Source organism: Lotus japonicus, chromosome 1 (genome assembly GCF_012489685.1).
Source record: "Lotus japonicus ecotype B-129 chromosome 1, LjGifu_v1.2".
NCBI lineage: Eukaryota > Viridiplantae > Streptophyta > Magnoliopsida > Fabales > Fabaceae > Lotus > Lotus japonicus.
The window spans coordinates 60,550,699-60,621,509 of NC_080041.1; the positions used below are offsets into that span (position 1 = coordinate 60,550,699).

Consider the following 70,811-nt stretch of genomic DNA (forward strand, 5'->3'; position numbering starts at 1 on the left):
ATTATAACATTCCAATCGAACTCTCATGCACTTCCCGGGAAAACTTCCCATGAGGTCACCCTTCATAATATTGCTCCAAGGCTAGCACACTTAACCATGGAGTTCTTATAAGTTGGGCTCCCGAAAAGAAGTTGCAACTTGTTGTTATGGGTAGTATAATCAAATCATATATGCCCTCCTCAACTGTATAGTTCATCCCTACACAGTCTCGAAATACCTCTTGTTCGGGTGTGGTGCGTCCCTCCACATAGAAGGCGATCAATCCTCGCCCTTCTCAGCTCAGGGCGTCACAACACGCTCAATCGTCTATGCGCGGTGATTTCAACGGTTCACCTGGCGGTGAAGTATCCACTAATCTGCGGAAAGGTGGGAAAAATCGTGGTCGATCAGAGGAGAGCGAGGGAGTGCTATAACAACTGCCTTAGTTTGTATGGAAAGAAGGGAGCCGGCGAGGGACACAGGTGCCACGAGATTGAGGTCTTAGAGGGCGATCAAGATAGGCAGGGCGTGCGGGATCAGGGGCGAAACAGACCAGGAAGATTGGAGCAAATGATTGATCAAAAGATAGAAAGATTGAGGAACAACCAAGGACAAAGGAGGCCAGATGGCAGGACAGGAAGAGACGGACAATTCACGGATGCACATGCAAAGGAGCGCTGGGCGAACGTAATAGAGGGTTTAGAGAGGTATAAATTCAGCAGAGGAGTGCTAGTAATCGAGCCCAGACTCACGACCAGTCAAGAAAGGCGCCTAGAGAACCTAGTAGAGGACAATTTTGACCTATTTAGTTGGAGTCAGAAGGAGGTGACGCTTTGGGGGCTGATCGAGGTCGTACCCGATACAAATAATTAATTTAGAAAACTGTAGTAACTAGGAAGTGACTCCTAGGTCGTTTCCCAAGGATTATCGTTTCGACACAGATTCAATATTAAAACGCACAAACGCACACACACTCAAGGGGGGTTTTGTGATTCAGTTTCAAAGACTAGCAGAAAGTAAAAACAGATTAATATAATCAAGTAAAGACGGACGAATCCCTTTGTTAAGTATATCGCTGCTCAATCACGGGTATCTAAAGATCAATTCTTGTTATTAGTTTCCTAGTTCGTGGGAATTAATTAACTTAGCGATAACTAATTCACAGATTTCTAAACTAAGCGATTAAGAATCGTTTACGCCCTAATATGAACTAAGCGAACATACATCATCTTCTATTTCCAATCTTAAGGAATTAAGCAAACCTAAGCCAGAAGTAGAGATGAAGAAAACTAATAGGCGAATTCTATTAAGCACTATACCTCAAGAGCGCGATATACTTTGCAAAGGAATTCGTTCGAAGGGAATTAGCCTTCCATGGATGGGGCGAATTCAGCAATTAAATTGGAGGAAGTAGGGAATAAAAGCATAAACCCTGACAGAGCTCTAATAATTACTGAAAAACGAAATTATATTGAATAATAAGCAGAAGGCAAAAGGTAATTGTTTCTCTCAGCACAAACCCTTAAATAAGAGCTGAGATCACAAATCCTAATCAAAATCAAATCCTAAAAGATAACAATAAATCCTAACAAATCCTAAAGATAGAGTTTTAAAATAACAACCTAAATAAGTTTGAATCCTAAAGATATCAAACTTAATTTATTCCGAAATTAAATCCTAATATTTCCTAAAATACAATCTTCACTCCAGCACAATTAAATCTTCATTTCGTAAATCTCCAAAATGCCCTTGATGTCAAATAAGACCTGAAAATAAGAATTAACGTAATTAGACCAAATAATAGAAATCACTGTCAAGCAAGGTCAATTAATTACGAATAATCATTAATAATGACAAATTAAGGCTATGTAAAATGGGTAAAATATTGCTCATGAAATACCCCCACACTTAGCCTTTTGCACTCCTGGGCAAAATAAAGAACTAAGAACATGAAAACTAATTTGAAACTAGAAGTGAATCATGCAATAACCTAAAAGATCACATACTTAACAATGAATCCTAGAAAATGTAGAGAAATGGGCAAAGAGACAAGAAATCCATGAATATCATCCAAACATCCAAGCATGTAAAGTAACCGATCAAACCAAGAGGTGAGAACAAAGATGATAGAACCTCACAAGTTATGCTCTCAAAGTGTTTACGCTCAAGTGTTTAAGGTTTGTGTTTACGCTCAAGGCACTTCATGAGAACAAACAATACCATAGGCTTGACAAGACGCTAACATCAACAATCAAAAACACATGCACATAAAGATCAAAAAGGACTTTTAACGGTTGTAATGGGGCCAAGGACAAGGTAGGATAAAATATGAGATAAGTAGCTAAAACCTTAAGAAATAGAGGAGCAATGGGGAATAAGTAAGAAGTAAGTCAAAATCAACCCAATTTCATAGCATAAGATTTACAATTCTTCCTCCAATTCCACACTTCAACTTTTCATCCTTCATCCTTTCATTCATTTTTTTCCTCTTTGGCCTTCTTTTTTTCTTTTCTTTTTTTTTTTCTTTTTTTTTTTCATTTTTTTTTACTGAATAACAAAACTAGTAAGAAAAACAGCACCACCATACTTATTTACAATAACCAACTAAGCATAACCGAGAATTGGAAGAATTAATGAACAATGCATTCTTACCCACTTTGTACTTACTCCCAAAACAATTCCAAAGCTCCAAAATTCCCTAAGATTAGGTCAATCATGGTTTTTCACTTATAAGCTTGTAATGAGCTAAAGAAAAAGGAAGGTAAAAATGCTCAAAGTGGCTATCAAAGGATAAATTCATTCAAGGTAGGCTTATTTGGCTAGTGGCTTATTAATTAAAAGAAGAAAATGCCTAAAATCACTTCAATATGTGCATGTGAGTATCAAGTAGAAACAAGCGTCAAGTCAAGTTCTAGAGTGCAAGTAATCAAGAGTGCAATCACACAAGAAAAAGATTAGAGATGGCATACAATTGTCCACCTATAGTTAAGGCTCAAAATCTCTCACAGGGGAATTAAGTCTATCATAATTGTTTCAACCCCTCAATTTTCAAAAGTAACTTGACACACAAGAACGCATGGATTCACATCACAAGATATCATGACTCAATTCAAAGAAAGAAAATGTCCATAATCTAAACAAGACCTAAGAATTCAAAGAAAAGCATGGATCAACCTAAGTTATTCAAAATCTAAATATTCTACCTACGGTAATCTCCCCCCCCCCCCACACTTAAACTACACATTGTCCCAATGAAGCATAATAAATAAGGAATTGAACAAGTACAATAAAAGGAAAGAAGGGGAAAGAATACTCCCTGATTTATGGCGGGAGGAGGGTGGAAACAACCAAGGAAACATCTTCCATGGTAGCATCCACAAGAGAAGGATTAGTGAGGAAATGCTTGAGGCGATGACCATTAACTTTGAAACTCTTATCTGTGGATTCACTTTTGATCTCTACAGTACCATAAGGAAACACATTAGTAACAACAAAAGGACCAATCCACTTAGAACGAAGCTTACCGCTCATTTGGCCAAGCCTAGAGTTATACAACAACACTTGTTGTCCAACCAAAAAGTCTTTTCTGGAAATCAAGCTATCATGGAATATTTTGGTCTTCTCTTTGTAGAACTTAGAGTTCTCATAGGCTTCCAAGCGGATCTCATCTAACTCACTCAATTGAAGCTTCCTTTCGCCACCAGCTTGATCAAGAGCCAAGTTGCAAGTCTTCACAGCCCAATAAGCACGATGTTCTATCTCAACAGGGAGATGACATGCCTTACCAAAAACAACGCGATAAGGAGACATTCCGATGGGTGCTTTGTAAGCAGTACGGTGGGCCCAAAGAGCATCCTCAAGTCTATTGCTCCAATCCTTCCTGTTAGGCTGGACCGTCTTCTCCAAGATCCTCTTTATCTCTCTGTTGGAATTCTCAGCTTGCCCATTTGTTTGAGGATGGTATGGTGTGGAAATTCTATGAACAACCCCATATTTCTTGAGAAGAGCTTGCATGGACCTATTGCAGAAATGGGTGCCTTGGTCACTAATAATTGCTCTAGGAATGCCAAACCTGCAAAAGATGTTAGACCTAACAAAATCCACAACAACTCGAGAATCATTAGTCTGGGTGGCCTTAGCTTCCACCCATTTAGAAACATAATCAACAGCAAGGAAAATATAATAAAAACCAAAAGAAACAGGAAAAGGACCCATAAAATCGATACGCCATACATCAAAGACCTCACAAAACAGCATGGGCTGTTGAGGCATCTCTTTTCTCCAAGAAATGGTACCGCCTGCTCTCTGACATGGCTCACAAGTGCTGCAAATCCTTGACGCATCTTTGAAGATGGTGGGCCAGTAAAATCCAGAATCAAGCACCTTGCGTGCTGTCCTTTGGGGTCCAAAGTGACCGCCCACTGCAGAAGCATGGCAAATCTGAAGGACTGATTCAATCTCATGATCTGGAATGCACCTCCTAATAACCTGGTCAGTACAAAACTTCCACAAATAGGGGTCATCCCAACAATAATATTTAGCATCACTCTTAAGCTTAGCAATCTGAGCTCGAGATGCAAATGGAGGGAAAACAGAAGCAACTAAATAATTAACAATATTAGCAAACCAGGGTGCTGGAAAAGAAACTGAAATATTAAAGAGCCGCTCATCCGGGAATTCATCTCTAATGGGTAGAATATCAGCATCCCTCTCTATCCGACTCAAGTGATCGGCCACCAAATTCTGTGCTCCACTTCTATCTCTAATCTCCAAGTCAAACTCTTGGAGCAAGAGCATCCATCGGATCAACCTAGGCTTGGATTCAGCCTTCTTCAACACAATAGCTAGAAGTTCTTTTTCAGTGGTTGTGTAATTCGCTTGTGCAGAATCTAAAGTCCTGGAAGCATAATATATTACCCTAGGTAACTTATCCACTTTTTGAGCAAGGACAACACCCAATGCGTAATTAGAGGCATCACACATGAGCTCAAAAGGGGCTGTCCAATCAGGTGCCTGAATGATAGGAGTGGTGTTCAAGGCTTTCTTTAGGCAATCGAACGCCTCTCTGCATTTCTCATCAAAATCAAACGCCACGTCCTTTTGCAACAAGTTAGAGAGAGGAAGGGCTTTCTTGCTAAAATCCTGAATGAACCTGCGATAAAAACCTGCATGGCCAAGAAAAGAACGCACCTCTCGCACGCAAGAGGGGTAAGGCAAATGTGAAATAATATCTATCTTGGCGGGATCCACCTCTATACCTTTGTTAGAAATCACATGACCTAGAACTATGCCTTGCTCTACCATAAAATGACACTTCTCATAATTCAAAACAAGGTTAGTTTCAATGCACCTATGCAAAACTTTATCCAGATTATCTAAACATGTATCAAATGAAGATCTGTAAACAGTGAAATCATCCATAAATACCTCGATGCAACTCTCTAAGAAATCACTGGAAATACTTACCATGCACCGCTGGAATGTACCAGGGGCATTGCATAGGCCAAATGGCATCCTCCTATAGGCAAAAGTGCCAAAGGGACAGGTGAATGTGGTCTTCTCTTGGTCCTCAGGAGCAATGTGAATTTGAAAGTACCCAGAAAAACCATCAAGAAAACAGTAGTGACTTTTACCTGCTAAGCGCTCAAGCATTTGATCAATGAAGGGCAAAGGAAAGTGATCCTTTCTAGTTGCTTGATTGAGCATCCTATAATCAATGTAGACTCTCCAACTATTTTGCACTCTAGTAGGGATAAGCTCGTTTCTCTCATTCTTCACTACAGCTTCTTAGGGACCACTTGAACTGGGCTCACCCAAGGGCTGTCAGAGATCGGATATATAATTCCAGCTTGTAGAAGCTTGGTGATCTCCTTCTTCACAACATCAAGTATCACTGGGTTGAGTCTCCTTTGTGGTTGTCTTACTGGCTTCGCTCCTTCTTCCAAGAGTATTCTATGCATGCACATGGATGGACTAATACCAGGAATGTCAGCTAAGGTCCAACCAATAGCTTTCTTGTGCTTCTTTAGTACTTGCAGCAACTTTTCCTCTTGATTTTCACGAAGGAGAGAGGAAACAATAACAGGGAGCTTCTTATCATCCTCCAAGTAAGCGTACTTGAGGTTATTTGGCAAGGGCTTAAGCTCCAATACGGGTGCCTGCAAAACAGATGGAACCAAACTAGCAGATACAGTTTCTGCAGCCTGCACTTCAACAACTAGGTTAGTGCAATCAGATTTCTTAACATCTGAGTCAATAACAACAGTGTCCAAAAATTGATCAATGCAAGAATCACACATTTCAGTAACAGTACATGTATGACAAGTGTATGGCCCAGTTAGGGGAGGATAATCAGAATCATGTAGGAAATCAGATTCATGTTCATCAAGCATATCATCAAGCAGTTCATCAAGCAAATCAATATGAAACACAGAATAATCTTCAGGTGGATGTTTCATAGCATCAAAAATGTTTATCCTAACCACAATATCACCGAATTCCATAGTCAATGTTCCAGCATACACATCTATCTTGGTTCGGGCTGTCTTTAAAAATGGTCTCCCCAAAATGATAGGAACTGTATTACGGGAAGATCCTTTTTCCATTTCAAGCACATAAAAATCAGCAGGGAAAACAAGTTCACCAACCCTAACCAAGACATCCTCTACCCAACCAGCAGGGTGTGCCGTGCTCCTATTTGCTAATTGGATGACAACACCCGTAGGTTTCAGCGGTCCAAGTGAAAGTGATTTAAAAATAGACATAGGCATAACATTAATTGAAGCTCCTAGATCTAGCATGGCACTTTCAAATTTAGTATCACCTATGACACAAGGAACAGAAAACGTACCTGGATCCTCACACTTTTCAGGAACATCAGAAACAGGAGCAGGTTTACCAGCTTTACCTATGATTGCAGAAACGTTTCTCCCCATGCGAACTCTTTCATTTCCTTTCAGCTTCCTTTTCTGAGTGCATAATTCTTTCAGAAACTTTGCATATCTTGGAATTTGCTTGAGTGCATCAAGTAGAGGTATGTTCACCTCCACTTTCTTGAATATCTCCAAGATTCCCTTATCTACCTCTTCCTTCTTCTTGCTTGGCATAACTTTCGGAGGGAATGGAAGAGGAGTGGAAGGTGGTTGTACGTCGAAAGTTCCTGTGGCAATGGTCTCTGTCTCCCTTTCGGGTTCAGGATCTGGTCCATGGTCTGCATCAATTTGCTTCCCAGACCTTAAGGTGATGGCGCTCACATTTCTTGGATTGACAACCGTCTGAGAGGGCAGCTTATCAGAATTCTGGGATTGTAGCTGGTTTATTGAAGTAGTCATTTGTCCTATCTGGTTGGTCAGATTCTGAATGGAGAATCTGGTGTCTTGTTGGAACTGCATGTTTTGGGCTGTCATCTGCTTCAACATATCCTCCAATGAAGATTCTTTATATTGCGGTGCAGCAGGGTTATTAGCCTGTTGTTGCATTGGAGGAGGAACATATGGTCTAGCATTATTCTGAAACGGTGCTTGGGCAGGTTGTGACTGATCAGACCATCTAAGATTTGGATGATTTCTCCAGCCAGGATTATATCTGTTAGATGACAGATCATAATTTTGCTGAGGTCGATTATTGAAAATGTTGGCAGCAGCATATGCTTCAGGATTCTCATTTGTAGGTTCCTGCAGAGAAGGACAAACATCAGTATTATGGTCTTTAGTGCAAATGCCACAAACCTTTTCCTGTTGTGAAGGTTTATTCTGGTTCATGGCCAATTGAGTAACCAAGGTGGCAATGTTTTCCATCCTCTTCTCAAGCTTGTCCATCCTTGGATCTGTCCCAACCTCACTAACACTTCTAACAACATCATTACTCATTGTGTTAAACTGCTGAGAATTAGCAGCCATGTTCTCAAACAAATGCCTGGCTTCAGTAGGAGTCATGTCATTCAATGCGCCTCCACAAGCAGCATCAATTATATTTATGTCCATGTTGTGCAGACCCTCATAGAAATACTGAACTAGGAGCTGGTCGAAAATCTGGTGATGGGGGCAGCTCACACATAGTGTCTTGAATCTTTTCCAGTATTCATATAGAGTCTCTCCATGTAGCTGCCTGATTCCTGAGATGTCTTTACTGATTGAAGTCGTCCTAGAGGCAGGGAAGAACTTCTCAAGGAACATTCTTTTTAGGTCGTCCCAGCTTGCAATGGATGCAGGAGGCAGGTTATACAGCCATGTCTTTGCAGTTCCCTGAAGGGAATGAGGGAAAGCCTTCAAACAGATATGATCTTTGTCAACTTCAGGAGGCTTCATGGTGGATATGACAGTACGAAACTCCTTGATATGCATATGAGGATTTTCACCTGCAAGACCACCAAACTTAGGCAATAAATGGATTAGTCTAGTTTTGAGTACACATGGTACATCCTGAGGATACTGGATACACAAGCTTTCGTAGGTGAAATCAGGTGCAGCCAGCTCCCTTAATGTTCTCTCTCGCGGTCCTTCTTCAGCCATGTTATCAGAAACTGCAACAAAATCAGAATCAAAATCAAGGTCAGAATCAGAATCACTTGAATGAGGATTAGTTACAAAAGCTCTACGTGCTCTAATTAACCTATGAAATTCTCTATCTATTTCAGAAATTAATGGATGCACAAACCCAGGATTCGTCCTAGTCATGCAACACAAAGTAAATTTTTTTTTTCGAAACCCTAAAAAAACTTTTGGCGGAAGGCCTCTTTTTGCGTTTTTAAAAATCGATCTCACGGCATAGCCGTCACAGATGAATTGGAAATTTTTTTCTACCCCAAAAGCATATATAATATGTTGAATTCCGAGTTTTGGAGCAAAAGATATGGCCGTTTGATCACTAATCCTTACCTTCACCAACAAATCCAGTACCTGCGTCAGAGATCGAACTTGTTAATACTACTACTAATAATACTAATACTACTAATACTAACTCTATTGAACCTTTGGTAAAGACGATAATCCCCGGCAACGGCGCCAAATTTGATCGAGGCCGTACCCGATACAAATAATTAATTTAGAAAACTGTAGTAACTAGGAAGTGACTCCTAGGTCGTTTCCCAAGGATTATCGTTTCGACACATATTCAATATTAAAACGCACAAACGCACACACACTCAAGGGGGGTTTTGTGATTCAGTTTCAAAGACTAGCAGAAAGTAAAAACAGATTAATATAATCAAGTAAAGACGGACGAATCCCTTTGTTCAGTATATCGCTGCTCAATCACGGGTATCTAAAGATCAATTCTTGTTATTAGTTTCCTAGTTCGTGAGAATTAATTAACTAAGCAATAACTAATTCACAGATTCCTAAACTAAGCGATTAAGAATCGTTTACGCCCTAATATGAACTAAGCGAACATACATCATATTTTATTTCCAATCTTAAGGAATTAAGCAAACCTAAGCCAGAAGTAGAGATGAAGAAAACTAATAGGCGAATTCTATTAAGCACTATACCTCAAGAGTGCGATATACTTTGCAAAGGAATTCGTTCGAAGGGAATTAGCCTTCCATGGATGGGGCGAATTCAGCAATTAAATTGGAGGAAGTAGGGAAAACGAAATTATATTGAATAATAAGCAGAAGGCAAAAGGTAATTGTTTCTCTCAGCACAAACCCTTAAATAAGAGCTGAGATCACAAATCCTAATCAAAATCAAATCCTAAAAGATAACAATAAATCCTAACAAATCCTAAAGATAGAGTTTTAAAATAACAACCTAAATAAGTTTGAATCCTAAAGATATCAAACTTAATTTGTTCCGAAATTAAATCCTAATATTTCCTAAAATACAATCTTCACTCCAGCACAATTAAATCTTCATTTCGCAAATCTCCAAAATGCCCTTGATGTCAAATAAGACCTGAAAATAAGAATAAACGTAATTAGACCAAATAATAGAAATCACTGTCAAGCAAGGTCAATTAATTACGAATAATCATTAATAATGGCAAATTAAGGCTATGTAAAATGGGTAAAATATTGCTCATCAGGGGCTGCCTAGATTCAAGAAGCCGACTCTCTCAGGTACGGGCCAAGAAGAGAGAAAGGAAAAAGGGGCAATGGTGCAAAGAATGGATCAGCGGAGCTTCCAGCGCGGTGGCGACAAACGAAGTAGTCACTAGGCACTTGAGCGACCTCGAGACAAGCCAAGGGCAGGGAAAAGGAGCCCAGCGTGTCGTCGCGCGGGTAAGGGAGAAGAAAAGGCAGGATATTGGAAACCAGTAAGGTCGGCAATTTTTAAACCTAGGGAAGCTAGGCGCGGCAAGCAGAGAAGCAAGTTAAGTGAAGTCTCGCGCTACTATGGGGCGAGCTGGCGGGAACAACCTCGCAATGACAACGAGTGGGAGGCAAGCACATCGGGTATAAAGGATGAAGTGCTCGGCGTGGTGCTCTGATCTAGGGGGGCTGAAGACAAGAGCAAGGTCGTGGCGGGGGAACTGAAGAACTAGGACAAAAATAAAGATGCACTCTTTTTCTCCACCACGGGAGTTTTTTAACGAGGCATCCCTCGAATGTAAAATCTTTTTACAAATCAAATACAAAAGGATATTCCCAGCAATACTCCTAGCTCGACTAAATTATCACGGTCGTCTGGTGGGAAAATTTCCCTGAAGGTGGCGATCCCAACACGACCTTGATGTCTGGGGATCGCTCCAGAAAGTCCGGCGCGAACTGCTGCTACTCGATTAGCAACTCAACTAAAATGTCACGGTCGCCTGGTGGGAAAAATTCCCTAAAGGTGGCGATCCCAACACTACCTTCATGTCTGGGGATCGCTCCGGAAAGTCCAATGCGAACCGCTGATTACTAGTTGGCGATGTGTGCGGATAAGTTACTTATCCCAAAAGTCTTCCCGAAATATGGGCGAGCAAAACCTCCCCGAAATATGGGCGAGAACCCAAAGCTAGGCTAAGTCTCGAGCAACCCACATGGCCATTGGGTCCCGAGCAACCATAAGTCCTCGCCAGGACGAAACTGGCAAGGCCACACTTGATCTTACGGGAAATACGGTGTGAACAAAGCCTCGGTTCAAAACTGAGCAAAAGTCCTAGTTTTCTTTGGCACACACTCAAAATTTCTACACGAAGTCTAGACCCAAAGGCGCAAAACAAACACATGGAGAAAATATGGCAGGGCGGTGAATAAAATAAGACAGACGAAACTGCAACAAAATTATGTTCATTAACATAGAGCAATATTAGTTACAAAAGGGTAAGGGAAAATCAATACAAAGTAATTAAACTACATTAACATTTTCTGCTTTCCCTGCGTTTTCAGCAGCCGCAAAGTATGCAGCGTCGAAGCCTGGAGGATCATCAGGGCCGACCAAACCCTCAGGGGTGACCTTCTTGAAGGCTCCCATCCCGTTGAGATCTATTCCCTCATAAAGTTACTGGACCTGGGCTTTAGCAAGGAAGAAACCGCGGCCGCGCCCTTCCACAGCCTCAGCAGCAGCTTCGACCTCCAACCTCGCTCGAAGGGTTTTGGCTTCAGAGGTTGCCCAGGTTTCCGCCTCCACAATAGCTTTGGTTTTTTCTTCGAGTTGGTTCCTCACCTCGGCGAGAAACTCGTTCGACAACGCCAAATCGCTGCGCAGAGACGCAATCTCCTTATCTTTGGCGATACAAGCTGCCCTACTCACGGCAATTGCCTCGGCCCTCGCCTCTAACTCCTTCTGCAAGTCGTCCCGCTCGTCCTCCAAGTCCTCCATTCTCTCTTCATAAGCGGATAAGTCAGCCTCGCGACCGTTCATCTAGAGCTTCTGACATACTTTTCCACTAGCATCTTCTTTCTCCAGAATGCATGTAGGATGCATAGGAGTCTTAGAAATTATTGATTATGTCATATTGAACTTCTTCAGAAGTTCCTTTGTGTACTTGCTCTGATGGATGTAAGTAGCTTCTAGTTTTTAATCAACTTGTATTCCCATAAAATACTTGAGTTCTCCCATCATACTCATTTCAAATTCAGTCTGCATCATCTCAGAAAACCCCTTGCAAAGAGATGGATTAGCAGATCCAAATATAATATCATCAACATAAATTTGCACAATTAAGATATCATCTTTGTAAGTTTTGCAAAAGAGAGTTGTATCTACTTTACCCCTCACAAACTCATTATTCAGAAGGAATGAGCTAAGTCTCTCATACCATGCTCTAGGAGCTTGCTTCAGACCATAGAGAGATTTCTTCAATTTGAAAACATGGTCAGGGTTCTTTTCATCTTCAAAACCAGGAGGTTGGTCCACATACACTTCCTCTGAAATGTATCCATTCAGGAAGGCACTCTTAACATCCATCTGATGAAGAATTATGTTGTGATTCACTGAGAATGAGATCAACAGTCTGATAGCTTCCAGTCTTGCTACTAGAGCAAATGTTTCAGTATAATATATTCCTTCTTGTTGACTGTAGCCTTGAGCAACTAGCCTTGCTTTGTTTCTGACTACATCTCATTTTTCATTCAGCTTGTTTCTGAAAACCCATTTGGTTCCAATGATGTGAGCGCCTTGAGGCTTCTTGACAAGGTTCCAAACATCATTCTTGGAGAATTGATTCAATTCTTCTTCCATTGCCAGAATCCAGTCTTTGTCTTGAAGAGCTTCATCAATTGATTTTGGTTCAATTAAGGATACCAATCCCTTCAGACTAAGTAGGGTCTCTTCAGAGGGTCTGAATGCTGATCTGGTTCTGACTGGTTCATCTTTGTTTCCCATAATCAACTCCTTAGGGTGAGAGGCAACAATTCTGCTCTTCCTCTGAGGCTGTGAATCAGAGGGACCAACTTCCTCGGGAGAGTCTTCCTCTGGCTCAGCTTCCTTTGGAGCTTTGCCTTTATCATAAACATTTATACTCATATCTGCAAACTTTTCAACTAGCTTCAACTGATCAGAGTCAAGTTTATCATCAAATCTAACATGAATAGATTCTTCAATAGTTTTAGCATCAGAGTTATAAATTCTAAAGCCTTTAGAACGTTCAGAGTAACCAAGTAATAGACATTTAGAAGATTTAGAATCAAACTTATGCAATATATCCTTAGTATTGAGCATAGCAAACACAACCAAAAGGATGAAAGTAAGAAATGTTGGGTTATACTTTCTTCCACAATTCATAAGGAGTCTTATTCAGAATTGGTTTGATAGAGATCCTATTCTGAATGTAACATGCTGTGTTTACTGCCTCAGCCCAGAAGTGCTTTGCCATGTCAGTTTCTTGAAGCATGGTTCTAGCCATCTCTTGAAGAGTTCTATTCTTCCTCTCAACAATCTCATTCTGTTGAGGAGTTCTAGGACAAGAGAAATCATGTGCAATTCCATAGGAATCAAACAGACTCTCAAACTTGTCATTCTCAAACTCTCCACCATGATCACTTCTGACACGCATAATTCTGCAAGCCTCTCGTTTTTCACTTGGGCAATAAAGGTAGAAAACATAGAATGAGACTCATCCTTACGGGATAGAAATTTTACCCATGTCCAGCGGCTATAGTCATCAACAATGACCATCCCATATCTTTTACCACCTATAGACTCAGTTTTCACTGGTCCAAAAAGGTCGATATGCAGAAGTTCCAATGGCCTTGAGGTGGAAACAACATTCTTTGCCTTGAAAGAGACTTTTGTAAATTTGCCTTTCTGACATGCTTCACAAAGAGCATCTGAAGAGAACTTCAGAGTGGGTAAGCCCCTGACAAGGTCAAGCTTACTCAGCTGAGAAATCTTTCTCATACTGGCATGCCCTAACCGTCTATGTCATACCCATTGCTCTTCATTAACAGAAAGAAGGAACTTTACTTTCTGAGTTTCCAACTCAGATAATCTGATCTTATAAGTGTTGTTCCTCCTCTTGCTGTTAAACAGAACAGAGCCATTGATCTGACTTACAGCCCTGTAGGACTTTTGATTGAAGATAATATCATAACCCTTGTCAGCTAATTGACTTATAGACAATAAGTTATGATTTAAGCCATCTACCAACAGAACATTATCAATGCATGGACTATTATCAATATCAATAGTACCAAAACAAACAATTTTACCCTTCTCATTGCCACCAAAGCCAACTTCGCCTCCAGGCTTAAGTTTTAGCTCTTGGAACATTCGCCTTTCTCTCGTCATGTGACGCGAGCATCCACTGTCCAGATACCATGATTGGTGTTTCAGTGGAGCGATCAAGGATATCTGCAACATAGATAATCTTATCCTTAGGTACCCATTTTCTGGGTCCTTTCTTGTTAGTTACCCCAGAGGTTCATATGACCTTGGGTTTCTCAACATGATAATGTAAAGGGATTTGAGCATGACATTTAAGTATAGAAGGAGTTCCCTTTTTACAAGAGGGTTTAGCAACTTTAACAGGAAATGATTCAGGCAAAATAGTACCAGAGGGTACAAAATGTTCATGCAGAGGTTTAGCCTTAGGCATAGGAGGCTCATTTCTACTGGGTCCAGAATAGCCAATGCCACACATTCCATTTCTGCTTACGCCATAGATCATTGAGGCCATCAAGCTTCTATCTACGCTTTTAGCTAGGAATCTTTGAAAAGATTTTTCATATTTGGATTCATTTTTAATATCAGAGGCATCACAAGCAACAACTTCTTCTAACTTAAGGATCTGGTTTTTAAGCACAAAGTTAGAGTTTGTTAAAGCATGATTATTTTATTTTAACTCATAAATAATTTTATCATGTTCAGCAGAAGTCTTAGAAACAGCAGAAAAATCATTTTTCAACTTTTTATGCTTAGTCAGAAGAGAGTTATATTTATCCATGATGTCAGACAAAGCACATTTAAGTTCAGAGGTTGAGAAAGAAGCGAATACCTCATTTTCATCGTCAGAGTCTGGATCTTCCTCTGATGCTGATTCAGAGTTAGTTGCTTCTTTTGACTCTGCTTCCTTGTTCTTGACAATAGCCATGAGTCCTTCAACAACTTCTCCATCTGAGTGAACATCCTCTGACTCTGATTCATCGAAAGTCACCATGAGGCCTTTCTTAGCTTTGAAATGCTTCTTTGGCTTCTTGTCCTTTTCTAGCTTAGGACAATCACTCTTGTAGTTCCCTGATTCTTTGCACTCAAAGCATGTGACTTCCTTTGATGAAGACTTCTTCTGACCAGAAGAAGATTCATTCTTTCCTTTATTCTTTCCAGAGCCTCTGTACTTGCTCTGCCTGTGCTTCCAGCTGCGGTTGAGCTTTCTGGAGATCAGGGTTAGCTCATCTTCATCAGAATCCTCAGAGTTTTCTTCAGATTCTTCTTCTTCTGCTTGGAGAGCTTTAGCCTTTTCAGATTTGGATTTCAAGGCTATAGACTTCTTCTTCTGATCCTGATGTTCAGCACGCTTCAGTTCATGACACTTCAGTATGCTTATGAGTTCTTCCAGACTCATCTGATCAACATCTCTTGTGAGCTCCAAGGAAATTATCAGAGGCATCCAGCTTTTAGGAAGGCCTCTAAGAATTCTCATGACATGATCAACAGTTGTGTAACTCTAGTTGAGAGGTCTAATTCCAGCAATGAGTAACTGAAATCTCGAGAACATGACCTCAATGGACTCACTGGATTCCATTTGGAAGGATTCATACTTTCTGATCAAGGACAACGCCTTTGACTCCTTCACCTTCTTGTTTCCTTCATGGGTCATCTTCAAGGAATCGAAGATACCCTTAGCATACTCACGATCTGTGATCTTTTAATATTCTTCATAAGAAATAGCACTGAGAAGAATAGTTCTAGCTTTATGATGCAGTGAGTAAAGCTTCTTCTGCTCTGCAGTCATCTCTGTTCTGGAGATCTTCTTGCCATCACCATCAACTGGACGCTCATAGTCATCCACTATAATATCCCAGAGATCTGCATCAAAGCCCAGAAAAAGCTTTCAATCCTGTCTTTCCAGTACTCAAATCTTTGCCCATCAAACATAGGAGGCTTTGCACTGTAGACATCTTTTTGCGCTTCAATGGTGGAAGCCATTTTAGTTTTTCACACCGGCCCGGATCACTGAACACTGTTAGGTGTGGTAATAAGAACTTGCGCTCTGATACCAATTGAAGGTATGAAAAACGATAGAAAGAGGGGGTTTGAATAGCGTTTTGAATCTAAAACTCGATCCACTTAAGATTTAAGCAAATCTTTTCAACCACCAAAGATAAAAGTGCTAAGATAAGAGTTAAGAAAAGCACACAATGATTTTATCCTGGTTCACTTGATAAATCCCTCAAGCTAATCCAGTCCACCCGTTAAGGTGATTTCTTCCTTCTTAGAATGAAGGCAATCCACTAATCAGAGTTTGTTACAACTGCACTTGCTACCTGCAAAGTGACTAACAATACACTGACTTAGCTATCACTAACATTCACTCTCTTAGTTTTCTCAAGGATCTGACCAACCTTGGTCTCCTTAAGGAAAATCAAACAACTGTTTGAAAGTTTGGGTTTACAAAGAAATGCTTCTTAGAAAGCTAATAGTAAACACAATTAGTACAATGTGAAGAAAGATTGCTTTGAGAATATTTGATTTTAGCGTGAGCTTCTACAAAGTTTCTTCAAACAGAATCTTTCATCTTCAGCCTCTTTATATACTCCAAGGAATTAGGTTTGGAAGTTTGCATGGAATGCTACCGTTGGAGGGCAGATCTGGGTTTTCCAGGTTCTGTTGTGGCTGAATAAGTTAGGTAAGGTCGTCAGGAATGGTACAATTGCTTTTGTACTTTGGATAGTGACATGACCTTTATCCTAGTTGACTTCTGATCAGAGTGATGCTTCATATTGGAACTTGTGAAGCTTGGTGATCAGAGTCAGAAGGAAGCTTGGATCCTCTGAGGAGAAGTACTTGGTCTTCAGAGTCAGCTTACTCTTGGACTTCAGAGTCTTCACTACTCAGCTTCTGGACCTTCAGAGCTTCTGATCCTTCAGAGCTTTTAGTGAGCTGAATCCATATCAGAGCTTTATAATCTTCAGATCCTCTGAAGCTTAATCTATTGTTCAGATAGAACATAGTAAGTGCGAAAGCGTTGCGGAGGTTACTCTTTGAGCATTGTGCTTCTAAATTATGTGAAATAAGACTAGAGTCATGGCATGTCATTAGAACACTCAGAAAACAACGTCAGAGTACCATAATTGTTCATACATAATAGTTAACATGTAATCATCAAAACATAGAGTTGTACTACGAGATCAAAACTTGATCTTACACATCCGTGCCAGGTCAGCCTCTTTGGATTTGTGGGATTCCTTCACTAGGGAAGGGAGAACGGTGTTGTTAGTACAGACCGGTGCCGACTCGTCAGTCTCCGGAGGAATGACGGCGTCAGGCGTTGGCTCGCTGGACCCAGGACCAGCAATGTCTGGCGTTGTCCCGCCAGCCTCAGGGGAGGCGGTGTCGACTGTGGATCCTGGCGCAAGCTCAACCGATGTGGACCCTCTTACCCGTTTCTTTGGGGAAGGGATGGTGGTCTCAGTGTCAGCATCCACAGCGACGCGCCTTCTCTTACTTCCGCTAGTATTGAAGACGGGAGGAAACTCGAACGCTTTGGTGGCCAAGGCACGCTCCAGTTCGACTTTAGTGAAATTCATTCCTCCTAGGAATGAACCGAGGGTGTTCTTGCGAGCGGCTTCGAGCAATTGTGAGCACTCAAGGACCGGAAGCCCAGCAAGAAAGCTAAGGATGATTTTATCTTCATCACTCAGCAACGCATCTGATGGCAACGAAACAACGCGGGGGCTCATGATCCAGTAGAAGGGAAGCAGGGAAGTCCAATCCGAAGGGTGAAAGCTTCAGGGTAAGTAGGATGCACGGTTATGCGGAAGTACCGGCGCCCAAACCCCATCTTGATGTTGCTCTTGTAGGGGTGAAGACGCTGACGGCCTGTGCGCGATTTCAGGGAAACCCACCCTTAAAGACTTTGGCTCCACAGCGTAGAAGTAAAAGAAGTGGGCGATTTTTGGTTCAAGACCAACGGCGTTGCAAAGAATCTCAAAACACCGAATGAAGGCCCAGGCATTCTGATGGAGTTGGAATGGGGCCACATTGATTTCCCTCATAACTTGGCGAAGGAAGGGGGAGAAAGGCAGTTTGATTCCCAGGTCGAGGAATAAATATTCGTAGACGTAAAAGAAGTGGGGTCTCTCCACGCCATGGTCAACCGCACGATGCTGCCAGGGCCGCCGAATCGTTGGGCACCTCCCGGTGACAAGAATGTCTTCGAGAGATTTCTCGTAACAAAGCCCACCGGCCTGGCGAGCCGTGTCAGTAACGGACTCATCAGAGGACAACTCAGAGGTTTGACAAATGGTCTTCTGAACGGGGGTTTTATCCGTGGACTTGGGAAGGGTGGCAAACACTCGGCGCCAGAAGGCGACGATTTCCCCCTCGCCAAGGGTAAGTCCTCCGGAGGGAGGAGGGTCGACCGGAGGCGAAGAAGCAGGAGCAGTACTTCGGGATCGAGAAGATTTTTTAGTACGGCGTGGGGAAGTCATTCTTGCCAAGGGAAAAGTGGGAATGAAGATGGAAGAGTGTGCTAGGGTGTCGATTTTAACAGGTTATGAGGATTCCAGAAGTGGTGAATGATGGAGCAAGGGGGAATTTAAAAGTTAAGGTGAGTAGGGGGAATTGAAAAGTTAAGGTGAGTAGCGGTTGGGAAATCGTGTCCCATCGTGGCAAGATGAAATGATTACACTAGGGAACGCATACTACAGCATTGTTTTGGGAGAAGTGATAGTATCCTATGCTGCACTACATGAGCTTCCCTCCTCTTTGACCAAACAGATATAGTAATCCCCACCAAACTTATCAGACAAACACCCCTCCAAGTATATCATATAAGCTAAAACTGTTGACACAAGCATTGATTCAAGCCTTTGCATATTTGGAATACCTTCCTTGCATAATCAAATTAGGGACAAGAGCACCCCCAATCACAAATAAGCACGGACCTTGAAGTTTCCCAACTTTCTCCACACCAAGTCGGCTAATTCCTGCCCACCAGTAGCTCAAACACCTCTCCAAACCACACATCAGCCGCAACATTGTCTCCTACCCAGAACTGGCTCTGCATTAAACAGATGATAAACATAATAGTGGAGTCGAACACCATTCAAAAAAAAAAGTTTGGAAACCAGTCAAACCACTAACTCTGGCTGTGAACCAGTTCCAAGATCTCAGCTGAATTAATTCTAACATCTTCTCCACATCCACCTCCACATCCCTCAATATGAAGTTGTTTCTGCAATTCCACACTATCCAAATTACAATGGACCATATTGCTTTCCATAGCACATTCTGTTTCGTAGAAAGAAACACCATATCCTGTTGCAGCAGATGCAAGTGACAATTCCTTGGGAGAGCTGTAGCAAGGCCCATCCAATTGTAACACCTAGACCAAATTAGAGACACTCGGGGGCATAAGAAGAATAAGTGCTAATTGGTAAAATAAGAACTGCTGAATAAACAAAACAAAGCAACATCCCCAAGAACGTATGATTAATGACACTATAACGATGATAGAATCAACATACAAAGTCAAGAAAAAAAATCAAAATCAAGCAATCCAAATATACCAGGCAACTTCTTTGGGTTTCTCAACGGTACAAACTTTGCTCCTATTGCTAGTGCAATGGGAAGACCAAAAATAAAACCCCCCAAGCTTCAATTCCTACAAAAGAGGACCTGTCTGTAGTGCTAGTGTGCTACTAGTAGCTTAAACCTGAAGGGAAGGTTCAAATGAAATTGACAATTCTACTCTCATTTCTTTTCACAATTGCTTCAAAGTCCTATTAAGCGAATTTTAAATATTACAGTTATCATCTTCATTTTGGAAACAAGAACAATTTGGAAACAATTTCTGTGTCCTTGGAATGAATTTATGTGCCCCTGAATTAATCCCCCAAAGTCTAAGAACGAATTTCCTACAAAACCATCATCCCCTGAAAAAGCTCAGACCAAGTTCACTCTCAAGAAGCAAATGACCATACCCACCAAGCAAAATCCAAAACCATGATTTGAAGAAATTAGCAACCCACAAGTTCAAGACCAGCCATAAGCAACCCACAAGGCTATAGTTCTTAATATCATTTTGCAGCTGCTAGACCTCCTGCTAGACGAGTCTCTATTATTGGATGTTCTATAAAGCCACTCAAGCTGATGGATTTCCTTTCTTACTTGTCTTTGCTCTCATTGTTTTTGGGCCACCAAAAACACCAGCCATAAGAAAAATAGATTCAAGACCATGATTTGAAGAAATTAGCAACCCACAATTGAAAAATTAAGAACTGAATCAGCAAGAAATCAACAACCCACAATTGATAAAAAAACAAAACAGAAACCCTAATTTCAGAATATCACCAAGCACTTTCCCCAAATTAAATAGCTTTTCAAACCAAATTAAAGAAGGCACTTTCCCCAGATTAAAAAGCTATTCATGATTTCATCCCAAATGAAGATAGCAGCAAGCAAAGGAAAAATGAAAGAAACCGACTCCATCCTGTCACCAATACGCGATACTTCGCGATGGTGGACAACCGCTGCTACCACCGGCGAGGTGGCCACTGAAGATGATACTGAAATTGTTAGAAAGGAAAGGTTAGGGTCCATGAAGTTTCTCAGATTTTAGATTAAAGATTTAAGATATTTCAAATTGTATTATTTTTCTATTAATTTATATCATTCTGGGTACCACGCCTTAATCTGGCTTAAGGTACCACAGCAAGCACCAATATATTATTAGATGGGGAAAACGTACCCACCTAACATTAGGTAAATGTAAATGTTTTTTTTTCGTCTTCACTTTCTTCCTGTTCCTACTCATTTTCTTTCTCTTTATTCTCCTCTCCCAACCTAACATTAGATATGACTCAACTTTGCATTTCAATTTTAGATTCTTTTTACCGTCATAATTTCTGGTTGACTGGCTGCAGTGCTGGGCTAGCAGCCTAGCATTATACTCACAGGCTCAACTCATCTTTTTAATTACTTCAGCACTCATCCAAGTTAAACCATTCTTTGCTGAACTTTTGCATTTATGAAGGAGGTTGAGGCCTTACTTTGACCTATGCTTGAGAATTTTCTCATTCTGGTTCAGAACGATTTTGGAAAGGATGCAGAATTGCTTGCTCATGTTTCCACAAACAATGCTTCTTCTGATGGTATGATTTCAGTCTTATTTTTACATTTCTTGCTTGATTATAGAAATGGATTAAATGTCTTCCTATGACTAGCTATATGATATTGGATGCAGACCCTGTCACATGGATGACAATTTATCAATGTCTTCTATTTTTATCTTTTTGTATGATAATTTCCTGCTTGAACTACTAAAATCTCCAGGCACAATTCCCTTGGAAGCCTGTAGATTAATATGACAATTTAACTATCACGACTTGTGATCTCTTCCCTTCCTTCAATTTGCCTTCTCAAGAAGGACTTGTGTCAACTTAGAGTCATTATATCTAGGCTTAATAGCACTTTTGGTCCCCCACGTTTAAAAAATGTGCAATAATAATCCCCCACGTTTAAAAATAGCATAATAGTACCTCAACGTTTATCTCCGTTAGCAGTTTTGGTCCCCCGGCTCCTTTCCGTTAAAAACTTAACGTTTTTGTGTGACATGGCTTTTTTTTTCCTTATGTGGCACTCAGACTAGGAGAGAGAAATGTTTTGGGGGGAAATCACATGCCCCTCACGTGAGAATCACCTTCTCTTTTATCATCTTCTTCCCTAAATCTGAAAATCACTAACCCTAATTCCTCTTCTTCTCCCTCAAATCCTAAAATCACCAAAACTAATTCCTCTTCTTCTCCCTCAAAACCCAAAATCGCGAGCCCTAATTCCTCTTCTTCTCCCTCAAAACCCAAAATCGCGAGCCCTAATTCCTCTTCTTCTCCCCCAAATCCCAATATCGCGAGCTCTAACCATGGGAGGATCTTCAGCCACACCTAATTGGAGGGATTTAGAAGCTGATTCGAGTCGCAGGGTACCTGAATCGCACAGAAGAAACGATGGTTCTCATGGGTTGTCTGGCTCTCGCGATGTTTCGACTGGTTCTGAGATGAGGCGACGAGTAGTGCTGTGTGAATGTGGGGTTGAAAGTCCATTGGTGACAACATGGACTGGGGTGAATCGTGGAAGGAGGTTTTATGGTTGTGGGCTGTTTGAGGTTTGTAAGATTATTGAGTTGTTGAATCAGTGGCTATTTTCTTCTTCCCTGATCTGTATAACTAACTTAAAATTACAGGTGCATCGTAAGAAGGTATGCAACTTCTTCCAATGGCATGATGCTGATGACAATTGTAATGCTAGGGAGAAGAAGTTGATTGTTGTCTTAACCAAGAAGAATGAAGACCTGAAGAAGAAAGAGAGGATCCTACTTGCCTTTTTGTTCATGTCAATAATTGTGATCCTTGTGTTGTTGGTAGCTTATGTAAGGAAGTAGGAATACTAGTTGGGGTAGTAGGAATGTAAGGAAGTAGGAATGTATTTTGTAAGGAAGTAGGAATGTACTTCCATTAAGATGGGAAAAAAATCCTTTGAGAAAGTGAATGCACTTATGTACTTCCATTAGGATCCTTTGATGCAAGAAATGAAATTTGCCAATTGTGTTTCCATTGAGTTGAATTTTATGCAATTCTGTTTGAGGTTATATGTATCTTAAATTTGATGCAATTTTTTTCATGGCAGCTTGGATTGAATTCACTTGAATGTGTGAATGTATAAAATGCATTAATTGATCCTGTGAATGAGTGAATGTATAAAATGCATGAATTCAATAAGAATGGACTCATAAGTCCAGGAATCCTTAGTTTCAGCTTCCACTACTGCAAATGCTACTGGAAACATTTGGTTGTTTCCATCTTTGCCTACGGCTGACAGAAGTTGACCACCATATAGTCCCTTAAGGAAGCAGCCATCCAACCCAATTAAGGGTCTACAGTGCTTGGCAAATGCAGTCTTAGTAGCTTGAAAGCAGATGTAGATCCTCTCAAAGACTGGGCCATGTACTCCCACTGCTGATTTTATAATGACTGTGGATCCAGGATTGCTTCTCAGCAATTCAGCAGCATACTGCATCAGGTGACTGTATTGCTCCACACTTGCACCATGCAACATCTCTAGACTCTTGACCTTTGCCCTGCATGCCTTGTACCTCCCTATCACAATGCCCCACCTGACCCTTGCCTCCTCTATCAAGCCCCTCACTTTCAAATCTAGAGTGTGTTTCAGAATTTGCATAAATTTCTTAGCAAGCCAAAATGTCTTTGCCTGCCTATTACTGGCTGTCCTGCAGCAATTATGGTTGTTATGGAAGCTTACAATTTGCCAGATAGGCCTTGAGGGAGTCTTGCTGGCTCTCAGGTAGAATGGACACTCCTTAACACATTTAACCACCATCCTCTTTTTATCATTTTTGGTGATTGTCAGATTCTTCTTGGTTTGGATAGCAAAATCACTGACAGCATCCTTAAACTGATCTTTGTTGTTGAAAGTCAGACCTAACTCAAGGTGAACCACCTCCCCATCTTCAGTAGGTTTGAACTTAGGATATTTCCTTCTACTTTTTCCTTCATCATCGCTTTCTGATGGACTTTCTAAGTCCTCAGAATCACCATCCTCATCTTCAAATTCCTCATATGTACTAGGCTCCAGGTTCCTTGACTCATTCACAGCTTGAGTATACTGATCAGTAGAACCTTCTGCAAAAGTGGGATCTGGATTGGCCTCAGCTATATTCAGCAGAGACTCTTTAGGAAGCACACATAGCCAATCCCAATCTTCTTCGTAGTCACTGTCATCCATTGAAAAATCAGAGGATGCCTCTTCATCATTTGGATCAAATTCAGCATCAGAATCCTCATCTTCATCACTGAGAAGAACCTCACTGGCCTTTCTTTTTCCCTTATCTACCCCCTTGTCATTTTCAGTTACTTCATCATTGTCATCCACATCACGAATCTGTTCCTAATTGACAACAAACTGATCAGCAATATAATTTTCATGATAACTTAAAGACCAACTTTAATTCACAACTTAAACAAGAAATTTTGCTTAACTCATTACCTCAGACTCAATAACAAATTAAACATTAAGTAACTGATCATTTAATGACCTCAGACTCAATTTCTTTTTCTTGCACTGACTCACCCTCCTTGTCTTGCTCTAACTCAGTACCTCTCCTCTGTCCATCATTGACAACAACCTGAAAACAAAACTAAGCATCAATATTTTTTTCATGGCAACTTAAATTATAGCATCAATTCACAAATTAAACATTAAGTAATAAACCCATTTAATTACCTCAGCCTCAAATTCTTTTTCATGCGCTTCTTCAGCCTCCTTGTCTTGCTCTAACTCAGCACTTCTCCTCTGTTCATCATTGACAATAATCTGAAAACAAAACTAAGCATCAATATTTTTTTCATGGAAACTTAAAGTGTAGCTTTAATTCACAAACTATTCATTATTTAATTACCTCAGCCTCACTTTCCTTTTCATGCCCTTCTTCAGCCTCCCTGTGTTGCTCTAACTCAGCACCTCTTCTCTGTTCAGGTTGGAGAACCTTTTGATTATCCAAAAACACAACTAAGCATAAATCTCTTTTTTCATGACAACTTAAAGGGTAACTTTATTTCAACTTACACAAAAATTAAATCATAATTTCATTACCTTAGCATCAATCTGAATTTCCTGCACACTTTGACCATCCTTGTCTTGCACTAACTCAGCCTCCTTGACTGTCTCAGTCTCACCCTCCCTGTCTTGCAATACCTCATCATCACTTTCAGAACCAACTTGCAATACCTCAGGAGTATCTTCAGCACTCTTGTAAGCAATTAGAGGAACAATATTTGGATCTTCCACTAGGTGTTCAACATAAATATCAACTTCAGCTACACCTTTAACATTTTCAAAGAATTCTCTAACATCTTCATCATTGGAAAGTGGACTAAAGCAGACAGACCCATCACTAGCCACATGCCTATACCACAAGCATTTGAAGCTGGGATATCCCAAGTACTTTACCAAATTACCCACCACAATGGATGAAATGTGATCCACATCCATATGTTCAAAGGATTGGCAGAGCCCACTTTCATAGGGCATATTTGGGTCAAATGTAATTTCACCCCTATGATGCACTTTCATGGTTATCACATGGGCAACAGTAGGCCTGTAGAAAGACAATAGAATAAACTTTAAAGGGAATCTCATGGACCACATGCAAGCACAAACAAGACAGGGATTCAATTAAATAACATACCAAACAAACTTATCAATTAAATAACACACATCAATGCATTGAATGGACTGAGACATGACTAAAATAGGCAATAAAAGATGCAACCGACAACACTGAGACATGAATACAATAGGCAATAAAAAATTCAACCAAGATTCACAATACTTAGACATCATATGCAATAAAAAAGGCACCTGGCAACATAGTGAGAGGGCACATCGGCTCCAAGGTTCCAATAGTCCAAGTTTGGAGGCCTTTTCTCTGGGACCATCTTCTCTGGGACCACCCTCTCTTTCTCTTTTGTCGGAGTGTTCTTCTTTTGCCTTGGAGGGGTCTTCTTTTGACTTGGAGAGGCAGTTGTCTTCTTTGACACACCATTCTTCTTCGAATCCTTCGCCATCTCTATCGCAATCGCAGGTCCTCACCACCGTCGACCTCGCTCGCAATCGCAGGTCCTCACCACCGTCGTCCTCGCTCGTAATCGTAGGTCCTCAGCACCACAATCGCAGCTCCTCAACACCACAATCGCACACCCTCACCGGCGTCGAGATGGGTATTGTAGATTTAGGGCGATTTTGGACCTAGGGTTACTAATTGGGGATTGGGGCTTGAATTAGGTCAGATAATGAGCACGTGATTCTCATGTGTTGTGATTTCCCCCCAAAACCTTTCTCTCTCCTAGTCTGAGTGCCACATCAGGAAAAAAAAAGCCATGTCACACAAAAACGTTAAGTTTTTAACGGAAAGGAGCCGGGGGACCAAAACTGCTAACGGAGATAAACGTTGAGGTACTATTATGCTATTTTTAAACGTGGGGGATTATTATTGCACATTTTTTAAACGTGGGGGACCAAAAGTGCTATTAAGCCTTATATCTACTATAGAAATCTCAGTTCTCTACTATTCATTGGTTCTTCCAACTCTCAGCCTTTTAGCTTAGGTGGCAGCTTCTTCCATTTCACTGATGTTGTGCCATTTTCATTCCCCACGCTTTCATATACGTTTACCATTAACAAAACATAATTGTTTTTCCATGGTACCTTCCACACATAAAAAGAATATAAAAGAAGAGAATAGGGAGAAAGCAAGAAAGGAGTACTAGAAGAGTGTGGATTAGAGAGTTCATGGACTCTCAAATATCGCTGCTATCTTTTTTTTCTTTCATAAATCCCATTCTAGCATTGCTTCTATAACACCAGTCCATCATAAATCCAATTCCAGCATTGATTCCATAACAACAATATCAATAGTTATACTGAAAAGTGAAATACTATAATTTTTATTGAGAGGTAGAAATTATTACTCCTTCTGTCCCTAATTAAAAACTAAAGTTGTAAAAATCACGCTTATTAAGAAAATCTTAATTGATGCATTAAATTTTTGATAAAAAGGTACAACTTTTCATGTTTACCCCTATTTAAGATAAAACTTTTTAATTATTATACTATTGATAGTTCTCCACTACTAATAAAACTTTTGGAGCTTTTTTTGTGGCGGGGATTTTTTGTTGTATAGGGAGCTTGAGCATGTTGTTGCTCTCCTTCTGCGGTCTTTGTTGAGGGCGAGCAGCCGCTTCTCTTTCTTGAGGTGGCTGCTATTTTGGTTGTTATCCCCTTTCTATACAATCTATATATTTCACTTTCGAAAAAAAATTACAAAAATATCATATTCTTATAGATATTGACATCTAAACATATGACAACAGAAATATAAAATGTATTCATTTTTTTTAAATGCATTTTTTAGATAAAAATATGAAGAAAAAAAAATCTAATAAAACTCTACCCTTGAAAGCTTTTTAATTTGACTTGGAGAAGAAGAAGTTTGAGGGTGAAGAACCTGGAATAGGGAGAGGATTGAAATGTGTCTTGCAAAAGCCATAAAAATAAAATGTTTAATCTATCTAGATTCAGTTTGAAATTTGAAATCATTTTAATAGATGTCGATGGAAACATACAGTATAAATTACTTTATAAAAAAGTGTGAATTTGAAAATTAATTTGATAAAGAGAGAGGAGGTGCATTTATCTGTGGGATTACATCACTTATTTTGCTTTCTCTATCCAAGGGTTAACTATAAATTGTATCGTTTTGACTGTTCTGTCTTATTTTCTTAACTTTTCTTTTGTTCGCTCTCCTTCTCGGAGAGAAATTAATTACAAGGTGGTTCCACATGCAATTTTTTGGTTTCTTATTAATGAGAAAACACTACGATTTTTAGTTATGGTTAAAATTGACAGTTATTTAAGTGATATCGTAGGAATATTCTAAAAATACAATTACAACTAGAGAAATAACAATTTCTTATTAAATCAACAATTGATTTAAGCCAGCCAATAAATCATTTGAGCCCTCGATTCTTGAACTACGAGTAAACCCTCAATGACATCATACGCGCTTGTAAGCTTACAAGATTGATAAACAAGAGTCCAATTAAACAAATCCTATTTCAGATTCGTGTGAAGAAGAACATATAATTCTATTGAGTACTTCATATTGCTTTATTCAAAGAATCCCATAGCACGCCTAGATCAACGTTGCCTCCTGAAACAACAATACCGATATTGTTGCAGTCCTTCCAAGCAGGATTTTTCTGGAAAGAATCTGATAGTACCGCAGCAAGGCCAATTGCTCCACTTGGTTCGACAACCACCTTCAGAATTTGAAAACACAGCTTCATTGCTTTCAGGATTTCACTGTCTTCCACAATTATCACATCGTCAACTAGGTCTCGAACCACAGGCCTGCTCCATTGTGACATAGTATAAGAAAACTCAACAAATTAACAAACAACAAAAGCCCATCAGGCCCAGATATGTGGATCACTGATGTCATTGTACCCGACAAAAAAAATAAATTTTGTGGAACAAGGGATGTTAAAAGGGGGGAAGTATGTAGTCATAAAGTTAGTGAAAACAAAACCAATAGAACAAAAGGGAGAGCAAAAACTTTAGTTTCAGTTCAAAATCATGATAACTAGAGATTTGTTCTTTACCATGTGCAATCTCCAAGGAATGCTTTAAGTCCATCAGCTATTGTGTTGGTCTCGGGCAACCTAATAATCCTCCCAGCCGCTTTAGACTGTGCTGCATCATCAGCCCCTTTAGGTTCCGCCGCTAAAATTCGAATAGCAGGGTTGATGGACTTGGCAGCCAGTGCCACTCCCGAGATCATACCACCTCCTACAATTTTCATTTGTTGGAAAATCAAGAAGCTAATACCGAAATAAATGTGAACTTTTAAAACATTTTAGCTGATAGCTTGAAAGTAAAAAAAAAAAAAAGTGAACAAACCACTTATAGGTACAACTAGTGTATCTAGTTGTGGGACTTGTTCCAAAAACTCAAGTGATATGGTGCCCTGACCACTGCAAGAACAATCAAATTTGTCAAAGTGAAATCGTGTGCAAGTCACCAATTCCTATAGTATATGTGTAAAGAAAACATATTAAACGCAGAAATGGAAGCACAGACTCGATGCGAGGACAATAAGAAAGGTCTTGAAGAGCAAAAGTATGTAACAATAAAATAACCAATAAAGCAAATTCATTATTAGTTATTAAATCATCAAAACTACTAGGATATCATTACTAACTAGGTATTATAGATAGGAAAGGGAAAAGTCTCAAATCTAACCATATGCCTATGTTATATGTCATATTTTTTTGAGCTTCACAGAACAAAATGACATGATGTTATAAATCTTACACTTGAGCAATCAGTAAGAAGAATAAGAACCACATGATATATGATCGGTAAGCTTCATATACCACATGCACTGATCTATAATGAATTGATGAAAGGTGAAAATGAAATACTAATTAATCACACTTGAGTTTACAACATAAATACAACAACTAACCTTCCAAATTGATCTCTAACAAACTAGCAACTAGTTTAACTTACTAACAGATCCTAACAACTAACTTTTCAGTTAACATCATATGATTGGTAAATTGCTATGTAAAATATTCAACAATACCTCATTATGCGCCCATCATTAGATGACGGTATAAGTATACCACCAGTTTCTTGCTGCACTCTAGCTGCAGTCTCCTCTCTTGATTTGATAGTGTCCTCAGAGAAGATAACATGACCACCATAGCGCATTACATTATCCACTTTGCAGGTGGGTGCAGTTTTTGGAACAACTATAAAGGCAGGAATCCCACGAAGCTTGGCTGCCAAAGAGAGTGCTGCAGCATGATTTCCGCTGCTGTGCGTAATAACCCCTTTAGCAGCCTCTTCGTCATGAAGAGAGAAAACCGCATTGCAAGCTCCTCTGAATTTAAAAGCTCCGCTGAAATCCAATAGAGTAAAAAGAGGGTGTATTATAATATAATGTGAAATAATATAAATGAAAAGTAACATCCTAAAATTTGTTCAATTCATCACAAATTTTTTCTCACCATTTTTGCAAGCATTCACACTTGAAGTGCAGCTGCCTTCCTGACATAGCATTAAGGGAGGTGGAGGTCAGAACAGGTGTTCTAAGAACATGTGGTTTGATCCGAAGATTGGCTTCCATTATGGAGGAAATATTAGCAGCATATTTCCCCTTTGTTATCTGCTTCTTCTCTTCCATCTTAGTAGGTCCTGTTGGAAGTGATGTAGACAGATCAAACAATAAATTATACATGTTTGCAAGAAATCACAATGAATTTTATGGCATGTGGAGTTACTTCCATGCCTTCAGCATACAACTACTTGGATATTTGAGTTTGCAAATGTGGATGCATGATGGTGGTTTCAACTTTTGATGATTATTAACAAACAGGTTTACTTACAATTAAAAAAATATATATAAAACATGATAAAGTACTATAACACACTGAGAATCAATTGCAATTATATAAATGATAAGTTAATGTCTTATGAATCTGAATTTGGAGACTCACCAGCAAAAAGTTGCAATGAAAACAGAATCTTTCACCCTAGAGTCTTACAAGTTCTGAATAACTTCACCCTGGACAAAAGTTTAAAACAAGAAGAGTAATTAAGACAATTGGTGAAATTAAGTAATGTGTTGAGTTAATTGAGAGTGAGTGAGTAGTTGTATGTAATGTAGAATGTGAAGAGTTTCAGAAGAAAAAAAACTCATGTGTGAGTGGAGAGTGAAGGAAGGGAATACCAGAAATATTGTGCTAGTCTCAAGTGTTGTTGTGAAGATCAAAGCCAAGGGTGGTTTCATTTATAGAGAACAGGGGCATGCACAACACCTTCAAAATGAATTTTGAATTGCCCATTTACTACTTTTATTACTAATTAATACTCATTAAAGAATTTAATTTTCATTACTATTTTCATCTTGTCACCTTTTCAGTTTTTTCCAATTTGGCTGTTTCCAATTTAATACTGGTATTATTAGTTTTAATGTTGGTATATTAACATATTATTATTATACATGTACCATATTTGTTTGTATTAATTGCATTTTTCAGTTTTTTTTTTTTGGTTACATATGGAAGAAAAAACGACTAACTGCAATTAAAACTAATCGAATAAATGTAAAAAGATTTTTTGCAATTAAAACAATGGTGTATCTGGTCCAAAAGACGAGGCACACAAGAGAAATTTTAACAAATTTAATTTTCAATTAATTATGATTGTTTCAAATTTAAAATCCGGGATATTAATTATTGTATGCCACATCAGTCATATCATAAAAATCATCTCTTAAATATAGAAAATTAAAAAGGAAAACAGCTAATGAAAAGAGAATTTTTAGCAAATTTGTTCTTCAATTAATTATAATGGCTTTTGAATTTCAAAACTAATAATTACTCGCTGATAAAAAAGGAAACTAATTAAAATTGACAATATTTACTCACTGATGATAATTACTCTAGCATATCAATTAATGTATGCCATATTAAATCGTAATATAAAATTATTAGACACATTTGGCAAATATATTTCTCTCAAATCCCATATACGGATTACCTGTCTCTGGAGTTATCCCATATCTTGAATTTCTTTTCTTAATTCAAGATGGTCTGCACAAACAGCTTTCGTTGGAACCTTTGGTTTCAAATTGACCTGCAACCACATAATCAAATTAAAGGGAAATGAATCAGGAAGAGGGTGAAAGGAACCCAACCCAGAAACTGTTATCATTCAATGATAGAACCCTAATCCCCAACTAGGAAATTAGAGGAAGATACAAGAGAGGGCTCCTCTCTTTAACCCAATTCCCATATCATACCAAAAGATTATAAAAGATCTCTAACTCACTCTTAATTATTTACAATATCACTCACTAACTAACTGAGCTATGGGATAACTCCCTTGACTAACTAACCTATGTAATGCGGCGGGTACCTATCAGAGGGTCAGTGTGGTACTTGTGTCTGGGCACTACTCATAAATCCACAGATATGCTCAAGCTAAAGTCACATAATCAACATTTCAGTTTGGATTTAACATTAAGACACAACGCGCGCAGACATGTATGTATGCTTGAGAATTCAAGGTTCCAAAACTAGCTAATTTCAAGCTTAGATGAACACTAGTATATATTATGCTAAGTTAATATATACATGTATACATCAACTGTTCTGCCAAAAAATATATACAATGTTTTTATTCTTAATTGAACCATTAATGAGGCTAGTCAAGCTGAGACAAGCACCTGCTGGAGTTGGGATCGAGTGTTACATCATTGCACTAACCAGATACAGTGGCGGATCCAGGACCCCCTGACCAGGGGGTTCAAATTTTTCACATGAAAACATCGGTAAAAATATAATTAAAAACAACTTTAATATGTTTATACATAAGAAATTATGCAAGTCATAGTTGTCATCTACGTGATTTCATATTATGAAATCGTTGAACAATTTACACTAGCAGTAGCGATCCTTTTCTCCCCTCAATCAAAGGAAAACTGAATAAAGTTAAATCTTACATAAGGCTTGTAGAAATATATAAAAACGACTTTCTCTTATCATTTTACTTACTAACGGAAATAGCAGCCCAAATAAATAAAAACAGAGGAAAAAATACTTGTCATTTGAAATTTTATATCTGCAAATATTTATGTATATATGCACATGTATATGTATGTATGATTCATTAATATTTATGTATATATGCACATGCAAAATATCTTAGTTTAAATTGACCAACTGAGGTGAGAAATCTAAACTGAAAATACCAGAAAAAATATATTTTTCTCATCGAACGTTTCCAATTCAGTAAAGATTAGATAAATGAATAATTCGATTGTCTTCAAGAATTAAGTATCTAAATCGAAACAGAAAAATTAAACAAAGGAAGCATAATTTGAGATTGAACTATTTTGCAGACGATGATTCTGATTGCAGTTCTCACATCTCAGTTGAGTGGGACTTAGGCAGCGAGAGAAAGAGGGTGAGTGGCTGAGTGCGCGTGTGTGTGAGAGAGTGAGAGGAGTAAGTGATGGTAAGTCTTTAGTGCAAATAGGTGCAAAACTTGGTCTACTAGTATAATTTAAAATTTTCAGGGGGTTCAAAAAATATATTATATAGGAGTGTAAGTGCAAAAAAAATTTGTTCAGGGGGTTCATTTGAACCCCTCACTTCCAAGTAGATCCGCCCATGACCAGATACCCATATGCGAAGATTGGGAGTGGGTGGAGAATGTTTTGCGTAAACAATTATGTTGCCCCCGGGATGTCCTAATTTGAAAGTGCACAAGCTCCATCACAGCTCTACTCTCAAAACCAAACAAAAATTTAACAGTTAGAAAAAGCATTTAAAATAATCAGCTCTCCAGAAATGAAAAAATAAGGCTTTCATATGCTGTTAAAAGAAAAGCAGTAATAACTAATAACTACATAATTGCACCAGCTAGGGGAAAAAATGAAATATCTAAACTGCATTAAAGTTCAAAAGAGTCTTGACAAACCCCAAGATCTTGCAAACTTTGCTCAATCCGTTTGACAGTCCGAAGTCCAGTTGATGAGTTTGCAGCTTGCACATTTGCTCTGCTGCATACATTTATGATTATACACGAAGCTGAAATATTTCTTATTATCAGATTATGTTCTGAATTATAAGCATTAAAAAAATTTGATGAAATTTCCGCTCATGAAAAAAACAGTTATTTAGAATATTTGAAGAAAGCAGGAAAAAATTTAGGACGTCAGAGCCCTTGTTAACGCCAATGTCATGAGGATTTGACAAAATTTAGTTTTGAATGTTGATTGCTCAACACTACTATCCTCTTCTTCTTTGGGCTTGGGACGGGCTATGCAATGCGACATCAAGCCAAACTATTCAGAAGGATACAGAATTAACAGGTTTGTCTATAGAAATGATTTACAATGGCCAATGGGAATGGGACGTAATGGCATCTTTTTTTACCCATGTAGCCAATCTCACCTAGTAGAAAAAGGGTTTTTTTTGTTGTTGTAGGATCCTTGTTAACCCTCCCAAGGGGAGAGGGCAGAGAGTGGGATTTGAAGGTGTTGAGAACATAAGTGTAATGGAGAAAAGCCAGAGGAAGCACAACTGGAAACCTTCTGTATAACTTACCATGCAAGAGAAGCTAGAATAGATGCATTGTCTGGTGATGTGGAAGGCACATTCAATGGAGAAACAGTGTCACTAGGGACGGCCCTCTCTGAAACTTCTGCACCAGCATTCGAAGTTACAGCCAACTGAGACTCTTCAGCAACCTGAAACATATATGAAGTCATACCCATGATGCATGATATCAAAATCACAGGCACACATGCATGTACAACACATGTGAAAACATTTTACATATTCCATGAATTTTGTTACCCCAAACTGGGAATTATAAACTAGGAAAAGTTGATTCAATGACATACCTCCAACATACATTTTACTATGAGTAAAGATTGACCGTAGTTACAGGAGCACAGCTCTATCCTACCTCCCACACTCCCAGTGCAAATGAAAAAGTACATACGAAGACTTCGTCTGATGCATAAATACAGTAATAAGAACATTCCCCAAAGCTTTAAGTTCATGAGTAGGAATTTATAACCATGGTTAATCAAGAAATCAGATAGATAATCTGAAAATCAGTCTTGAATCTTATAAAAAATTCCTCCTCTCTGCAGATAATTTACAGTGCAATAGAAAAGCAATATTTGAAGAACTACCTTAGAAGACACACGCAATTCAGATATTTTTTTGGCTTCAATGATAACTTGCATGTCATAACAAAAGAAGGAAGCTATGTTTCATTTGCAGTTACAGGTAGCAGCAACACATAAACTACTGATTTTATTTTTTATTTTTCAAGGACTAAACCTCTTCATCTCTTCGCTCTTGTTGCCTTGTTTGAGAAAGGACCATGGACAGTGCTCGTTTTCGTTCCACTTCTTGTGAAACTTTATATGGTTACTACATTCAGTAGGAAAAATAAGTTATTATGAATGACCGCATGACAATGTCCTAAGGCAGATACAAATCTGATTTTTCTACAAAGACTCTACACAACAAACAAAAGAAAGTAACTACTTCAAAGCAACATACAAAGCTATTTTATCAAAGATGTTTAGTGCATCTTAACAACAGGACGTGTGGCAACGTCCCCTAGAGATGGAGCCCTTGCAATTAATATAGCCCGAGATACTACAGGACAGACAGGGGAATGTGATCAAATATAAACATTTTTGCTTGTGCAGTCTCCATATAATCAATCAAACATAAAGCGTGAATTAAAGAAAATGAATAACAGAGCGCAACATATAATAGTTTATTGAACAAAGACGTACCACTATAATATCGATCCTTTAATTCTTCTACAGTCCGAGATGAAGGGAACCTATCAGCAATTACAATAAATCGGAGATCGAACCTCTCACACAAGTCAAACAGTTCATCCGTCTCCTCCTTGGTCCACATCTATGTAGATAAATTAATAATGGAAAATAGCAATGCATTGAACGCTTAGTAAAATAGACAGATATAAAAACCTTCATGTTATATGTTTCACTTTCCAATTTCAGTGGTGAAAAGCACACAGAACATCACAACTGCAGTTAAGGGTGGGTAATTTTACAAGACGAGAAGTACAATTGAGTGTGGTGTACAAAAGAAGAAGATGCAAAGCTAAGCTAGAATCATAGATGCCGATCCTTTTAAGTTAGTGACAAATTTTCCTCTTTGTTTCTTGCTCTTCTTGAAACCAGACATCATGAAACCAGCGTAAGGAAAAACCTGCTACCCCAAATTCCAAGCCATACAGTTACTATATTTCAATTCAAAAGACAATCACTTAGTTAAACTTAAAATAACTCAAGGTAGCATTAATTCAAATTTTGACCATACTCTTATCCTGTCACCCAATTTGAAAGCTTTAAAAAACCATCCAACATTATACATCTCCAAAAAAAAACCTACAAAATTTTCCTGACGTGATTCAACTAATTATCAATGAATTGGTTTACAATGGCAATTCTCCAAAAATCACCAACTCCATCACAAACTGAGCATAGTTATCCATCTAGAAGGGGATAATTTATCCTATTCATATGATCTCATATATAAAGATATACATAAGCTCAATCATTCAAGACTTAAGCTTCAATCAAACTTTGTCACCACAAACCAAACAGTATTCCTTCTTATTTATACAAATGCCCAAAACAGAAGCTGACCATTAAATAAACATATGCCAATTGCTAGATGTTTGCATCACAAGAGACAACCCTCAGCAGAAGTAGAGAAGAAATTTGGCTGAGACGCAACCACAAAAACTAAAGTACAGTCTTGTTTGTTATGATTCTGATCAGGTTTTAGGAATCCCAATGTTGTCAATGTCATCCAAAGAAAAATGTACATCATTCCAACTTCACACTAAACTCTCGAGGTTCAAGGATAAATTAATATTTTTACATGAAATCCTTGTTAAATTAATGACTAAAGAAAACACCCCTAGCCTATACACGAACAATCCAATATCCTTTTCTGACAAAAACAAAAAAAGGCTTTCAACATTGTGATTTATAAGCTCCAACATAGGTAATAATAACCAGCAAACAATTTTGTAACTTCAAACCTTATATACACAAAAAAAGATTTTCAATGTATGTGTTGTCTCACAATAGAAGTCAAAATGACTCTACTATCACAACTACATACAAAAATTAAATTTCAGTTTGGATAGCATGAAAATTTTTTACACAGTAGTTTAATCAAACTCATACATAAATTTCCATAAAATTGCACAATTAGACATGATAGTTGATACCCACCGGATTCGTCAAATGCTTGTCATACTCCTCATCTGTGTATCTGATAATGTCAACAGACTGCACCACAGCGCGTAAACCGCCAATGAATTATACAAACAGAAGGCATTGATTTAAGGCCAAATTCAAAAAAGGGAAGAAAAAAATACATGCAAATGCAAGCAGTACCTTATTATACTTGGCAAAAGAAATAATCCCCTGTAGGCGGAACACCATTGACAACACGAACCTGCAAAAGAGAACAATCACTAGCATCCTCATAGTCACAGATAATAAGTGGAAAATTTTACAGAAACCGTGACTGACCCAATGGTATAGTTGAAGATTATCTTTACGAGCAGAACTGGTGAAAGGAAGCCATTGCCAAGTGATCTGAACAAGAGAAGGTTAAAAAAACAAACTGAAATTTCAATAATTGAGCAATGCGAACAAATAAAACGAAACAAAACCTTTTCATCAGGAGGAGGCTTTTTCTTCAATTGAGAGGAATCAAACAATTGAGTTGAGTAACCGCCATGAAAATGTTGAAAGAATCAATGGTTGGTTGGTACCTCGCGCGAAATGTCATCTGGTTTTCTCTGAGATTCTTTGGGAGGACGAGGCTTCTTCTAGAGTGAGAATGAGTGTCTGGTTAATCCCAGGATATCCTTCGCATCCATTGATTCTGATTCAATTAATGCAGCGGTTAGGGTTTCAGGAGGAAGATGATCTCCATTACCGAACGGAAGCTTCGATTGATTTCGATCCTTTTTCAGTTTTGGTTTTCCCTCTCGCTTTCTCTGCTAACGACGTCGTAGGAAAAATATTTGAAATCACTTATTTGAAATCATAAATACTTGTTAAACTATGCATGCATTAGTGACGAATTTTGGAGATGGAAAAATATTTCATTACTAAAATAGAGCGATTTAAATTGGTGAGGGATTTTGTGGCAAAAATTCCATTTAAAAAATGTGTCGCTACTTTTGTCTCTAGTATTCATTATTCAAGAGTTTTGTGATGGATTTTGATATTTCATTGTAAAGAGTGGGGTGGAGTGTATATTTTAGATAAGAATGAGGTGAAGTGTAATTTTGATAAACCTCAAGAATGGTGGATGTACTTTACTCAAGAAAATAAGTTCTAAATAAATTGTTCACAAGCATCGTTATGTTTTTGCTGAATCGATGATTTATGCACGTTGATTTAGTAGTTGATGATGTATTGATATATATGTCATGATAACATTTATCGAACCTATATATATCTACCCCCATACTCTACTTGTTCTCTTTATTATCTACTATATTTTGTGAGTTGACCATCGCGCCTTACCTTGTTTGTATTGTTTGTGTTTGGGCGGTCGGCAAACTGTCAGATGTCACTGGGGGGGTGGTTTACGCTGGTTCGCTCGGTCGGGGGAATCAGGTACGAGCTTATTGATCGAGTTGACCCTACCGCTTGGGAGTTGGACCCCGACAACCACCGACCGAAGTACCGAGGGAGAGTGATGGAGGACGTGATTGACAACCATGGAGGCATGACTACTGGAGTTATGTGGAAGTACACTGTTGCTTTTGACCTGCCGCCGATGGTTCACTCTTAGTAACTTAATGTTGACGATAGTTCTTCCTTCGATCACTCTTAGTAACTTGCCAGTGGTTCTCTGTTAGTTGAGGACTCTGGATCATTGGAAGCTAATGAAGGCAATCAGTTGTTGGTTTTATCGTCAGAGTTTTCAGAGCCTTATGGTGTCATGACTAGGGCGAGAAGTGCCCTTTCGATAGGGTTAGGTCTGGGTATGAGGTACGATTAGGGTTGGCAATGGGCCCCGTGGGTGTGGGTTTGGCCATTCCCACACCCAAATCCAAACTTAACACACAAACTCAAACTCAAACCCAAATTCAATATGGGCGCAAAAGTTAAACCCAAACTCAAACTCTTGGGTTTCGGGTTATCCGAACCCAAACCCAAAACCTCCAATGTGAGCACCGAACCGGCAAAAAACCCAAAAAATCGACCCGGAAGCAACATGTACATAAGAGAACAACATGAACATAAGATGATTAAACATCATCATCATTCCAATACAAAAGAAAAAGTATAGTTCATGAACATAAGCCTACTTAATAACTTTAAAGAAAACCCTACTTAGTAACTTTAGTAATATATATTAGGGTTGGTAATTACTTGCATAAGGCTTCGGGTTTGGGTTTGGGTGCGGGTTAAATCAATCACACATCCAAACCCAAACATGTTTTAAAATTTGGATGAAACCCAAACCCAAAGAAATCGGGTATCGCCCAAATTTCAGGTTGGGTTCGAGTCGGGCCCCGCGGGTTTGCGTTGTCCTGCCATCTCTAGGTACGATTCTACGGATAAGACCGCTCTAAACCAGATAGCGGCCTAGGTTCGTGCCTGCAGGCTATCGCAATAGTGGTTGTTTCTTCTTTTTGGCGGTCGTTCATGTCCTTCCCACAATGGTTCTTCTAGGTTGCCCTTTTGTTTTGTTTAGGTTTTTTGTTGTGTCTGTTTTTGTTTGGGTTTTGTGTCTCTGGTCGTGTTAGGGCTTGTTGGTTTTTTTCTCTGTGGGTTTTTTAGGGGTCGGTTGCTGTTTTTTGGCTTTAGCCTCGTTTGGGATCTTTTCTCCTTTTGGAGTAGGCTTTGTACTTTTGTTCTTTATGCAATTTATCCAATTTCTATTTTCTAAAAACATTTCTTTTTTCTATTGCCTGAAGGTGATGGAATGAGGAAAATCATGAGTTGATTTATCCATGGTTGTCTGAATAATGGAAGAATCCTAATGTTATTCACCTTTCTTTCTTAACTAAAAATTGTTATGACTAGATCAATGATAGAATTTCAAGAAGGGGGACCAAAATCTAAAAGACTATGCACATGTTTGGATACACGCTTTGGGGGGTTTTGTGAGGTCCTTAAGGCTTCTCTGCCTCTAATGGTGAGTTTTTTTTTTGGTTTTGGGTTACCCTCTTTTGGTTGGGTTAGTTGTGTTCTTACTGACTTTTTGATCCCCCTTAAGGAGGGTTTGTACATCACTTGACTATTTCTTCATCAATATTATTTTGCTTTCGAAAAAAAATGTTTGGATACACGCTAGAAAATTGTCATAAAGGCAAAACCACGTCGTAGGTCGCCGTCATTGGCTAGAAAATTGTCTTATTCATGGTGTGTTTTGTGTTTTTCAGTGAAACCTGAAAGGCTAGAAGCAAAGAAACCTTCAGAGGATACTTAAAGCAATTGTTAATCTTATTTTTAATCAGTTTCTTTCCTTAAGTTTGTTAGGTGTTAGATTCTAGTTCAATCTCACTTATGGTCATATCTCTAATGAATGTGAGACTTCTCAACAGACACCATGCATTCCGCCTAGGGCTGACCATTTTCCCTTGACAGATTTATGATAGGTTCTAATATCATATTAAAATTTGGGTTAGACCTAATTGACTAACTCTACCCAAAAAGCTAGCTTGGAGGTGAGGGTTGTCTTCCCATATAAGAGCTATTTTCGTCATATCTCTAGTTTATTAAGACTTCTCAACAAGAGATAATGTCACTGTATCTTGCATTTTGGTGGTGGTCCTGTTAAATTAAGGTTCTGCTAGATAGAGATGTGACAGATGAGACTAAAAAAGCCTTATAGTTGCTTCTGCACATATCAAGGAGTGGGCCTGGTCTGTCTACTTCTTTGAGGATGTTATTGGGCTAGTGTGTTAGCTTTTGGACAAGGTTGATGGGTAGAGATTGGCCTTAAGTGCTTTTGTTTTTCTTAGGCAATAGGGACGTATTCCAAATTGGTGGGTCACACATTGTACAACTGATATAGCATAAGTATATCATCAATTATCATCAGGTGTCACTGTTGGAATGTTATTTCCTTTCTAGTTCTGATATAATAATGGGATTCTATGTTTTTAATGTGATTTGGCTTATCAAACAAAATTTAACGTGTTCTTACAAATCACATGATATTTAAAAAGTGATTATATGACACATAACTTTCAATTTTGATTATGCTTCGTATGGTCAAAATTTATCCTTCCCACCCCACCTTCATGTAAATAGTTTTCTCATTATTTATATATATAAATATGGGGCTGTTAACTTACACCCACTAAAATCTTAGAAGAAGTAAGTTAACAAGCAATACCTTTTTTTTTGGACTAAAAAATCAATTCACTCAATTTTAAAGTAAAGCACGATCTTGGATAAAATTGTAATTTGCATTTTAGTTTTTTTATTTTAAATTATAAAAAAAAAAACATGATTTCTCTCCCACATCATGGGCATCATTGTATGTTTCAACTTTCAAATTCAATCGTAGGATTTTTCTCTCTTGCATCCTTTAACTTTGACCAAGTATGCCAAATTGCCAGCGCTATGAAGACGACGATCTACTTATTGTTATCATTATTACACAATATATTTTTTGATTGAACATTGCACACTATAATTTGAAAGAAAAAAAAAATAACCCTTAAAAGAACATGAGAAGAAGACATGAACAAGAACGTGGAGTACGATCGAACAATGATGCCCAGAAAAAGAAAACTGAAACCCGTTTTAAAATTGAAAATAAAATAATAAAAGCAAAAAAAGAAAGGCAAATTACAATAATGCCAAAAAGGTGCATTGTTTTAAAACTTGTGAGGTTGGTTTTTTAGTCCATGGATAAAAGGTGTAAGTTGTTAACTTACTCCTTCTAAAATTCTAGTGGGTGTAAGTTTACAAATCCCTATAAATATATATAAATATATATATACTCCTTCTAAAATTCTAGTGGGTGTAAGTTTACAAATCCCTATAAATATATATATATATATATATATAGAGGATGTATCTTATGAGAAATGTGATGTTATGTGAGAACATGAGAATAAATCACTGACTGTTAGATCTAATCATTAATGGTTCAGATTAAAACATCAGGTCACATGACAATTTTAAGTGACCATGTGACTATCACATGACTATTTAAATATTTTAATCTGAACCATTCATAATTAGATCCAACGACCGTGATTTATATATATAGTTTAAATAGTGATCACTTGATATTTAAATAGTGATTATATGACACATAAATATATATAGTTTGTTATAATACTCTTATTTTGTGAAGAAGTATATTAGCATGAGTTTAATTTCTATGTACCGACGGTGTAATTTTTTTTTTACACCGTCAACCAATCAGATTTTAAGGATGTGATAAAATATCTTTTTATTTAATTTCATTAATTGACGTGACACATCCTTGAAATCCGATTGGTTGACGGTGTAAAAAAACTTTACACCATCGGTGCATCATCTTTTTTCTCTATTAGCATTTAACAGTAATTAACACATTTTCATTAAGATAATGAAACTCCGACTTCTTTCGATCAAGTTAATTTAAATTCATGGTTAGTTTTTTTTTTAAAGTAATTCATGGTTAGTTCATATTAAAGATAATTGCGTTAGAATTTTTATATTTTATTTATTAAATTTATTTATAAAAAATTATATTGGTTCATTGAATTGAGGGTTAGTAACTCACATCAGTTATTTAGACATCCCAAAACTTATTTTTTTGAATAAAATAAGAAAAAAACTTGTTTGGTAATAAGATTTCTAAAACAGTTTAAGAAATGAAAAATAAAAAAAAAACTTGTTGAAGAGTATACTAATTAGTTTAAAAAAAAGAGTATACTAATTATAATTGTAATCATCTTAATGTTGACGATTGTTGTTCCCTTGCTTTGCAAGGATGTTCTAGCTTAGTTTTGTGTTTGTCGTTATTTTCCTGTTGTAACAAAAAAAGAAAAGGGGACCTTGTTAGTAACTTAGGCATTAATTTCAGGAATATGTTTTAGTTCTAAATTCAATCTAATAGGGCGGCAAATTGGTTTATATTTTTTTTTCAGCATCTATTGTTAAGGTTGTTATAATATTATCCATTTATGTATTGGTTTTTATTAGATTATTCATTTATATAGATTTTGATAAATAAAATTCATTAACTGGTAGTTTAAGTTTGGCAACCATCTCTTCTCTCCCTTGCAGCCATTGCTTTCAGGTGTTGCATGTGTTGTTATTCAGGGTGAAGTATAAGGCTATTTCTCGATCTATATTTTTTTCTCTCACAGGAAAAGCACAGAAGATGACTTAACATTAAATTTATTCTATGTATTCCTCTTATTCTTTTGGGCTTTTTATAATTGGCATCAGTGGTGCATGATATGGAGACAAAAAATAATGGAAACCATTATACATTTCTTGGTTTAGTGGGAAAAGTATGTCATGGATAAGTAGAGAACAAGTAAACAATGTGCTTTCAAAAACTATACCTATATGGAGTATTCAATAATACTATGACAATGGACGGGTCTTATTACAAGCAATTCTAATTACTACAGTTTATCTCTTCTGTTTTTGGGGGTATTACTTTGCCTTGGGTTTCATTTTCTTGACACATGGAATAGCTCAAAGTTTTCAAACTCGCACCACAACATTCCGGTACATATTCCAAAATAGGCCGTTTCTATGGTGGATTAGCTAAAATAATTTAACTACAGCCCAAGGATCCTTTCTTCCACATACACAATAATTTAACAAAAAATACGCTAAAAGAATAATTATATGTTCACATCTCATTTTTGAGGTGTGGAGATGTGTAAAAAGAGAGAAATGTGGAAGTGTGTATGTATCATAACTCCAAAATCAATCTATGATAAATCGTTTAAAAACACTTTTTAAGCCACTTTGGTTGTGTGTTTATCTAAGTAAAGAACATATGTTAGAAGGAGGTGTAGAAAGTGAATTCGAGTTCAAAAATATGTCTCATATATGATTGAACCCAGACAACATTTGCTTTTAGTGAAAAATAAGAAAAAGACGCATAAGATGAACACTATGGAAAGACATTGAATTTTCCATTTTGCACACCATCCTCTCAATTAGGTTGTTTATCCAGAGGTGGGAGAAGGATGTAGAGGTTATGTGGTGGCTTAATGGTTATGAGGGAGGTTTGGTGATGGTTAGGAAGGAGATGGATAAGAATGAGAGGAAGAAGGTGGAAGAGAAGGATAAAAAGTGATTAAAGAGAATTTTAAATGACTAAAATTAATGTGAAAAATCAATATGGACAATCTACATTTTTCTAAGATTACCATGTGGGTTGGTGACTTGGATAATATCATTGGTCCTTATTTAAAACAAAAATGAAGTAAAATCAAGGCTCGATACTTGTGTTGAAAGGATCTTTTACCATAATACTTTCAAATCCCTCAAGATTCAATTGTAGTATAGCAAAAGACTTTATCTATTAAATAAAATTTCTAACACAAATGTCGTTCTTTAATAAAATTAATTCAAGAAATGATCGAGTTTAGAAAATGGTTGATTTGTCTTGCAAAATTAGAAGAACGAAGTGATAAAAAAGGGTTGTAAACTAGTCGAGAAAACTGTTGAAATTGGTGTTCGTCGATTGACTCAAATGCACTCTAAAACGCTACATACAAACCTTGTTCGATGGTTGGTTTTATCACAGGATTTCTTATCTTACTACATATTTACAGTGTGAAGATTATCACCTCATTATATCAGCACTCAATCCCTTGATTGATTATCATTGTGTTTTTCAATGACAATTAACAAAAGCCAAAGTCAATCACTGTCTCTTGTTGGATTATATTTGCCGAAGCCTGTGTTCACACATGGTCAGCTTTATGTTGCATTGTCAAGGGTGCAGTCAAGAAAAGGGTTGAAGTTATTGATTTTAAATGAGGCTGGATCAATTTCAAAATCTACCAAAAAATGTTGTGTACATTGAAGTGTTTGATAACATATATTACATAACTTATAGATTGTAATATAACAATCACGTAAATTTAAAATTTAAAATTATATCAAGCATATTTGAATAGATTTTTTTTCATGACGTAATAAATTTGCATTTTACTATTGTTTCATATATGTTTTTAGGGTTATAATAAGTAGGTTAAAAAGCACTTTTAGCCCTTGATATTTCAAGTTTGTGCAAATTCTGCCCCTACTTTATTTTTGTCGATAATTCTACCCTCAATGTTTCACTAATGTGCACTGTCTGCCCCTCCATCTGTTTGGCGTTAAAAAATTAACGGAAGGGGCTTAGTTGGCACTAGCAATGCCACATCAGCATCTACGTGGCGTGACACATCACTAATTATAATCTGAACTTGAAAAAAGAGGTGAGGGGGATTCAAACTCAAGTTGGAAAAACAAACCCTTTACCAGTTGAACTACATACATAATTGTTATATTTTGCAACACAATTTTATTTATATTATAACTTTTGTTCTTCCTTCATGCCATGTAGATCCTGAGGTGGCATTGCTAGTGCCAATAAAACTCATTTCGATAATTTTTTAACGTCAAAGTTACGGAGGGGAAGACGGTGCACATTTTTGAAACATTGAGGGTAAAAGCGTCGATAAAAATAGAGTAGAGGTAAAATTTGCACAAACTTAGAACATCAAGGGTCAAAAGTGTTTTTTAGCCTGATAAGTAAGGAGGTTGATTAAGCAACACCTTGATTGTGAAGACAAATTGAAAGTATGTTTGCAGCTTACCGTGAAGAAATAATAATGCACAAGTTATTGGTTGGTTTTGTTACCTTTTTGGACGGACAAAACAAATTACCAAAACATATCCTCTTTAGTTCAAAAAAGAAAGCCCATGAATTTATACATGTTTATTTAGTTCAAAGAAGAAAGCCCATCAAATACCTTGCCAATTACTGGTTTGAGTTCTTCATCACACACAGGAATCCATTCCTGTAATATATTTACAGGATCATCTGAGCTTTTGGTTGGTGTAGCTAAATGAACTCCATTATCAGCCATCTCCAAAGCAATCTTTCTAAAAAAACAAAAACATACAATAAATTAGTAGAGGAAAAATTGAGATGAATGAAGTAGGTAGGTAAAAATTGTAAATAAAAGTCAAAAAAAGAAATGAAAAAAAGGAATGTGACAGAATTGATGTGCAAAGTTGATATATGTTTCTCTAAACATGGGTAATATCCACTGTTTCTCTATGTGCAAAGTTGATATAAGAAATCCTATTGAACGTGATGAGCTTCTTTGACGGAAGAAAATCAAATAGAGAGAAGAAAATGAGGAAGACAGCACTTAAAAAACGTAGCAGAGAGGAGACGAACCAGAAACAGAGATGGACATGAGCCACCACGAACTAGACTCAGAGATGGACGTGTATAGCAGCACGTAAGAGGGAAGCACACCTGCACATGGGTTGGGTTGGATGGATTTTCAGGCTAATCAGGATCCGAACCGATCAAAACTGTTTGGGTTGGGTTGGGTTGGATTTCATGAATTTTCACTTACGAATCCGAACCAACCCAACCCGACAATCTTCGGGTTGGTTTGGATAGATTGATTGGATCGTTATATTAAAATAAAAATAAATCTATTGAAAATATTAAAAAACAAGTACTTCAAGTCTCTAACATGCAATTACTTCCTAAGTTTATAACTATCGTCTATACACATCTATACAACAACACATAATTAAACTAATACTTCAAGTCTTTAAATATGACAAGTAATTACAAACAAATTAGTCTCTAAGTCTCCTAAAAATCACTCAAATAATAGGACTCCAAATCTCCATAAATTACATACCAAACTAGTAAGTTAGGTAATAATTTAAATTATTAAAAATATATATTAAATAATATATTATTATTATACGATCGGATTTCGGGTTGGGTTGGATGAATTATTATGGAATCCGATATCCGATCCAAAGATGATTGGATCGTAATAAAATCCATCTGATTGACCCGTTTGCCCAATCCAACCCTCATTTTTACCATTGGATCAGATTGGGTTGGATAGATTCATTGGGTTGACCCGGCCCATGTGCACCCCTAACACTAGGAATCAGAACGACGGCTGCACGTAACAAGGGAACGAAACAAACAGATGTTTTCACCCAAGTATAAGGCACGTAAGGTGATTAAAGAACCTTTTAATCTCAGCCCTTGAATTAGATTCAATGGTTATAATTTCTCCCTCTCACTCTCATATAAATATAGGCCCTCTCACTAGATACTCCATCTATAGTATAATTTGATATGCAAATTCTATATTAAATATTTTAGTAAAAATTATCTTATAATTACATATTAAAAATAATTATTTTGTCTTCAATTATAAACAAAAAACTATATTCGCTAAAAAAAATTACAACGTATACTTATCTCGTGTTCACGAGCAGAGCACATAATCTAGTACTCTTAAAGCATCTTCAATGCTAGTTTCTTATTTCTTAGTTCTTAGCACTATTCATGTGGGTCCGTATTGCCACATGTGCTTAAGCAACTCTCAAACAATTTTGCTTCAACAATGAGTTTTTAGTTCTTAGTTCTTACCACTATTCATTTGGTCTCACCAACCACATTATTTTTATTTTTTATTTTCATAAAGTAATAAAGCAATTTGGATGGGAGAGAAATAATTAATATTTTAAGCTAAGAGAACTCAAAAAGCAAAACTCCTTATATAAGAACTGAGTTCTTATTTTTAAGAACTAAGGAGTCCATGTCAGTACCTCCAATGATAAAGTTCTTAGTTCTTAACTCCAAAATAAAAACTAAGAACTTTGCATTGGAGATACTCTTATAAACATAAACACGTTAGATAGTTTGCATGCACATGCAGACGCTTGTTAGCTTAGTTTTTTTTTTAAATCAGCTTCTTATCTTAATATGTATGACAATATATATTGGTGTTGACTTAGAGTTGATTATGTGTTGTAATTTTGGTGGTGGGTTTTGGTGGGACTTAATTGTCTATTGCTTTTTCATGTGTTTTTTTATTTGTTTATATATCTCTTTGTATTAAAGTTTGGACCGCCTTTTATACTCCTTTTAATGCATTTCTTGTGCTTAAAACAAAATCATACACATATCGGTATACAAAAGGTTAAAAATAATTATTGTGACAAATGCTAATTTGAGCATTAATAATGATTTGATTAATTTCTAAGCTTTCTTCATGTGATGGCTGACATATCTTTAACAATTTTAATGCTCCCAATTAGCTTCTAGTGCCTATGATGACAATGAGAATGAGCTTTTATTGTATCTAATTTCCCTTTGCTCAATGTATTCGATGCCAGTACAATGTTCTTTTATTTTTCAATTTTTTTTTGTCTTCTTTTAATTCAAAATATAAATAAATAAGATGGCCTATTACATGTATACCCTCAACCAAATTGCAAATTTCAATTGAGCCACTTAGAAATTGCCTAAAGGGGAAATCTTATTTCTTTTTGATTTATTTAATTATTGAAAAAATGGTTGAAAGATGCCCCAATGCTTGACATGTGTCAAGACTTGCCTTCTTTCAACCTCTCTTGTATATTGTATATAGATTTAGATTTAGATAACAAATTAACCCAATTAACCCAGAATTTTTTTTATTAAAAGTTGAAACTTTCCCACCCCCAAGTAAATTCCTCAAATCAAATATCATATGCTATCTCCGTTCCTTATTAACTGTCCACTTTGAAGAAAAAAATTTGTTCCTATATATATGTTCACTTAGAGTTTTAAGAGAGCATTAAATGATGTTTTTTGTAACATCCCGATCTGACGACTGGCCTCACGGTAACAACACGAGTCTTTTCAGCTCGTTTTGTCCTCACTTGCGCACTCCCCGAGAAAACTTCCCAGGAGGTCACCCATCCCAATATTACTCCAATGCTAGCACACTTAACAATGGAGTTCTTATGAGTTGGGCTCCCGAAAAGAAGTTGCAACTTGTTGTCATGAGTAGTACCAATCAAATCGTTTATGCCCTCCTCAACAGTATAGTCTCATACCTATACAGTCTCGGAATACCTCTTGTTTGGGTGCGAGATCGGTTTATTCATGTGCCCCTCCGCCTAGAAGTCTGCCAGGAGCCGCTCCTTGTCCGTGCCTCACTGCACCGGCGATCACTCCTCGCCCTCGTCGGCCCCGGGTGTCACATTTTTCCAAGAAATACCCTTGCAAAAACAATAAATGAGGAAATATAAAATACATCCTAAAGGATGTGAAATAGGAAAACAAATAAAACTTTTCTGAAAATTAACAAAATTAATTGCGCTCCTTAATATGTGTGTTTCTTATCTCTCTGAATAGTCAAATAAGAACGGAGGTATTATAAACCCCAATGCAAAAATGGGGGTAATGGGCACCCATGAAATTCGAAAAAGCCAACAACTTTAAACTAGTTGCAGCCATTACAATGATAAAATACAAAACCAAGTGAAGAAAGCGAGAAAATAAAAGGTAGTTGTTATTGACATCTCCTTTCATCTAATTTCACCTCCCCTCTCTTAAGTGCGTGTAAAAAAGGGAGGTGGAATTAGATGAGAGGGGGTGACATTAACAATCACCAAAATAAAAAGTGAATACCTTTTTGAGAAGAGGAAGGAACCCCAGATCCAATGTTGGAAGAGTTGAAAGCGAGAGATAAGGGAAAACGGGCAAGGGGCAAGGATAAAGACTATAGATTTGGGTTGTTTTTTAAGTGAGAAGATGAAGATTTTTGTTTAGTCTTTGAGATGAAGATGTTCTGGAATTGATTTTTTCTGGGTAAGATGAGGAGGAGGAAGAAGATGATGGAGATATTGAAGCTTTTCTTATTTGGGGATTTGGCCAGGGACTAAATTGAAGTTTTTAAGTTTTCCCAATATTTAAATCCACATGAAAACTCCACAGGGGCACATAACGTGTCAAATCACCTTGACCGTTATAGTTCATTGACAGAATCCAACAAAGGGACTAACGTGATTGACGTTTTACAACTTTAGGGACCACATACGACATTTCAATAGAATACGGACTAAAATGTCTGACGCCAGTAACTTTAGGACGAAAGTGGCCCTTCACCCCTATATAAAGCACTCCAATTTGTTTTTTCATGGCACAAATACATACTTCCATTACTACTTGTGGAGAACTTAATTTGTGTTGTTTGTTATTTTCATTTTCATGGCTTCATCTATTGCTTGCAAGATACAAGCAACTTTGAGGAAATTCATGTTCGGTAAATAGGCTGAGCAAATTATTGAAGGACATATGTGTATATGATGTCTCATCAACTTGATCCAATACATATGAATCACTTGTCTTATTGTATTTGTCTTCTATTCATTTTACTGTCTAAATTGTTTTCCCTTTGAATCTAAGCTTCATTTTCTTTCAATAATTCTCATTTTGTATTTCTTTCAGACCTTGAACTAAATATATAATTGTTGCTATATTGTTCTAAACGGAAACACGATGAGGAAATAACATTTATTCCAAGGATGAGCTTAACTCCATCAACATTTATTTCTCTATGGGTTTTTTAGGGATCGGTTGCTATTTTTTGACTTTAGCCTCGTTTGGGATCTTTTCTCCTTTTGGAGTAGGCTTTGCACTTTTGTTCTTTCTGCAATTTATCCAATTTCTATTTTCTAAAAAAATATTTCTTTTTTCTATTACCTGAAGGTGATGGAATGAGGCAAATCATGAGTTGATTTATCCATGGTTGTCTGTATAATGGAAGAATCCTAATGTTATTCACCTTTCTTTCTCAACTAAAAATTGTTATGACTAGATCGATGATAGAATTTCAAGAAGGGGGACCAAAATCTAAAAGATTATGTACATGTTTGGATACACGCTTTGGGGAGGTTTTGTGAGGTTCTTAAGGCTTCTCTGCCTCTAATGGTGAGTTTTTTTTTAGCTTTGGGTTACCCTCTTTTGGTTGGGTTAGTTGTGTTCTTACTGACTTTTTGATCCCCCTTGAGGAGGGTTTGTACATCACTTGACTATTTCCTCATCAATATTATTTTGCTTTCGAAAAAAAATGTTTGAATACACGCTAGAAAATTGTCATAACGGCAAAACCACGTCGTAGGTCGCCGTCATTGGCTAGAAAATTGTCTTATTCATGGTGTGTTTTGTGTTTTACAGTGAAACCTGAAAGGCTAGAAGCAAAGAAACCTTCGGAGGATACTTAAAGTAATTGTTAATCTTCTTTTTAATCAGTTTCTTTTCTTAAGTTTGTTAGGTGTTAGATTCTAGTTCAATCTCACTTATGGTCATATCTCTAATGAATGTGAGACTTCTCAACACACACCATTCCGCATAGGGCTGACCATTTTCCCTTAACAGATTTAGGATAGGCTCTAATATCATATTAAAATTTGGGCTAAACCTAACTGACTAACTCTACCCAAAAAGCTAGCTTGGAGGTGAGGGTTGTCTTCCCATATATAAGAGCTATCTTCATCATATCTCTAGTTAATTGAGACTTCTCAACAAGAGGCAATGTTGATGTATCCAGGGTCGGCCCTAGGCCTGTGCAAGCAGGCCCACAACCCAGGGCCTCCAAAAAGAAGGGGCCCCAAAAAAAATTCACATTAAACTTTCCCCTAAAATAAAATTTAGTTATAATAATTAATGTTCAAGATATTATTCATGACTTGAGCTGGTCTAGTGATTAGTAATTGTGTATGTTACTTTTATGTACCGGGTTCGAATCTCACCTTTGACTTTTGACATGTTATTTGTTAATTAATTTGAATGGTAAGAATTCAAAAAGCAAAAGGTCGCGTTGCTTGGATTTGAACACGCGCCCTTGGGCGGTTTGCAAGAGGCCAGCTGCCAAACGAACCAACATAATGGTTCTGATGAAATTTCGAACGTTAAATTATTAGGGGTACATTTTTATTATTTGCCCAGGGCCTCCAAAATGTCGGGACCAGCCCTGGCTGTATCTTGCATTTTGGTGGTGGTCCTGTTAAATTAAGGTTCTGCTAGATGGAGATGTGACAGTTGAGACTAAAAAGTCTTTTTTTTTTTGTCAAAGAGTGGTGATTCATTGATAACGGGCCAAGCCCAAGGCTAAGGAGCAAAAAACAAACAGTTATATCTACAGAAGCCCAAAGACAGCAGAAACAATACAAATCACGCGGGTCTGCTAGCTGTGAAAGTAAACAAATAACGACAAGGAGGGAACACTAAATAAAACAGCCAAGGTAGTTGGGATTGCCACTGTGGAGACAGGTTTGCTTTGTACCAAAGATTCCCACTACCATTCAAACAAAACATTAAAGCATTGATAACATCCACACTTCACCGACCCCTCATAATTGAGGCATGAGAGAAACAGTCAGCTGGGTAAAGAGGGAGCATCACAACAAACCATCTTCTTCACATGGGGATGAGGAGAGAAAATTTTATCTCTGAACAGGGGTCCAAACCTGTCTTATACGGCTACGAGGACCAAAGTTTGGGCCACTGTTCTGAGCAAAAAGATAACCTTGGCTCCTTGATTCTTGCACATCTCTGGATAGGACATCATGCAAAGCTTGAGGTGGAGACCAGGTCCAGTTTGGGGGAAGGTTGCGCTGAGACTAAAAAAGCCTTATAGTTGCTTCTGCACATCTCAAGGAGTGGGCCTGGTCTGTCTATTTCTCTGAGGATGTTATTGGGCTAGTGTGTTAGCTTTTGGACAAGGTTGATGGGTAGGCCAAGTGCTTTTGTTTTTCTTAGGCAACAGGGACGTATTCCAAATTGGTGGGCCACATTGTACAACTGATATAGCATATCATCAATTATCATCAGGTGTCACTGTTGGAATGTAATTTCCTTTCTAGTTCTAATATAATAATGGGATTCTATGTTTTTATTGTGATTTGGCTTATCAAACAAAATTTAACGAGTTCTTACAAATCACATGATATTTAAAAAGTGATTATATGACACATAACTTTCAATTTTGATTATGCTTCGTGTGGTCAAAATTTATCCTTCCCACGCCACCTTCATGTAAATAGTTTTCTCATTAATTATTTATACATATATATAGTTTGTTATAATACTCTTCTTATTTTGGGAAGAAGTATATTAGCATTTAAGAGTTAACACATTTTCATTAAGATAATGAAACTCCGACTTCTTTCGATCAAAGTTAATTTAAATTCATGGTTAGTTTTTTTTTTTTGAAAGTAATTCATGGTTAGTTCATATTAAAGATAATTGCGTTAGAATTTTTATATTTTATTTATTAAATTTATTTATAAAAAATTATATTGGTTCATTGAATTGAGGGTTAGTAATCCACATGAGTTATTTAGACATTCCAAAACTTATTTTTTAGATTAAAATAAGAAAAAAACTTGTTTGGTAATAAGATTTCTAAAACAGTTTAAGAAATAAAAAATAAAAAAACTTGTTGGAGAGTATACTCATTAGTTTAAAAAAAAAAAGAGTATACTAATTATAATTGTAATCATCTTAATATGAGTACGTCAAGTAGTACTAATAATAATCATTAGTCTCCTACTGCACCTTAGGTCACTCTTGTCTCTGTTTCGACCCGAAAAAAAACAACTCGATTACTTTTGAGTCTTTGAATCTTTGGAGGATTTGCTTTGTTTGGGGCCTCTGGTCTTGATGTTTTCTTGACCGGGGAGCTAATTTTTTGTACTTTAAATGGGACCTATATATTACGTGTGAGAAATTTGTTCCTAAGTTTTGTTGATATCTTTAATCAACTTTTTCTTTCTGAAAAAGGGAAATTAATCTTCATTAAAAATTATTATCATTTTTAGGATATTAATTATTAACAATAACTAAATAATGAATAGTAAATAATTCCCGTAAAAAAATTAATAATCAATACATATGAATAATGGAAAGTATTCAAATGTGAACTAATTTTAACGAACTTAGTTTATACTAGTGCGATAACTCGTGCGCTGCACGTAATTTTATGTTGTAATTTTTTAATAAATAAATAAGTTATTCGTGTATAAGTCAACCGTGTAAAGATATATGAAGAGAAAAATGAAATAAATAAATGAAATTGTGTTGTATACATCAAACATTTCCAAAACTTCCTTACACATTATATTTATAGTACTGGTTTGTTGTTTGCCCGCCTTATCAAGTATACAAAGTTCAAGACCCTTCCTTGAGCGTACTCCAAAGAGAGCTACATATAACTGACCATGAGTGAAGACGGGTCTCGGAACAAAGAGCTCAACCTGAGGTAGTGCTTGTCCTTGGCTTTTGTTTATGGTCATAGCAAAGCATGCTGCAATTGGAAACTGTCTTCTTCTGAATTTAATTGGAAATTTGGAATCAAAATGAACCAAGTCCATTATTGAAATGTGCACTTTGTCATTAACATTTGTTCTCGTGATAACAGTTGCCCCAATGAAACGTTCACCAAGTTCATCCACAATTAACCTAGTTCCATTGCATAAATCTGCTGCTTGGTCTATATTTCTTAAAAGCATGATTGAAGTACCAACTTTCAATAAAAGTTTATGATTAGGCATTCCTGAACTTTTAGTGTCGTTCAAATTTTTTGTGGTAAACCACTCACCTTGGATTTCAGAATCCCCATCAGATCGCAAGGCAGAGTCGGAGCTCAGATATTCATGTTCTGGTACAACTATCATCCCAAGCATGTAAGTGTTTATCATTTCAACAGCCTCCAGCGTAGGGGCTAATATTGCTCTATCTTGAAATAATTGCTGGTCTTTCATCTTGTGCGGAAGGTCAGGATATGTATATTTAATCAATTCCATTAATGGGTCAGGACTAATTGGGATGAGTAGATCTGGCGGAATTTAAATATTGTACTCTCATGCTCCGAAATCAGGATGATCGCTATTTCCAATTTTAAGAATCCAATCTGCAAACTCTTTGATTTCTTCTGCTTCATCAGCCGTCTCAGCTGCGGTTAGCCGCATGTTCTTAGACAATTTCATAACTTTGCAATGCTTCCACAATGAGGAAGAGTTTACATTAGCTTCCACGATTTCCTCTCTACTTCCTCTACTTATTACAGGTAGTATTTGTCTAAAATCACCTCCAAGTATTACTACTTTTCCTCCAAAAGGTTTATGGGTGTTTTCTTCATTTTTCGACCTCATTAAATCTCGGAGTATAACATATAAAGCTTCGAAACAATACTTTTTCGACATTGGAGCTTCATCCCAAATACCTTTTCAACATTGTTTCAAGCAGAAGCTTTGCTCGTAGACTTCCCTGCTTTATATTACATGTTGAGGTCTCTGTTGAAGGTATGAAAAACGGTAGAAAGGGGGGGTTTGAATAACGTTTTGGCTTAAATGCGTTTGGTGCCCCTGATGTATTTCAAAAGTGCAAATGATAACCCTACTCTTTTTTTGTAAACGTTTGTACCCCCCTTGTTTTGAGAAAGTACACCGAATGCCCCTCCGTCAGGTTGACGTTAAAATCCTAACGGAGGAGCTGACGTGGATATTACCCTCATTCACGCTCTCTCTCTTCTCACTCACTCGACATCTCTCTTTCTCTCTTCTTCTCCAAACCCACCATGTTTCCCTCCTTCCTCTCACGCCAGCAACCACCGCGTGCCAGCCGCCACCACCGCGCCCTCCTCACGCGAGCCAGAGCACCACCACCTTCTGTTGGATTTATTAATCCAGCGTCACCCTTAGGATTCGATGGGCTTAACATCCCACCCCATGGCGCTTAACATCGCAGCCCCTTGAGGACTCTGTGCTATAAGGAAATAAAGTTGCGCCCTCACTAACAGCAATTTCTTTTGGCGTAGTGGTAAGCGCGTGATCCAATAAGTGGTATCAGAGCAAGGTCATGGGTTCGAATCCCCCGGCTAACACTGGGGGGGAGATTGTTGGATTTATTAATCCAGCGTCACCCTTAGGATTCGATGGGCTTAACATCCCACCCCATGGCGCTTAACATCGCAGCCCCTTGAGGACTCTGTGCTATAAGGAAATAAAGTTGCGCCCTCACTAACAGCAATTGCTTTTGGCGTAGTGGTAAGCGCTTGATCCAATACCTTCTCCCTCACGAACCAGCACCATCAAGCCATCATTTTCCTCTTCTTCTGATACAGCAGCAAGAATCATCACCCTCACCATGTTTCCCTCCTTCCTCTCACGCCAGCAACCACCGCGTGCCAGCCGCCACCACCGCTCCCTCCTCACGCGAGCCAGAGCACCACCACCTTCTCCCTCACGAACCAGCACCATCAAGCCATCATTTTCCTCTTCTTCTGATACAGCAGCAAGAATCATCACCCTCACCATGTTTCCCTCCTTCCTCTCACGCCAGCAACCACCGCGTGCCAGCCGCCACCACCGCTCCCTCCTCACGCGAGCCAGAGCACCACCACCTTCTCCCTCACGAACCAGCACCATCAAGCCATCATCTTCCTCTTTTCCTTACCTTTGGTTCAGATACGAGCACACCACCAACGTCCAGCACCACCGCGAGCACCATCATCACGAACATGATGAGAAACAACAGAGAAATAGAGGAGAAACCAAACCCTAGCCGCCACCTTCAACCTCCGATCTCCGGCGAACCGCTCACCTTTTGGAGAAACCAACACCATGGCTAAACTCCCCTCATCATCCGCTTCAAAACCCCTCAATCAATTTGACGATCGGCCACCGTCACTCCGGCGACCGCACCACCGCCACTGGCGTTTCTCCGGCGAGCTTTGTTCTGAGAAAGAAGACCAATTTCTTGAAGCCTTTGTCATTTTTCCTTTTTTTTTGTTTTTAGTTGATAAAATCCACGTGGCATTAGAGAAAATAAAGGAAAAAGTAAAAATAATATCCACGTCAGCTCCTCCGTTAGGATTTTAACGTCAACCTGACGGAGGGGCATTCGGTGTACTTTCTCAAAACAAAAGGGGTACAAACGTTTACAAAAAAAGAGTAGGGTTATCATTTGCACTTTTGAAATACATCAGGGGCACCAAATGCATTTAAGCCTAACGTTTTCAAGATAAAGCTTCCACCTTAAAGATTTTGACAAATCTTTCGAGAACTTAAGTGCTAAAGATAAGAGATAGAAAAGCACACAAGGATTTTATCCTGGTTCACTTGATAAATCACTCAAGCTACTCCAGTCCACCCGTTAAGGTGATTTCTTCCTTCTTAGAATGAAGGCAATCCACTAATCAGGTAAGAGTTACAACTGCACTTGAAACCTACAAGTGACTAACAATTACACTGACTTAGCTCACACTAAGATTCACTCTCTTAGTCTTCTCTAGGATCCGATCAACCTTGATCTCCTAAAGGAACTAAACAAACTGTTTATCAAAGAATTGTTTACAAGAGATTTGCTTCTAAAAAGCTAATAGTAAACTCAATGAATTTCAGATGAAAGAAAGCTTAGAAGAATTTGAATTTGTCTTGCGCGTATGTGAATGCTTCTTGCCGCTTCTTTCAGTCTTCAGCCTCTTTATATACTCCAAGGATTAGGGTTGAGCGTTGCATGGGAAATGCTACCGTTGGAGGGCAGTTCTGGAAAATCCAGCTTCTGCTGTGTCTGAGACTGTTAGGTAGGTCGTCAGGAAGGTACAGTTGCTTTTGTACTTGGATAGCGACTTGACCTTTAAACCTAGGAGACTTCTGATCAGGAGAAAGCTTCATGTTGGAACTTGTGAAGCCGGTTGATCAGAGTCAGAGGGAAAGCCCAGATCCTCTGACCATTGTATCTTCTGATTCTGAACTCAGAGGGAAGTACATGGTCTTCAGAGTATCTTGCTTCTGGACATCAGAATTTCACTAATCAGCTTCTGGATCTTCAGAGTCTTCTACACCATCAGAACATCTGAACCTTCAGTGTTTCTTGGTTATCAGACTTTTTGGATCTTCAGAACTTCTAGTGACTGAGTCCACATTAGAGTTTGTATAACTTCAGAACTTCTGAAGCTTTTCCACTGTCCATACTGAACATGGTGAATGCGAAAGCGTTGCTTGGGACACTCTTTAAGCACAGTGCTTCTGATTTGTGTGAGATTGAATAGAGGTCAGAGCCTGTAAATAGCACACTTAGAAAAACACGTTAGAGTACCACAATTGTTCATATCAAAAGGTTAACTTATAATCATCAAAACATAGAGTTGTACTACTAGATCAAAACTTGATCTTACAATCTCCCCCTTTTTGATGATGACAAAACTAAGATTTTTGATGAACAATTCTTAAACAATAAACTGAATTCACTCAGAGTTTAGGGATATAGAATAAAACTTATCCTGATGTGAATAGTTTATCTTGCTCATTCTGAATTCAAGTCACTGCTTGATTCTGAGCTTAGCTCCCCCTGAATCTAATACTTGATGAAAACGTTAGTAAAGTCTAGATTCTGAGCTAAATGATATAAGAGTTCAGAGTGAAAAACTTATGACATAGATGAAAATAGAGTAATCAGAGCGCATAAGTAATCAGAGTCAAACTAAAATCACTTCAGAAGAAGTGAAATGTATTCCTTGTATTTGCCCAGTGACACATCTATGGTCATAAAGGTGGAACTCTTAAATTCTCCAAAAAAAATAAATCACACTAACACATCTTACACATCAAAAACTGGGTGTACTCCCCCTTTTTGTCATAAACAAAAAGCTTGGGGTGTGAAAAACTTAGCTTGAAGTACAAGGTACTCCCCCTTAGAGAAGGTCTAAGTTTGAAGAAAATTAAAACGATGCATGAATCAGAATTAGGCGAAATAAAGAGAGGAGTTAATGCACAAGAGGAACGGTTTACCACCGGCCAAAAGAGTAAAGAGAAGGATCAGTTACCAAGAACTTAACCTCGAGAAACTGTAGGAGCATTAACTTTCAGAGAGAAAGTGAAGCCTATATAAAGCGATGGAGAATGGGGTAAGCTTCACAGCTCGAACAATACCATAAAAAGAGAAATGGCATCAAACATGATTGCACTAGAAGAGCTGAGAAAGAGAGCCTTTGAGGAGGACTTGTTCCTTAACATTAGGCATCCAGAGGGTGCAAAGACTATCTCAGAGCTAACACGGACACTGCTGGAGGAGGACCTGCGTCCAGAGTTGAAGAAAGACTTGCGGGAATTTCTTGCCTTCGTGGAGGAAGTGCAAGAACTCAGCCAGCTTGAACTGAAGCTGCTGGAAGAGAAGGAAGGCATAGAAAAGAAGCTCAAGAGTGCAGAAGAAATTCTGGAGAGGGATGAGCAGATTGTCAATCTCAACAACATCCAGTATGCATTGGATCGCCTGGAGAAGGAGAGGTCAGAGCAGCGCCAGGAATGCAGAAGAATGAGGAGGGATCCTCCATTCTAGGATTGTTAGAGAAAAGACAAACATGTATGATGTAAAAGCAGTTTATGATGAATAATAAAAAATTGCAAACATAATGTCAGATATATATATATATGCATAGATAATCACAAACGAGCAAAGTAAAGATTAACAAGAAGGAACCAGGGGTTAACGAAATAAAACACAGGTAAAGAAAAAGAAAAAGAATCAAAACGAAGAGATCCTAAAGCTAGGGTTTATCAGATCGACGCAGAAGTTCCATCATCATTTGCTTCATTTCAATCAGCAGAGACTCATGAGTGTCAAGACGTTGTTCCACAATGTCGAGTCTGGACGAGTTTGGCTGTGTAGAACTAGAAGGAACATTCTGAGCAGCGTGAGGAGCTGAAGTGGAAGCAGAAGCAGCAGGAGTAAAAACTACGGGTGCAAGTGCTTGGCATCTAAGAGCTTCAGCCTCAGCTTCAAGTCGTTCTGCCTCTAATCTGGCTTGTTCAGCTTGAGCTGCTGCTTGACGTGCAGCTTCTTCTGCTTGTGCTTTCTTTCTTTTGGCTTCTTCAATAGCTTCAAGTAGCTTATGTCTCTGTTCTTGTTCATGAAGAGCCACCCTTCTAGCAAACCTTTGCTTTGCAGCCTCGATCCTCTGACTTCCCTCTGCATTCAGGAGCTGCATCATAACGGGAACTTGAGCCACTAGCCAAGTGCTCAGACTGTTCCACTCTTCAGCCACATTTCAGCATTCTCGCTTAGGTCAGTCTGACCTTGCACATTGCGTAGCATCAATGAAGCTTCATGATGGAAAATATTGATGCACTCAGAGAGAGATGTGGGTCGGAGGTGAGTGTAAGGAATTATGGAGAGGTTGGTTTCAGGAGAGGCTGGGTGATTGCTGCTGTGAGCTTCAGAGGTACCTTGTGGAGAGCCAATGTTAAACATTTGAGCATTTGGTTCAGAGGTTCCACGGTGAGGTTCTGAAGTTTCAACCAGAGGATGGGGTGATCTAACTGAGGAGTGGTTAGACACAGATTGTTCTGGTTCGGGTTCTGGTTGAACTGGCTCTTGTTGGATAGGGTCAGGTTGAGCCTGTAGAGCCAAGGGGTCTGCCTCATGTAAGGGATTGGCCAAGATAGGTTCATCTGGGTCAACTAGACGTTCAGGTCTAGGGCCAGGATATCTCCTAGGGCTTGGACAAGTGACATAATACTCTTCTAAGGTAGACACCTTTTCTTTTCTGACCTCCATGAATTTTCTAATGGATTCAGAGTTGTTGGAGGGAGAAGAGTCAGCAACATTTGTTGGGAAGGATACAGGTGTATAGGCTGTGGAAGAGTCTGTATCAGTGGTTCTGGGAGCCAGATGTTCTGATGCTCTTGGGACAGAGTGATCAGAGGTTCTGGGTCCAGGTTCTGTTTGATTGGGCTCTGGTTGCTCAGGGATGATGGGTTCAGAAGTTAATGGGTTATACTGGATGGTGATGGGTGAGGTTGGTTCATCTGGCCTAGATGGTTGGTTCTGGAGCAAATTCCAGAGAGGTGCTTCAGTTGGAGAAGGTTGGAAAAATGAAGACCTTGGGGAATGTGGTGGAGAGGTGATTTGTGCAGCTGGTTGGGACTCAGGAATGGGAGTGAGTGGATTTAAAGATTGTTTGAGCATGGCTGAGATGGGGAGTGCATCAAATAAATTCAAATCATCATCAGAAGCAACTGCAGACTTACTTGATTGTGCTGATGATCTTGTCACTCTGGCAGGAGTTTCAATCCTTCTGATCACTTCAGCAGCTGGTTCCACCCGGGTAGGTTTCACCACTATTCTGACCTGCTTCTTCTTCTTCTTGGGAGAAGGAGGACCATCCTCATTATCACCATCATCATCATCATCTGGTTTGCTGGTTTCATCATGTTTTCTCTTGGATTGACCAGTCTTCTTCCATTTGGTCAGAGGGACATCTGATTCCTCAGAGGATTCTTCGAGGATCATCTTCCTCTGAACCTTCTTCTTGAGAGGAGAATCAAGCTCTGGTGCAGGAGGCAGCATTCTGTAGAACTCATCAACATCAATCTCAAAGCCTTGATTCCTCAAATCCTCAACAAAACACCTGATTGCTTCAGGGTTGTCTGCCTGGGTCCACACAGGAAAGTCATTCAGAGGGACTCTCCTTTTTCGGATTTCAGAGAATGTGTCTTCATGGGCAGGAGCAATCTTCGTCTGGACCAGACCCATTTTCTTCAGAGAATTTGCAGTGAAGACATCACTGACAATGGTGGTCAAATCCTCTACGCATCCAGCATTGATTAGATCTTGAATAAGGCCACTCTCAATGAAGAGATCAGACAGCAATCTCCCAAAAGGGATATACTTGATTGCGGACTTGATGGAGGCAGTAGTCCTTGACTTCCGGATACATTCCTTCAGGTATGAGAACAGGAAGAAAGGGAGGTAGAGTTTCCTCTTGTCTTGGATGAAGACAAGCATTGCCTTCTGGCAGAAATTGATGTAATCTGGGGAACTGCCCTTTGGTCTTTGGTTGATGCAGTTCAGCAGAATCTTGTGCCAGATCCTGAGCTTGGGATGAAGGTCCATCACTTTGTAATTAGTCTTGCCCGATTTGTAATTGGTGTATAGGGCATTGTTGGTCTCATCCTTCGTCTTGGGTTTCAGCTTCGATTCAGTGAATTGGAAACGATACCCACGAGCAGTTTCTGCACCCAGCAGATTCACGAAAGACTTCTCTGTAATTATAATCTTTCTTCCAAGAATGTGAGAGACTACCTGAGTATCATCGCAGTCGGCATGCTTCCAGAATTCCTTGATCAGTTTGTCATACACCGGTCCTCGAAGCCTGTTGAAGTAATTTTCCCAACCTTGAGCTTGAACTTCAGGACGAAGATCATACCCATTTGTAGCAAGGTTGTCGAGGTCGAATCTCCATTCTGCCAGTACTTGAAGTTCCTCAGGAGCATATACGCAGTGAACGGCACAGCTCCGTTCTGCAATCGGAATGATCTGTTCTTGAGCTTGACCTTGATCTTGATTCGGATTCTCAGGACTCCTTTGACCTGTTGCTAGACCCACTACCATATGAGGGAACTGGGCTGCATCTGCAGTATCTCTTCTGGTTTGTCTCACCATTGTTGGAACGGTTGAAGGTTTTGGGTAGAAGATGACGGTTGAAAGATGAAGAGAGAGCGAGAGAGAAGTCGAGAGTAAGCGGTTTTTTAAAAAAACAAGAGAGAGAGTAAAAACCGAAAGTGAAGGAGATCGTGTGTGTATAGTGGGTTTTGACAAATAACCGTTGTTGATTCAAAAAGCAATTTAAAATCAACGGTTGAAAATTAAAGATAGATAGTAACAGTAAATACACATATCACACACAGGAGAGAAGCACATCTACACGCAACATGACAGACTGTCACACGGGCACAAGGAACTATGCATCAGAAATACTGACACACGTGTTGCTGTCTCAGCTTCAGAGTCAGTACCAATGGGTACACACACTCTGATTGAGTTACCTTCTGGACTAGACATCTTCTGATCAAGAAGTATCATAGTCAGAGGTTCTGATCCATCTTCACTCTGGACAAAAGTCCATGTTCAGATTTTTCAGAATAAAATTAAATCTATCCTCTGCTAAGGGCTTTGTAAAGATATCTGCCCATTGATGGTCAGTATCAACAAACTTCAGAAGAAGTACGCCCTTCTGTACATAATCTCTAATAAAGTGATACTTTACCTCAATGTGCTTTGCCCTTGAATGCAAGATAGGATTCTTACTCAATGAGATTGCAGCAGTGTTATCACAATAGATTGGGATATTGCTCTCAAGGATCTGATAATCCTCCAGCTGTTGTTTCATCCAGAGCATCTGAGTGCTGTAAATTGCTGCTGAGATATATTCTGCCTCTGCAGTGGATAGTGCAATGGTTGATTGCCCCTTGCTTGCCCATGAGACTAAATTGCTTCCCAGAAATTGACAGTTTCCAGAAGTGCTTTTTCTCTCTGTTCTATCTCCAGCATAATCAGCATCACAATAACCTGAAAGCTTATACTCTGATGTTTTCTTATACATCAAGCCAAGGTTAGTGGTGCCTTTCAGATACCTTAGGATCCTCTTAACAGCAGTTAAGTGGGTTTCCCTTGGATCTGATTGGAAACGAGTACATAAGTGAACACTAAATAATATATCAGGCCTAGATGCAGTTAAGTATAGAAGAGATCCTATCATACCGCGATAGAGCTTCTGACATACTTTACCACTAGTATCTTCTTTCTCCAGAATGCATGTAGGATGCATTGGAGTCTTGGTTACTGTAGATTCCAGCATATTGAACTTCTTCAGAAGTTCTTTAGTGTACTTGCTCTGATGAATATATGTTCCTTCTGGTGTTTGATCAACTTGTATACCCAGAAAGTACTTGAGTTCTCCCATCATACTCATCTCAAATTCAGCCTGCATCATCTCAGAAAATTCTTTGCATAGAGATTGATTAGCAGAACCAAATATAATATCATCAACATAAATTTGCACAATTAAGATATCATCTTTATAAGTCTTGCAAAAGAGAGTTGTATCTACTTTACCCCTTACAAACTCATTCTCCAGAAGGAATGAGCTGAGTCTCTCATACCATGCTCTGGGAGCTTGCTTCAGACCATAGAGTGACTTCTTCAATTTGAACACATGGTCTGGCTTCTTCTCATCTTCAAAACCTGGGGGTTGATGAACATAGACTTCCTCTGAAATATAACCATTTAGGAAGGCACTCTTCACGTCCATCTGATGTAGAACTATGTTGTGATTCACTGAGAAAGAGATCAACAGTCTGATTGCCTCTAGTCTTGCTACTGGAGCAAATGTTTCAGTGTAGTCTATTCCTTCCTGCTGGCTGTAGCCTTGAGCAACTAGCCTTGCCTTGTTTCTGACTACATCTCCTTTCTCATTCAGCTTGTTTCTGAACACCCATTTTGTTCCAATTACATGGACACTCTCAGGCTTCTTCACTAAGCTCCAAACATCATTCTTGGAGAATTGATTCAATTCTTCTTCCATGGCCAGAATCCAGTCCTTGTCCTGAAGAGCTTCATCTATGGACTTGGGTTCAATTAAGGACACCAATCCTTTCAGACTGAGCAAGGTCTCTTCAGAGGGTCTGAAGGCTGATCTGGTTCTGACTGGTTCGTCTTTGTTGCCCAGAATCAATTCCTTAGGGTGAGCTGCAGTGATTCTGCTCTTCTTCAGAGTTTGTGAGTCAGAGGGACCAGCTTCTTCTTCTGGTTCATCTTCCTCTGGCTCAGCTTCCTCTAGAGCTTTGCCTTTGTCAGAAACATTAATGCTTAAATCTGCAAACTTCTCAACTAGCTTTGACTGGTCAGAGTCAAGCTTATCGTCAAATCTAACATGAATAGATTCTTCAATAGTCTTAGCATCAGTATTATAAAATCTAAAACCTTTAGATCTCTCAGAATAACCAAGTAATAGACATTTAGAAGATTTAGCATCAAATTTATGCAATCTATCCTTAGTATTGAGAACATAACAAACACAGCCAAAAGGATGAAAATAAGAAATGTTTGGTTTTATGTTCTTCCACAATTCATAGGGAGTCTTATTCAGAATTGGTCTCACAGAGATTCTGTTCTGAATGTAACATGCTGTATTTACTGCCTCTGCCCAAAAGTGCTTAGCCATGCCAGTTTCTTGGAGCATGGTTCTAGCCATCTCCTGAAGAGTTCTGTTCTTCCTCTCAACAACACCATTTTGTTGAGGAGTTCTGGGACAAGAGAAATCATGTGCAATTCCATAGGAATCAAACAGACTCTCAAACTTGTCATTCTCAAACTCTCCACCATGGTCACTTCTGACACGCACAATCCTACAAGCCTTCTCGTTTTGCACTTGGGCAATGAAGGTAGAGAACACAGCATGAGACTCATCCTTGCGGGTTAGAAACTTTACCCATGTCCAGCGGCTATAGTCATCAACGATAACCATCTCATATCTCTTGCCACCTATAGACTCAGTTTTCACTGGTCCAAAAAGGTCGATATGCAGAAGTTCCAACGGCCTTGAGGTTGAGACAACATTCTTTGCCTTGAAAGGGACTTTTGTGAATTTGCCTTTCTGACATGCTTCACAAAGAGTGTCTGAAGCGAACTTCAGATTGGGTAAGCCCCTGACAAGGTTTAGCTTGCTCAGCTGAGAAATCTTTCTCATACTGGCATGCCCTAACCGTCTATGCCATACCCACTGCTCTTCATTAACAGACAGAAGGCACTTCACATTCTGAGCCTCCAACTCAGATAATCTGATCTTATAAATGTTGTTCTTCCTCTTGCTGTTAAACAGAACAGAGCCATCGATTTGACTTACAGCCCGGCAGGACTTTTGATTGAATATTACATCATAACCCTTGTCAGCTAATTGACTTATAGACAATAAGTTATGTGTTAAGCCGTCTACCAATAACACATTATCAATGCATGGACTACTATCTACACAAATAGTACCAGTACCAACAATTTTACCCTTTTCATTTCCTCCAAAGCCAACTTCGCCTCCAGGCTTAAGTTTTAGCTCTTGGAACATACGCCTTTCTCCCGTCATGTGACGCGAGCATCCAATGTCCAGATACCATGATTGGTGTTTTAGTGGAGCTATCAAGGATATCTGCAACATAGATAATCTTGTCCTTAGGTACCCACTTTCTGGGTCCTTTCTTGTTAGTTACCCCAGAGGTTCTGATCACCTTGGGTGTCTCAACATGATATTTTAAAGGAATATTTGCATGATATTTAGACATAGAGAAAGATCCCTTTTTAAGAGGGTTTTTAGCAACTTTAGCAGGTAAAGGATCATGCAATATGGTACCAGAGGGAACAAAGCATTCATACAAGGATTTAGCTTTAGACACAGAGGGCTCATTTCTAATTGGTTTAGAATAGCCAATGCCATGCATTCCATTTCTGCTTACGCCATAGATCATTGAAGCCATTAAGCTTCTATCCACGCTTTTAGCTAGGAATCTTTGAAAAGACTTTTCATACTTAGACTCATTTCTACAATCAGAGGCATCACAAGCAACAATTTCTTCTAACTTAGCAATCTGGTTCTTAAGCACAGAGTTAGAATTGATCAAAGCATGATTATCATTTTTCAAATCAGAAATAATTTTCTCATGTTCAGAAGGAGTCTTGGAAACAGCAGATAAGTCCTTTTTCAGCTTCTTATGCTTAGACAATAAGGAGTTATACTTATCCATGATATCAGACAATGCATGTTTCAGTTCAGAGGTAGAGAAAGAAGCGAATACCTCATTTTCATCGTCTGAGTTAGGATCTTCTTCTGATTCTGAGTCAGAGTCAACAGCTTCCTTTGACTCTGCTTCTTTGTCTTTGACAATAGCCATGAGTCCTTGGACTTCACCATCAGAGTCAACATCCTCTGACTCTGATTCATCAAATGTCACCATCAGACTCTTCTTTGTCTTGAAGTGCTTCTTTGGCTTCTTGTCCTTCTTCAACTTTGGACAGTCACTTTTGTAGTGCCCTGATTCTTTGCACTCAAAGCATGTGACTTCCTTAAGTGAGGACTTCTTCTGACCTGAGGATTCAGACTTTCCTTTTGCCTTTCCAGAGCCTTTGTACTTGCTCTGCCTGTGCTTCCAGATGCGATTGAGTCTCTTGAAGATCAGAGTCAGCTCATCTTCATCAGAATCTTCTGATGCTTCTTCAGATTCCTCTTCTTCAGCTTGAAGAGCTTTTGACTTCTCAGCCTTAGCCTTTTCAGATTTAGATTTCAAGGCTATGGACTTTTTCCTCAGATCTTGCATCTCTGAACGCTTCAGCTCATGGCATTTCAAAATGCTGATGAGTTCTTCTAAACTCATATTCTCAACATCTCTCGTGAGCTCTATTGAAGTCACTAAAGGCATCCAACTTTCAGGAAGACACCTGATGACCCTTATGACATGATCTTTTGTTGTGTAGCTCTTGTTGAGAGGTCGTATGCCAGCTACAAGTAACTGAAATCTAGAGAACATTTCTTCAATGGACTCATTTGGCTCCATGATGAAGGATTCATACTTTTGGATCAAAGACAATGCCTTTGATTCTTTGACTTTCTTGTTTCCTTCATGAGACATCTTCAGAGATTCGAAAATGCCTTTCGCAAACTCACGATCTGTAATCTTCTGGTACTCTTCATAGGAAATAGCACTTAGAAGAATTGCTCTTGCTTTGTGATGTTGTGAGTACAGCTTCTTTTTATCTGCAGTCATCTCTGACCTTGGGATCTTCTTGCCATCTACATCAACTGGACGCTCGTAGCCATCCACAATAATATCCCAGAGATCTGCATCGAAACCCAGAAAGAAACTTTTCAGTCTACATTTCCAATATTCGAACCTTTGACCGTCGAACATAGGAGGCTTTGCATTGTAACCATCTCTTTGAGTTTCACTGGTGGTGGCAGCCATTGTTTTTCACACCGGCCCGGATCACTGAACACTGTTAGGTGTGGTAATCAGAACTTGCGCTCTGATACCAATTGAAGGTATGAAAAACGGTAGAAAGGGGGGGTTTGAATAACGTTTTCAAGATAAAGCTTCCACCTTAAAGATTTTGACAAATCTTTCGAGAACTTAAGTGCTAAAGATAAGAGATAGAAAAGCACACAAGGATTTTATCCTGGTTCACTTGATAAATCACTCAAGCTACTCCAGTCCACCCGTTAAGGTGATTTCTTCCTTCTTAGAATGAAGGCAATCCACTAATCAGGTAAGAGTTACAACTGCACTTGAAACCTACAAGTGACTAACAATTACACTGACTTAGCTCACACTAAGATTCACTCTCTTAGTCTTCTCTAGGATCCGATCAACCTTGATCTCCTAAAGGAACTAAACAAACTGTTTATCAAAGAATTGTTTACAAGAGATTTGCTTCTAAAAAGCTAATAGTAAACTCAATGAATTTCAGATGAAAGAAAGCTTAGAAGAATTTGAATTTGTCTTGCGCGTATGTGAATGCTTCTTGCCGCTTCTTTCAGTCTTCAGCCTCTTTATATACTCCAAGGATTAGGGTTGAGCGTTGCATGGGAAATGCTACCGTTGGAGGGCAGTTCTGGAAAATCCAGCTTCTGCTGTGTCTGAGACTGTTAGGTAGGTTGTCAGGAAGGTACAGTTGCTTTTGTACTTGGATAGCGACTTGACCTTTAAACCTAGGAGACTTCTGATCAGGAGAAAGCTTCATGTTGGAACTTGTGAAGCCGGTTGATCAGAGTCAGAGGGAAAGCCCAGATCCTCTGACCATTGTATCTTCTGATTCTGAACTTAGAGGGAAGTACATGGTCTTCAGAGTATCTTGCTTCTGGACATCAGAATTTCACTAATCAGCTTCTGGATCTTCAGAGTCTTCTACACCATCAGAACATCTGAACCTTCAGTGTTTCTTGGTTATCAGACTTTTTGGATCTTCAGAACTTCTAGTGACTGAGTCCACATTAGAGTTTGTATAACTTCAGAACTTCTGAAGCTTTTCCACTGTTCATATTGAACATGGTGAATGCGAAAGCGTTGCTTGGGACACTCTTTAAGCACAGTGCTTCTGATTTGTGTGAGATTGAATAGAGGTCAGAGCCTGTAAATAGCACACTCAGAAAAACACGTTAGAGTACCACAATTGTTCATATCAAAAGGTTAACTTGTAATCATCAAAACATAGAGTTGTACTACTAGATCAAAACTTGATCTTACATCTGTAGCATCTAATGGAATGCAAATTTTATAATGAGTTGTTCTGCCTCCAGGACAAAGTAATGATGATATGCCACTGGAAGCAACATTAAGCACAATTAGTCCTCTGGATCTAAGTGACGCCGATAAAGTGTTCCAGACAAAAGTCTTTCCAATTCCACCATATTCATATAAAAAGTAGAAGCCTCATGAGTTTGACAACACAGATGTGACAACCCTCTCATATACAGACTTTTGCTCAGGTGTAAGCATACTAAGAAACTCTTCATATTGTACCTTTAATGCAACTTTGTCATAGTTTAGTTCATCTACAATATATCTATTGTCAAATTGCAGGACTTCATCATATTCTGGAGTTGGCAAAGATGGGTAATCATTTAATTACTTACCATTTCTTTCGAGAAACTTTTCAATTTCAATGATACATAAATTTTTCAAATCAGCATATACGATTCGTTGGCCTGCAGTCGAGAATAAAGATTTAATTATTTTTAACTCTATCGAATATAACTAATGTTGTTCACACACTTTGCATAGTTATATTGCGCAACGTGATTTTTTTAAGTTTTGAATTTCAATTAAATTAAATTCAAGCAATAATTATATTGTTATAACAACATTTCAAATCTTAAAAATATAACTTGAAAACCTCTATACCTGGATTATGAAATTCTTTTCTTCTATGGTGTAGAATGCTTTATGATCGATAAGAGTAGCCATCATGCTTCTCAAACATCATTAGGTTTTGAAATTGAATTCATCATTAACATTCTTACAAAGAGTTTCCTCATTTGGTCTCCGGAAGCTAAATCAGATACTTCTTTAATTGCATCAATATATTCTTTGTCATATGTTAGCAATCCCAATTGGTCGCATGCTTCCTTAAAAGTATCATATGTTATTCCCTTTCACTGTTCTGGTACTTCTATATGGTGTACAACCCTTTTGCATAGTAAGTAGGATTCTCACGTAATATAACTCTTCGATGCCTTGAGGGATATACCGTAGTCTGCCAATTTTAAAACCTCTCTTTCTTGGTTTCCTTATTCTATCTTTTTTATGATAAACAAATCTACTGGGAAATTCAGCATATGTTAGATTTCGCTCATCCTGGTATTTCTCATTAGCTGCAAACCAAGTCATAAACATTGGAGATTTTGTACCACTCTTTTTTAGAACATCTCCAACGTCTTCATCATCATTATAATATACTAAATATTCATTTGGGAGATGAAAATTAAGTTTTTGCACCGACAGCCATTGTTTGTGTATGGTAAAACTAAATGTTCTCCAAGCTGCCTCACACGGAGAAAGATAACGACAATCATAATATTGCTTTACCTCATCCACTTGCTTTTTCGCTTGAGCATTGTCGTCCTTATTTGAAATTTCAAGCATTGCTCGGTCTGCGCCTTTGTTGATATATTTGAACAAATATTTTATAGCATTTGACTTGTTACAATACTCCACATTAATGTGAGCTTGATACCTCATAAGGAGTGTAGACTTGTAGAACATGCCGCATGCATATTACAATTGTAATAAATAACATATCTGAGTTATCTTTCATTTTTTCACGAAGTTATGTTTTTTCAAATTGGTATCAATTTAGTGTACTCGCAATGCATATTACAACTGTAGAAAATTACATACATGTTATTAATTTCAATGTATTTTTTCATGATTACAATCCCGGTTTGCCTTCTTCGTTAAAAGTGGTGGTGTTTTGAAATTTCTTTGGAAAGAATTTAGTGCACCTACCGTTCTCCATGCGTGGTGATTTTTTGTTTGCAATACCACACGGTCCATGTATCATAAAGTTAGAAACTATAGCGTGCAACTTGGGATATAACACTGGATCATGAAGCTCGGCAGAGATGACTTTGTCAATGTCGTCCCCATTCTTCAACTTATTCTCTCCTTGCAACCAAATCAGTATGTGCGTGTGAGGAAGTCCTCTTTTCTGAAATTCAATTGTATACATACATAAAAAACATATTAATGATCAAAAAAAATTCTCTAACAGCTTCACATGATCTTTAGCTTATTACAAAATCAATCATATTCTTCTTCTCAAAAGAAGACGAAAAGTAGAATAATTCAAAGTGATAAATGATTAGAGACGTGAAACATGATAACTGAGCAAAAAATTACACATCATAAGTGAGGCATAGTAATGCAGTGAGAATGTATTACGCACATGCGTCCACTTTTCCAAATAGATGACAATTTTTGAAATCTTTCATCAGTTGGTTCACCTTCATCTTAAAAATGCGAACTAAAATATCTGGACGCTCATCTGGCGAGATCCTCTTGACTCAACAAACGACTTGATTTCTGGCCAATTGGCGTTATATGTCATAGTTATGAACAAACCTGGATATCCAAATCTCTTGCAAATTGTCATAGCGTCTTGACAATTATTGAACATGTATTGCGTGCTTCCCATATATGAAGCTGGAAATATGATGCACTCTCCAGTT

At 38.3% G+C, this 70,811-nt stretch overlaps 4 protein-coding genes across 19 annotated transcripts; 1 reads left to right on the top strand and 3 right to left on the bottom strand.

The window, feature by feature from the left end:
- Positions 1 to 21,281: 21,281 nt before the first annotated feature.
- Positions 21,282 to 22,679, top strand: LOC130735192 (uncharacterized). The gene is made up of 2 exons (XM_057587278.1): positions 21,282 to 22,167; positions 22,246 to 22,679. Exons 1-2 carry the CDS (start codon positions 21,925 to 21,927, stop codon positions 22,441 to 22,443), a joined length of 441 nt encoding a protein of 146 aa, XP_057443261.1. The 5' UTR covers positions 21,282 to 21,924; the 3' UTR covers positions 22,444 to 22,679.
- A 51-nt stretch (positions 22,680 to 22,730) lies between these two features.
- LOC130740575 (uncharacterized) lies at positions 22,731 to 25,399 on the bottom strand. Its single transcript, XM_057593233.1, has 5 exons — positions 24,672 to 25,399; positions 24,478 to 24,564; positions 24,303 to 24,392; positions 24,115 to 24,204; positions 22,731 to 23,966 (listed from the first exon to the last, which is right to left on the bottom strand). Exons 1-5 carry the CDS (start codon positions 25,224 to 25,226, stop codon positions 22,731 to 22,733), a joined length of 2,058 nt encoding a protein of 685 aa, XP_057449216.1. The 5' UTR covers positions 25,227 to 25,399.
- A 2,130-nt stretch (positions 25,400 to 27,529) lies between these two features.
- Positions 27,530 to 36,782, bottom strand: LOC130735211 (serine racemase-like). Of its 16 annotated transcripts, none has more exons than XM_057587348.1 (16): positions 36,760 to 36,782; positions 36,622 to 36,682; positions 36,457 to 36,513; positions 34,975 to 35,104; positions 34,060 to 34,171; positions 33,761 to 33,903; positions 33,132 to 33,210; positions 31,876 to 31,942; positions 31,188 to 31,283; positions 30,376 to 30,463; positions 30,143 to 30,210; positions 29,654 to 29,840; positions 29,227 to 29,544; positions 28,539 to 28,612; positions 28,241 to 28,427; positions 27,530 to 27,989 (listed from the first exon to the last, which is right to left on the bottom strand). In XM_057587348.1, exons 12-16 carry the CDS (start codon positions 29,827 to 29,829, stop codon positions 27,737 to 27,739), a joined length of 1,008 nt encoding a protein of 335 aa, XP_057443331.1. In that variant the 5' UTR covers positions 29,830 to 29,840; positions 30,143 to 30,210; positions 30,376 to 30,463; positions 31,188 to 31,283; positions 31,876 to 31,942; positions 33,132 to 33,210; positions 33,761 to 33,903; positions 34,060 to 34,171; positions 34,975 to 35,104; positions 36,457 to 36,513; positions 36,622 to 36,682; positions 36,760 to 36,782; the 3' UTR covers positions 27,530 to 27,736. The 16 variants fall into 16 exon arrangements, with proteins under 16 accessions (XP_057443331.1, XP_057443305.1, XP_057443326.1 ...); XM_057587322.1 differs by having other exon boundaries at positions 31,876 to 32,934; XM_057587343.1 differs by having other exon boundaries at positions 33,132 to 33,213.
- On the bottom strand, positions 31,200 to 50,007 carry LOC130740590 (SWR1-complex protein 4-like). The gene is made up of 10 exons (XM_057593252.1): positions 49,964 to 50,007; positions 45,192 to 45,324; positions 36,760 to 36,825; positions 36,632 to 36,682; positions 36,457 to 36,513; positions 34,975 to 35,104; positions 34,773 to 34,831; positions 33,761 to 33,903; positions 33,132 to 33,213; positions 31,200 to 31,283 (listed from the first exon to the last, which is right to left on the bottom strand). The coding sequence occupies exons 1-10, from the start codon at positions 50,005 to 50,007 to the stop codon at positions 31,200 to 31,202; spliced, it is 849 nt and encodes a 282-aa protein (XP_057449235.1).
- Between the last annotated feature and the right edge of the window lie 20,804 nt (positions 50,008 to 70,811).

Excerpts from the sequence above, each read along its gene's own strand:
- LOC130735192 (XM_057587278.1), top strand. The coding sequence starts at position 21,925 with ATGGGAGGATCTTCAGCCACACCTAATTGGAGGGATTTAGAAGCTGAT. Across the intron at positions 22,168-22,245 it reads ATGGTTGTGGGCTGTTTGAG|GTGCATCGTAAGAAGGTATG; the intron begins GTTTGTAAGATT and ends TTAAAATTACAG.
- LOC130740575 (XM_057593233.1), bottom strand. The coding sequence starts at position 25,226 with ATGTGGTCCATGAGATTCCCTTTAAAGTTTATTCTATTGTCTTTCTAC. Across the intron at positions 24,565-24,671 it reads AAATTCAGATTGATGCTAAG|GTTCTCCAACCTGAACAGAG; the intron begins GTAATGAAATTA and ends GATAATCAAAAG. Across the intron at positions 23,967-24,114 it reads AAAAAGAAATTGAGTCTGAG|GAACAGATTCGTGATGTGGA; the intron begins GTCATTAAATGA and ends GTTGTCAATTAG.
- LOC130735211 (XM_057587299.1), bottom strand. The coding sequence starts at position 29,829 with ATGGAAGAGAAGAAGCAGATAACAAAGGGGAAATATGCTGCTAATATT. Across the intron at positions 28,613-29,226 it reads AATGATGGGCGCATAATGAG|TGGTCAGGGCACCATATCAC; the intron begins GTATTGTTGAAT and ends TTGTTCTTGCAG. Across the intron at positions 28,428-28,538 it reads ACTAGTTGTACCTATAAGTG|GAGGTGGTATGATCTCGGGA; the intron begins GTTTGTTCACTT and ends TGAAAATTGTAG.
- LOC130740590 (XM_057593252.1), bottom strand. The coding sequence starts at position 50,007 with ATGGATAAATCAACTCATGATTTGCCTCATTCCATCACCTTCAG. Across the intron at positions 45,325-49,963 it reads CCTCATTCCATCACCTTCAG|AAAGATTGCTTTGGAGATGG; the intron begins GTAATAGAAAAA and ends TTGTTTTTTTAG. Across the intron at positions 33,214-33,760 it reads ATTCTAGCTTCTCTTGCATG|CAGAGCAAATGTGCAAGCTG; the intron begins GTAAGTTATACA and ends AAATGTATGCAG.